The 68,996-nt window shown below is 43.4% G+C and overlaps 1 protein-coding gene across 4 annotated transcripts; it reads right to left on the bottom strand.

Moving 5' to 3' along the window:
- Window positions 1–37,776: 37,776 nt before the first annotated feature.
- On the bottom strand, window positions 37,777–60,331 carry TFAP2A (transcription factor AP-2 alpha). Of its 4 annotated transcripts, none has more exons than XM_029590637.1 (7): window positions 60,228–60,331; window positions 51,787–52,218; window positions 48,572–48,623; window positions 45,637–45,868; window positions 43,088–43,206; window positions 41,146–41,287; window positions 37,777–39,788 (listed from the first exon to the last, which is right to left on the bottom strand). In XM_029590637.1, the coding sequence occupies exons 1-7, from the start codon at window positions 60,258–60,260 to the stop codon at window positions 39,503–39,505; spliced, it is 1,296 nt and encodes a 431-aa protein (XP_029446497.1). In that variant the 5' UTR covers window positions 60,261–60,331; the 3' UTR covers window positions 37,777–39,502. The 4 variants fall into 4 exon arrangements, with proteins under 4 accessions (XP_029446497.1, XP_029446499.1, XP_029446496.1 ...); XM_029590639.1 differs by lacking the exon at window positions 60,228–60,331 and adding an exon at window positions 56,681–56,870; XM_029590636.1 differs by lacking the exon at window positions 60,228–60,331 and adding an exon at window positions 54,245–54,417.
- Window positions 60,332–68,996: the final 8,665 nt, after the last annotated feature.

A 68,996-nucleotide genomic window follows, 5' to 3' on the forward strand; every position in this document is an offset into this window, starting at 1 on the left:
ATCGACGATTCTCTGGTGTTTGATTTCAGATTGGCTTTCGACGATTCTCCGGTGTACGAATTTGGACTGGTGACTAGTGACCCTCTGGCTTCGGACCTCAGACCAGCGATAGGTGACCTCTGGCTTCTGATCCCGGACTTCGAAGAGTCTTCCACCTTCCAGGGCCCACCTAAGTCCCAGCGGTCTGGGTCCCTACGGGCTCCTCCTGGGGGGACCACGGGCTTCCAGGGGTGATAATCCAACTAGTTCCTGCTTTATTCCAGCCTTGCCATTCGACAGGGGAACCCGAGGAGCCGTCTCCTCTGGTAGTATCAACTCCTCCTCAAACTAGGGTTCACATCTTCTCAATCTTTGTAACAGATTGCCAAGTCCATTGAGGAGGGCAAATTTAATTTCTCAATTTTCCGAAAACCCACAGATAGGAATATGCTGCTTCATTACACTTCATATCATCCTGATCATTTAAAGAATAACCTTCCGGTAGGTCAATTCCTACGCCTGAGGAGGTTGTGTTCCACAGTACAAGAATACCAGCAACAAGCAGTGCACATGAAGGAGAGATTCCTTCAAAGGGGATACCCAGCATCTATCATCAGTAAAGCATACAAACGGGCCAGATGGGCTAACAGAGATTTACTGTTACAAACAAGACAGGCCCAACCGAATACCAGATTGGTATGTGTTTTACCACACACGCCCCAAACTAATCATCTTAAGAAAAGTATTTTGAAACATTGGCATCTTCTACGGATGTACCCTGTCTTTAAAGAAAAGCCCATGTTTGCCTTGACACGAGCAAAAAATCTCAAAGATCTAGTGGTCCACTCAAACCTACGGGTACAGGATGAAGGGAACATATCTGACCAAGTGGGACACGGCACATGCAAAAAATGCAACGTATGTAGTCACATGCACCAAGGTAGCCAATTAAATATTCCTGGAAGGAGGGTGTTCCGTTTCAAGGAATACTTCACATGTGACTCCATGAATGTCGTCTATGCATTATGGTGCCCGTGCAACCTGGTGTATATTGGGAAGACCACAAGAAAAATCAAGACAAGGGTCCAGGAACATTTGAGCCGGTTGCGGCACCAGACTGAAGGGGCACCGCTAGTAGACCACTGGCAAGAAATTGGTCATTCCATACAGGATTTTAAAGTGGCAGTCATTTTTCAAATTAAAAGTCATCCGAGGGGAGGTGACCTCAACTTGAAGTTGATGCAGATGGAACAGCGGTTCATCTACACATGGGGAACAGTTGCCCCCCAGGGATTAAACAAAGAAATAAATTGGTCTATCTTAGGGTGATGTTAAAGATGGGTATCCACGGACATTGACAACAGCATACAGCTTACAATATGGATAGTGATCCTAGTGCACCACGTAATATAGAAAAATGGGGTCACAGTCTCTTTTGGAGACTAACAGGACTCACCTATAAAAGGCTGGGGACTATTTTTAGACAGTCTAAAAACAAGGCAATAAATAAAAAGAAGTACACATAGATAGACTGTGAATATTTTGCTTAGGTTAGTACTTATATCCCCGGCCACAGTCAGAAAACTTTTTCCACAATCATTACTGAATCCTAGTATGTAGAGAGTTAGTAACTATCACGGTATATAGAAAGGGAGCATAAACAAGAAATCGGTCAGTAGCCGATTAAGTAGTAAAATCGAGGGATAGTATTAAAACAATGGAGTTGCAGTAAGGTAGGAATTCCTTGAAAGTTGAATTAAACAGCAGCGGCACATCCATTACTATACATACTTAGATAGCCTTTATGAAGTGAAACACTTGAAATTCGCTTATAGGTGACGTCACATCCCCATGGTAACAGAGCACCCTAGGGTGCTAACACTAAGGATCGCAGGAAGACATAGTGATTGGCCCGCGGTATGACGTCAATAGGTTTATTAACAGCTGTGTAGAGAGAGACGCCGGATTCGCAAGTAAAGGCGCCGCTCACGGTAATGAGTTAACCACGAAAAATAGTAAGTATTTGCATAGCTTAGAAAATGGGGTATCAACCTTTTTAAACAGTAATTGATAAGTTTTCAATAAGATTTAATAATAGTGGTATTTTTAGGTCCATAGGCAGACTCGGTTCCATCCCAGTTCCCGCAGCCCCTGAAGCAGGCAAACACCGAAACATGGACCATGTCGGGCCGGCGGCACAGACCCGCACCTAGCTGTACCTAGCTGTACCCGGTAAAAAACAATTGAACATAAGTTTGCAAAAAATAGAAGGTAAAGGGTCGGTCCGCTAGACGGGTGAACTGACGGGAGAATTGAGCAATGGACAATATAGTAAAAAAAGAAAAAAAGAAAAATTGCTTTAAAAATTTGGTTTGAACAAACAAATAAAGAATAAAACACGGGGACCGTCCTAGGGGAGCAGTCAGAACACAAGGCTGCTTCAGGATTGGCACCCGCATAAATATCCTCATAACGAGCAGTTACCTTGTTATGTATTCGGTTGCAGAAGTCCATGGACCCGGCAGAGGCCTCTGCCCATCAGGTCATTCCAGGGATGGCCCAATGGATTCTGGATCAACAAAAAACTCTGGATGCCCTCGTCTCTACAGTGGAAAACTTGAACCAACGGTTTCATGCCATCGGTCCCATGAACCCCACCTTACCATCAATATCAGCAGCTGTACCAGTGACCTCTGATGCTCATCCAGTAAATCGTCTCCCAGCTACTCCGCGCTTCACCGGCAAGCCCCGCTCTTGTAGAGGCTTTATTAAACAGTGCAATATGCACTTTCGCTTACAGCCAACTCTTTTTCCGGATGATGCCACTAAGACAACGTACATCCTATCTCTTCTTGAAGGGAAAGCCCTAGAATGGCATCTCCCTTGTGGGAGCGGGAAGACCCAGTGTTACGTAACTTGAGGGAATTCTGGGAGCTCTTCACATCAGTTTTGGTGACCCCACTCGCGAGGTAACCTCCGGATCTAATCTCCTTCATGTACACCAGGGCTCCCGTACTCTCGCTGAATATGCAATTGAGTTCTGGACATTGTCCTCGGAACTTGGTTGGGAATCCGACTATTTGAGGACCATCTTCCTGGAGGGACTCAGCTCAAGAATCAAAGATGAACTCGCAGGTGGAGAATTACCAAGTTCCTTGAACTCCCTCATTGACTTGGCCGGACGTATTGACAGACGTCTCCAAGAATGCTCTCGAGAGTTTCAGCTCTCTAGGAAAACTTCTAGTACCTTCAGATGCTCCCGACGTTTACTGTCTCCCAAGGGCAAACCAGGGCCTTCATGGGCACCAACCGAGGAACCCATGCAACTGGGTCGAGGTAAATTCTCCACCTAGGAACATCGTAGACGTATGCAAGGTGGGCTCTGCCTCTACTGTGGTGCCTCCGGTCACTGCCTAGCATCCTCCCTGGTGTGTCTGAGAAACTCCTGGGCCTAGGATCTGAAGGAGGACTCTTCCTGGGCCTGACATCACCTACATCTCCACTAACTCTGCCAGTCGCAATGACGTCAGGGGACCACGAATTCCACACCTTAGCTCTGGTGGACTTGGGAGCCGGGGGAAATTTCATCATGAAGAGCTTAGTGGACCACCTCAAAATTCCACTTCTTCACACCCAGGTTCCATTGGTCCTCTCGTCCATTCAGGGCGAACCTCTCCCAGGTCGGGTCACCCACATTACCATGCCCGTTCAAGTCTGCACCAGACTACTTCATGTTGAACAAATTTCCTTCCATATTCTTGAATGGCTGATACACTCTGTCGTTCTGGGGCTTCCCTGGCTTCAAACGCATTGCCCCCAGTTCAACTGGAAAACTCTACAACTGGTTTGATGGGGATCAGCCTGTCAAAACTCCTGCCTCAATGTTGTAGCTCCGGTGCAATGCTCTACAACCACCGCCTGTCCTCAGGGCCTACCTGCCTCCTACGCCACCTACACTGACATCTTTTCGAAGCAAAAGTCGGAAAGGCTACCACCACATCGGCCTTTCGACTGCGCCATTAAGCTCCTTCTGGGCGCAGAGCCCCCTCGAAGACGCATCTATGCCCTCTCCTCCACTGAGACCCAAGCCATGTCACGTTACATCCAGGAGAACCTGGATCGAGGATTCATCCGCAAATCTACCTCTCCAGTGGGGGCTGGCTTCTTCTTCGTAGGGAAGAAAGAGGGGACGCTCTGACCCTACATTGACTATAGAAGGTTAACCACCATCACCGTTAAGGATCGCTATCCGCTTCCCTTAATCTCAGAGCTGTTTGACCATCTTCAGGGCGCTAGAATATTCACTAAGTTGGACTTCAGGGGAGCCTACAACCTAATTCGTATCAAGGAGGGGGATGAATGGAAGACGGCCTTCAATACCAGAGACAGCCATTATGAATATCTAGTTATGCCGTTTGGGCTTTGCAATGCCCCCGCCATGTTCCAAAACACTATGAACGAAATCTTCCAGGATTTGTTATATCAATGTGTAATCATCTATCTCGACGACATCCTAATATTCTCAAAATCCCTCTCTGCTCATCGTCAACATGTCTCCCAGGTGCTACAGCGGCTTAGAGAAAACAAGCTCTATGCCAAACTCGAGAAATGCCTTTTTGAACGGGAAGCCCTCCCGTTTTTAGGGTATATCGTCTCCAGCCAGGGGTTCAGCATGGACCCGCAGAAACTGAGAGCCATCCAAGAATGGCCCCAACCATCCGTACTGAAGCCGCTCCAGTGATTTTTGGGCTTTGCCAACTATTATCGCTCCTTCATCTCCAATTATGCCTCTATTGTGGCACCTCTAATGGCTCTAACCCGGAAGGGCACTGGTTCCAAGCACTGACTCCCAGAAACTATATCTGCCTTTCTTCGTCTCAAGGAAACATTTCAGAGCCGGCCTGTCTTCATCACCCCGATCCTCAATGCCCATTTATCATTGAGGTGGATGCTTCCTCTGAGGGCGTAGGAGCTGTTCACAGTCAGATATCAGTCAATCACACACTCCACCCTTGCTCTTTTCTCTCTCGTCAATTCACCACGGCAGAACGTAATTATGCCATTGGAGATAAAGAGCTTCTCGCCATCAAGATCACCTTTGAAGAGTGGCGACCCTGGTTAGAGGGAGCCGAACATCAGAATACGGTCTATACTGACCATAAGAATTTAGAGTGTTTGCACCAGGCTCAATGTCTCAACCCTCGACAGGCCTGGTGGGCCTTATTATTCACTAGGTTCAACTTCATCCTGCGATATCGTCTGGCTGACAAAAACATAAAGGCAGATGCTCTCTCTCGAGCCTTTGACACCACAGATACCACCGAACCTCCCAAGTTCATCATTGAACCATCACGAGAACTTCTGGCTGCCACTATGCCCAATCCTCCAGGAAAGACCTTCGTGCCATCTCACTTCTGAAGGCAGGTATGATTTGTATAATTATACAAGAATGTCGGTATATAAAAATTAAAAATAAATAATAATAAATATTGACTTGGGCCCACGATTCCCGCAGCTAGGGTCACCCGAGACAACACTGGACGCTGCTTGCCCTCCGTCAATACTATTGGTGGCCCGGAATGACTAAGGATGCTCGATCCTATGTGGAATCTTGCCACATGTGCGCCCGTCATGTGCTCCAACCCTTGCCTGTGCCCACCGAACTGTGGACACACATCTCAATGGATTTCGTCGTGGATCTGCCCCCGTCTAGTGGCAACACCGTCATCTGAGTGATCATTGATCGATTCAGAAAAATGGCTCATTTTGTACCCCTTCCAGGGTTACCTTCCGCATCTCAACTGGTGCAATTATTCGTCCATCATATCTTCAAACTGCACGGCCTACCCAAGAGTATCCTATCTGACCGAGGACCTCAATTCACTGCTAGGTTTTGGAGATCGCTCTGCCAGAAATTTGATGTCACACTGGAGTACAAGACCGGATATCACCCGCAAACTAATGGCCTGGTTGACAGAACTAATAGAACCCTCAAACAATTCCTATGTATCTTTGTCAACAGTATACAGGACAATTGGACAAATTTGCTTCCGTGGGCTGAGTTTGCCCTCAACAAACACCCTTCCGCTGCCACCGGCTCATCTCCATTTCAACTAGTCTATGGCAAGCAACCTCGACCACAACTGCCTATTCCTGTGACCGTTCCGTCCCTATGGCTCAACTCTCTGCTGATGAACTGCATCAACTTTGGACCTCCACCAGACATGCCTTGCTTAAAGCCAATCAAATGGCCAAAAAATATTCTGACCGTCGGTGGAGACCTTGTCCTCCCCTTCAACCTGGTCAGAAAGTATAGTTACCTTCGATGCGACTTGCTCCGCAATTCATTGGGCCATTTCCCATACTCCGCCGCATTGGCGCGGTAGCCTATCAACTTCAGCTACCTCCTTCACTCAAAATCCACACCTTCCACATCTCCATTTTGAAGCCACTGGTGTTAACTTGGCTGTCCAGTCTGCCACCTGTACCTCAACCACTCTCCTCGGAGGACGATGTCACCTATCAGGTCCGAGAGGTGCTGGACGTCCGGAAACATAAGAAAAGATGGGAATATCTTCTGGCCTGGGAAGGGTTCGGTCCTGAAGAAAATACCTGGGAACCTCTTGCCAATATATTAGAAGCCTTCTTGTTCAATTCCACACAGATCATGCTTCCAAGCCAAAACCGCCGGGGAGACGCCTTAGAGAAGGGGGTACTGTTAGAATTTCCAGCCGCGGCTGTCCGCAGCTGGTCCCCGCTCACCTGCGGGGCGTCACGGCAGCAGCAGGAAGATGTTCCTGGGGAAGGTCCGGTTCCCCTCCGGGCTAAACACGCTCTCTCGGGCAGGTCAGCGCTGGATGCACGTTCCCTGGTTCTCCCTCAACGGCGTCGGGCCACGCAGCTCTCTTCCTGGTCTCGAAGCTCTCTTCCCGGCCCTCTCCTAGGCAAGCGGCCCCGCCTCCTGCCTGCTCTTAAAGGGCCATGATGACTAATTGCCTGCAGCTGCCTAAATTGAGGTGGAGAACCTGGAAGTATATAGGGAGACTTCCTTTTCCTGTCCTTTGACTTGGCAACGAGTCTGCTCTCTTTCGGGAGTCTGCTAGTATCTCCAGTTCTCTTATTCCTGCCTCTGGATGATTCTCTGGTGTACGACTTCAGATTGGCTTTCGACGATTCTCCAGTGTACAACTTTGGACTGGTGACTAGTGACCCTCTGGCTTCGGACCTCAGACCGGCGGTAGGTGAACTCTGGCTTCTGATCCCAGACTGGACTTCGACGAGTCTTCCACCTTCCAGGGCCCACCTAAGTCCCAGCAGTCCGGGTCCTTATGGGCTCCTCCCAGGGGCATCGTGGACTTCCAGTGCCAAAGATCCAACTGGCCCTGGCTTCTGTCTAATGAGACCTCTACCTCTCAAAGGTTCACCTAAGTCCCAGCAGTCTGGGTCCCTACAGGCTCCTCCTGGGGAGACCACGGGCTTCCAGAGGTGAAGATCCAACTAGTTCCTGCTTTATTCCAACCTTGCCATTCGACGGGGGAACCTGAGGAGCTGTCTCCTCTGGTAGTATCAACTCCTCCTCGAACTAGGGTTCACATCTTCTCAATCTTCGTAACACATTGGAATACCATGATATTAAAACCATTGTCAAAGCAATACAATTACACCTGCTAAATGTAAAATATTGTCAAAAATCATTCACATATTGGGCTGTGATCCCCCCAAAGTCTGTGCAAGCAGATAAGGTACCATCACCAGTATCACAGATGATCACAAGTGATAAAGGGGCATAAGCACTAAAGCAAAGCATACAGACTAAACCTAGTCACAAAGTATTAGTGTGTGAATAATAAAAATAGAATTAAATATCAAGGAGAGCCCTGAATCCCAGAGAAATTAATCCAAAATATATAGAGAAACAAAACAATTATTTACAAAGTAAAATCATCTTGCATCTATGATGAAATTATTTACAAATTAATGCCAGATCAGCAAGCCTGACATTGTGTCATGCATTGCACAGGCCACCCGGATAGCTCAATCATGTGTGGCACACTGTCAGGCTTGCTGATGTGGCATTATTTTGTAAATAATATTATCATAGATGCAAGACGATTTAACTTTGTAACAAATTATTTTGTTTCCCTACAAATTTTGGAATAATAAATATAACACACACATACACATGAAAATAACCTAAATGAGATTCAAATTAGGGTGATAGTGATATTAAAAAAAAAAAAATTTAAAAGGGGCATGCATGCTCTGATAAACTCATGCAAGAAAAGATATGCTCAATTTTATATCATGCGTGCAAATACACATGTATCATTTAAAATATCCCTGCATGCATGCCAACTCAGGGCGGGTTTTGGGGAGGCAGAGATCCTTGCACCTTAGGCAGACCCATATAACACCGCCCCCCTCAAAACCCAGCCTAAGGTGAAAGTCCCTCTCTTACAGTGAGAGATATATATAGTGTTAGATTCTCTCTCTCTCTTTCTTATATCTGTTTGGGATCCCTCTGGCTCCAAATCTCCAGATTTCGGCCTCATCAGAACCAGTAGTAAAGTTATGCAGGTAACATGGCATGCGTGTCCTGCCATGTTCAGCCTTGCCTCCTTATTCTTCATACCTACATACTTCCTGACTTCTTAAATTTGCATTGCTTACGCATGTATGGAGCCAATTTTGCATGAGCAACATTTTTAAAAACTACCTGTAAGGCAAGCTCTTCAAAGCAACTTTTGCCCACTCCCACTCCATTCCCACACTATCCAGAACTCCCCGCACCATTCAGCCTCACCTATGCCATCTAAATTCCCACTTACTCAATATCAAGGTCTCCCCCACAGAATTTAATCTGACCACTTTCCTACCCTTCCAGACTGCCATCATTGCTTGCCATTCTGGAGGATCCCAAACTTCATCAGCAGGTACAACTGAAATTCCTTTTGGATCTGTATACCACCAGGATCAAACTCTGTACCAGTAAATAGTATGACAAAGGAGGAGACTGACCTAAGGAGTTTGTCTGTAGTTTTAGATTGTCCCTTCCAGTCTTCTGTCTCAATGCATAGAGATATGGCAGTCTGTACGAAATATGGTGGTTTCCTGTTTCCTATACACAGAGAAATGGCAGATTCCAGAAATGATAGTGGTCTCCAATTTCTTTCACATAGTCCCTGATGGCACATCAAGGATTACACAGACTCACAACCTATTATGGGAATAAAATCCTCATAATTCACTCATCCATAGAACTAGAGACGTCAAATTTTTCTAACATCACATTTCCAAATAATTCTTATAAAATTATTATAACAATATTGTCACTGGATTTGGTACCAGGACATTTGATATTTTTTTGGAAATGCATCCTTATATGAAGAAAGACTTGAGGAATAGGGAAATAAAATAATCTACAGGCAACATTTACTAAGGATGTGCAATCATTTAGACCACCCTGCGTCTACTCTATAGACCACCTTGCGTCTACTCTTTTCTCCTCATATTGAGGAACCATATTTTGTTAGCCTCTCTCATCTCACTTTGAAGAACCAGGTTATTGTTATTATTTCTACTCTTTTATACTTCTTGTTACCCACCTCCCAGTTTTGATTTCCCTGTTAAAATGTAATTTCCTAGCTTAACCCGTTTGCTGTAAACCGGCATGATGTCCACAACTAATGCCGGTATATAAAAATGTTTAAATAAATAAATTAAATAAATCATTTAGGACGAATTAGTCAATTTCAATGAAATTGCCTAATTCATCCTGGTTCGGGGAACTCAGGAAAATTTGGTTTTCGGGTTACTGTGCACTAATAGGAGTTAGTGTTTGCTAACGTTTAAATGTTTGCGTGCAGTAATGGGGAGGTAGCGCGCACTAACTCCTGTGTGCACTAACCTGAAATTCGGGTCCCCCGAATTACAAAGGCCCAGACCACAGGAAATACAAAATTTCCCGCAGCAGGCCAAAAACGAAGCCCAAACCAAAATGTTCGGGCTTTGCACATCTCTATCATTTACCCCATTATCAGAGAAGGGAATTCCCCTTTCCCACTTCACTTGCAGCATCCAGGAGAGAGAGAGAAAGAAAGAGAGACAACTCAACAACATGACTCGATATATATATCTACCACTGTAAGAGGGGCACTTTCAATTCAGGGTGGGTTGGGAGTGTGTTAGTGTTACATTGGTCTGCTTAGGGCACTAAGACCCTTGCTAAGTGAGAAAAATATGAAGGCTCTTTGTTTTCTGTGCTATTATTTAAATGAAAATACTGAATTAAACTGAAATGCAGAATGATAATTTGCAAAAAATATTGAACTTTGACAAATAAATGTGCAAAGTTTTGCAGAATTTAGAAAATGTGTGCTCAGAATTTTTAATTTTTTGGTGCATAATTTTCAACTTTTTTAAACAGAATTCCCCCAGGAATATTAAAGGTAATATATACTTAGGGCTTATGATTTTCAATTACAACTGAAAAACCCCAATAAAACATCTTGATGGGGAAACTGGTTTAAAAAGTTTACATGAAAAAGCTTGAAAAATAAGCCTACCTTGAAGGTTATCTGATTCTGTCATGAGTCAAGAAGAAGCAGCGTTCAGTGGCCAGATGACATCATCAGAGCAGGTTGACAGGTTGCCCAAACTCTGCCAGCCCAAGAAGAAACACCATTGGTGAAGTGGGCTAACAGGGATACCAAGCCACAGGAGGCGCAAGCTGGCAGGGTCCCCAAGCCCTGATGGCTGACTAAGAGGAGCTGACAGCAGAGAAGGGATTGGGAGGGGAGGGCTATCAAGGAGGGAGGGGAGAAAGGGAAGTGCAATAGGAGAGGGAGAGGGGAGTGCTATGGAGAAGGGAGAGGAAAGGAAAAGGGGAATGAATGAGGAAGGAAGAGGGAGGGAAGTGCTATGGGGAAAGAGAAATGCAATGGGATGGAGAGGGACGTGCTATAGGGAATGGAAAGTGCAATGGGATGGGGGAGGCAGTTTCTTCAGGTTCCCACAAACAGGCAGCCATGGGAGAAACAGCATAATTTGCCTGTTGTCACATAATTTAAACCTGCCACTCAATCAACATTTCTGAAGCTTCTTCACCTCTTAATTCAATGATTTTAAGAAAGCTACAGGGTACCTGCTCCTGCTCCAGCCCCTCCCTGCACAAACAGCTCACATGGAATGGGAGGGGGGAAGAGGGAGAGGGAGGTGAGGCTAAGGTTGGAGCAGACAAAGCAGGTGAAAGAGGCACCCAGCTCCTTAATTCAGCCCTTCTTCTCCTGTTGATTTACTTCCCCTAGCCTCTTTCCTGAAGGGAAGGGAAGGGAAGGAGTGGAAGAGAAAGCAGTCAGATCTCTCAAAGATCTTGTAAATCAAACCAAAGATGATCTAATATTGTAGACATTGAGCTCCACCCCCTCCCTGTACTCACCAGCTCCACCCCACTCTTGAGCTCTGCCACACCCCCCCCCCCCCCCTTCTCTCTCTCTCTCTCTCTCTGTATTGTCCAATCCACTGTCTACTATCACATATGGGAATTGAGCTCTGCCCCTTTCTCTAGCTGTACTTGCCAGCTCTGCCCCTCTCTCTCTCTCTCTCTCTCTCTCTAAATTGTCCATTCCCTTCTCTACTACCACACAGTATACCTGAGCTCAGCCTGCACTCAGTACTACCACATATCTCAATTATGCACCTCTTACACTTCACTGTATTTACCCTTGCTTGGACAGGCTTTTACTGTTAGTTTTGATATAATTCCTGAATGGAGTGATGCCCTTTAGAAGAATTTCATATTTATGTAAAGGTTCTTGCACCTGCATATGTGGCAAACTATATGCCAGCTACAAAGAGCTGGATGTGTTTTTCAGAGTCTGCAACTGCTGGTGTCCCACAGCTGGCAGAAAGTTCATTAATTTCAAATCAATGAAACCTTAATGACTGGCACTACTGCTGAGAAGTTTCAAACTTGTGTTAATTCAATCCCTTTTCCTGTACATTGTTAGGTTTCCAATATATGCACACATATCTTTTTCTGTTAACAGCATGACAAACTTCTGATCCTAAAGGAATTTTCAGCACACATTGAAAGATGACTGGGGCTTTCTCAAGAAAATATAAAAGGGATGGTTGCATTATTTCAATTCAAAACAAAACTGACATTTCACTGTTAAAAATGTGTAACATATATGTCTTTACTCAATAAATTGTTGATGTTTGTACTTGGTAAATTGTGTATTTGTATATTGTTTAAATTTTGATTAAAAACAAGCATGCATGGTTTTCAATAAAAAAAATTGACATTTTTTGCATAGTCAGAGGTGAACATCTATATGTAAAATGTTGCTAATTTGCTACATAATAGGTACAGGATTTTGAAAAATCTGCTATAGAAATTGCTAACTCTTGCCACAAAGTCTTAACAAATCTAGTGCGAGAAACTAGGGCCTGGGGAGGGGGAGGGATGAGTGCAATAAGGAGAGACCAAGTCAGCCACAAGTTAGTGGCTACCCTAGCCATACTCTGTACATCTCTACCTCTTCCAGCCACAACCACTGACATGCTCATAGCCACACCCCCACCACCTCCAATCACACACACCCTGTCAGCCCCTCCCTGAGCCACACACTCCCTTCATCCCATCCCCCTCAGCCACACATACCACCTGCCACCCCCATCCTAGCCACATACACATACCTCACAAAATGGTATTGTTAACCTAAATAATAAAGGCATGTAAAAATTGAAGAGAAATTGTTTTACACTTTATTACATTGAATCCACCTAAAAATGCACCAAAAATGTTAATTTATTGCATGAAAACACTGATAAGAATCTATTTTAGCACCTGCCAAATACACTTAGTTGCCTGAAAAATAAACTAAATTTTCAATGTAGAAACCCCTAGGATCATAAGCCCCATTTTGAACATACTTGTTAATGCCAAATTTGCATGTCATGTTCCCTCATTTAAATAGAGGTATGAGGCAATTTTAGGGCCTGGTTAACATGCACACTAAGCCATTACAGAATTGCAGACTATCACTATGTTTTATGTACAATAAATGATCTTAGCATACATGCTAGATTTGAGTGCACAGGCACCTGGGTACATTTTCAGGATGCATGATAAAATCTGTAGCAAGTGCATAAAAACATCTTATAGTATGAGTTCTAGTGCACAGAGGAAACTGGACCAAAGTCCTTTATTTAATGCATCCCTTAGGATGTGCTTCTGCACTTCTATAATGCTGTGAGAGCAAAAACAAACGGATTTACTTTTTTAAATTAAAAGCAAAAACATGTCATTCTTTCGTTTTGTCCATTCGGTTTACTCAAGAGAAAACGTCAATGCAGATACAGGGTGCTGTGATGCCTTCAAACATGATTTAAATTGGCTCGCCATTGTTCTTCAAGGGCTTCGAAATATGGCAGTCTGGATTAAAGGGATTATAGTGCAGGATCGCATGGTGCCGCTTGGCAGAGGAGAAGGCCTGACTTTCCTCAACCACTGTATAATTTGTGTCAATATGCTTGACTGCCAGTGCACTTGCACCTTATGCCTGTGCACAAACGAACAAGAACACCTATGGCACAGTCAGGAGCTGCTACCGTTTGCTTTCCATTAAGGCGGTCATTTTCAGATTAGGCCTTTCTTCTCCTTTGATGCACATGAAACGCTTCATCGGTTCGTTTGGGGAATGCATTTTACCCCCTTTTGTTTCTCCCGTCTCCAACCAATAAGGCAAAGAGGACAAAAGCCCCCGGCTCTGTCTTTTAACATAAAGGAATGCATCCAATGTTTAAAGCTGAGTTGCGTCTTCTGTCCTTGGCTTCCTGGCCCCAAAACAGATTTGTGTTTGTTTTCAAAAGGGGGAGTCAATAAAGGCGCATTCTTCCATTTGGAATTCTATTGGCGTGCACCTTGCAAGGAATAGCAGAAGTTGAAACAGTTCTTAGATATTTGAAAGTGAATTCAATACAGCGCGTGCATCTTCTCTTGCTCCTCTCCCTGCCTGAGGAAGGGTCTTCAGTAGTCCCGAAAGTTTGCATCCCAAAACATTCATTAGCCTAACAGAGGAATCAATTCCATTCCACCTCTTTGCTGGGTTTCCTTTCAAGTGTATGTATTTAAAAAATTAAGTTTAAATTTGTCTACAAGATATCGAAAATGCGTCTTCCTCCGATAAGGTCCTTGGCTCTAGCTAGACTATGGATGGCGTATGGAGCAAACTGCACCACCCTCTTCTCGTGCAGAGGAGGCCGGTGGAAAGAAAAGTGTTTGCACGGACATGCGCTGGAATAATGCGAGCCAAAATGAAGTCCCAGCCCCAGGGCATGTGAAAAGGCCCAAGTTCTGCAGGTGACAGGTGCTGGGGAGGCATTAGCATGCAAGGGAGAGCCTGCCTGTCTGCTACAAAGGCAGCGGGAGCTGCAGTGGAACGAAAGCAGTCTGCACGGCTCTGGCCCCACAAAACATCCCTTTGTGTTACTCCTTCAGATTCAGCCCAGCACTTGCCACGGGGGTTTCCTTCTAAACTCTGCGCAAGTGCTCGTACTTATAGGGAAAGGCTGAAGCCACGATAGTGAAATGAACTCAAATGCTTCGGGCTTGGAAATGATTTCTGCCGTGAGCCTTCAAAAACCCCGTCCAGTCCAAAGGAGCAAAACTTTGCACGCCACTCTCTCCTGTTTGGCGAGCCCAACCCTTCGGCTCGCGCAATACGAGTGGGTTGGACTAAACCATTAAAGCAGCTTGTAGAGGTCCCTAGAAAACAGAAGACCCTGGGCTACAGGTCCCTAGAAAGATCCGAAATGTTTTACTGGGCTTCTAATTTCTGTCTTTACAAATGTCTGGCACGTGGGTAAATATCAAGCAGGTTTCCCTGTTTTTTAATGCAGTTTTAACGTTGCTTTTAGTTTGCTCTGCTTAAGTGAAATTGAATTCCCTTGGCTGATAACGGGATTTCATTAAAATACTAAAGGTTTATTTTTTTTTAACCTTTGCTTACTTGCAACAAATAAAAAAAAAAAAAAAAAGGCCCATTGAACTGTGCCTGTGTGCGGGTGCGTCTCTCTGTCTCGGTACACGAGAATAGCGCGTTGTACTGGAATTGTTAGCCTGTCGAGGATACGCGAAGCAGAAGGCGGGGTCCTCTGATTCCCTTCGCCGTCCCGTCCATGGATGCCTCGCAGGTGTAGACCGTGTAATTGAACTCTCTTTATGCGAACGTGGAGCTCCCCAGCTATTATGTGACCGGGGGAGGAGTGGAGGGCTCGCAACTATTTACAAACAGAAGGCAGCGAGCAGCGGATCCCTGCCAGGTGCCGGAGTTAACTTTCTTTTGTTGGCGCCGTGAAATCGCGGGTGGAGCGTGCCATGCCCCATCTGAACTTTGCCCCATCGGGATTTTTATAATTATGCGTGCAGTTAACAGATTAGCCAAGCAGGCAGGTTTTGGTTTATCCACTCAAATTGGCATTTTTTTTAAATCTTTTTTTTAAAGCCCAACTTCTTTTAAGAATCAAATCAAATAATTCGACTTATTTCATAGATAGTCAATCCTAATAAAGGGCACTTAAAGTGTTAGAATCGAATTAACTCTATTTTCAAACTAAATGGCGTATCTTTCATTAGAAAGAGACAGGTAGATAGATGTTTTACTCGTTCATACTCTGCTATAAGACATTCATAATTACAAAAAAAAAATTCTGCTACCATATAGTTAGTTAAAAAAAAACAAAAAAAAAAGCAAGCACTTTAATTCTGAATGAATATATTGATTGTTAACCATTGAAATATTTGCAGTAGAGGTTTATATACTATATAGTGATTCTAGCATGTATTTTGCATCTAGGTGTGGATAATGTAACCGAGAGCTGCAACTATTAAAACAGTCAGTGGGGTAAATCAGCGTTACTCTCTCTCCTGCAGAAAACAATGTTGTAGTGTAGTCAAGATATGTGGGTGAGACGAGTAATTGTGCTCAAATGCTTAAATAAATCATTGATGGGTGAAATTACACATGCTCACTTAAAGTGTAATGTGATTAAGAGATGATGGGATTGCAGTTAATATATTGTCTCAAAGCTCCCGGACTCGTTTCTTGACACCAGAAATTCATCAACTACAACTGTCCTTAACTTTAGGGATACAAGTTCTGATGGCATCAAATCGAAGATCACCAAGATGGGCTTTTTTTTTTTTTTTTTCCCCTCTCCCTCGTCCCTGCTGCTGTTGTTTTCTGCAGGGGACAAAGGAAGGTGAAAGACAGGCTGAGACGTTTTACTTAAAAGTTAGGCTGAGGAGACTCAGAAGAGGAGACTGGGAAGCTGCCGGCAAGCTGATTGCCTCTGCTCTGAAAGCTGCCGCCTTCTCCTTTATCACGGGGCGGCACGCGGGCTGCGCCGCCGGCTATTGCTTGCCTGGAGGTAGGAGCCGGGGCTGGCAAGCGGGACCCTATCATGCGACTTCCTAATAACCCCGGCTTTGCCACAGCTGCGCTGTGACCCTTTGTGATGGAGCGGATAGCACTCGGATGAAATAATGTCCTTCTTTTGCTGTGAAATTACCATGTTTATTAATTCGGTCAGACGGCAGGGTTTTTTCCACTTTTTTTTTTATTATTATTATTATTATTATTTCTTTTCCGAGCCACGGACATCTGCAAATCACAGCAAAGGGTTCCAGCGCCCATTTGCACCCCGCCTTCCTCGGGTCCCCTCCCAAAACAGAAATGCATGTGAGCTTTGCAAAACAGTATAGCAAGGAAGATAGATAGATAGATAGATAAATGTTTTTAAAGAGTCCAGTGTTACAAAACAGGACCAGCCGACCAATGACTGCCAGCGCCAGCACTTTTTTTTGGGGGGGGGGTGGAAGGGGAGACAGGGGGGAGAGGAAGGGGGGGGTCTGTCTATGTATAACAAAATCATTTTCAGGGCAGAGAGAGCTCATCAATCAGAGACAAAGGCAGCTTTACCGCATTGAATATTTATTAATGAGCAGCCCTTCATCTGGAAAGGCTGTGTTTGGGGCGCGTGGGTAACTGGGAGGTCCTTGAAGTGTGCGGGTGACTGCTGGGGACGGATCTGGGCTCGGATTCTGCTCTCCGTTATTCTCTCCAGGTGGCTTCCTCAGCCCCGTACGCCTCCCCGCGTCTCGGGTTATTCCTCGGAAGGCGCGCATTGCAGATCAGACGATTCTTCGGGCGCTCTCTGCTAATCAGCGAGGAAGCCCAACGCCGAGCCGCCTTTCCCTGGTAATTGTCTCCAATCAATCTTGTGCGCGGGTTAATCACAGCCTTTCCTGTGTCCGCTTTTTCCATCATTCGTGTCCTCCCTACTAATATGAGTGCGATACACTCAAATACAAATGCACACACACACACCCACACAGATTAAAAAGTAGCCTTCCATGTTGCATGCAGGTCCACGAAACCTGCTTTCCAAGTCGCACTGGAACTGGGGGCTGTGTCAGCGGTGCAAACTCGGTTCCTTTGTATAGGGTCCCAATGCAAAAGGCATTTCCTGTAAAGCAAACTTTGGCATACTTAAATTCTATGTTACTTTGGGAGCTACTTTCCAAAGATTTATTTATTTTTTTACCCACAAGTGTAATGAGCAGACATAAAAAAAAAAAAATCAAAACCATTTATTTGTAATTATTTCAGACACATTTATGGGACATTTTTGTAAGAATTGCTTTAAATTCCTTTGGTTCGTATTTGATCCACACTGACCCGCCCCTTAGGGTGGAGAATTCAACTGGGTATAAAGGGGGTTACCCCCACTGCTGATTGATATAACGCACAGCACTAAGATTAACTGCCACCTCCACCGCCAGAACCAGATGTGCAGCACTGGGCTTCCCCCAAGGAAACAAAACCCACCAGAACCGTGAACGTTTGAAGAAATGGCATTTAAATCTGCTGCTGCCACTACCACCACCACTATTCAACACTTCCATAGCGCTGCACGACACTGTAGAGCCCGTGGTCTCCATGTGCGGGAGGGGTGAGGAGGCGGCTGGGGCAGCCCTGCCGTCACCCACGGAAAGGGAGGGTCTAGGCTCGCTGGAGCTGAGCTCGGGGCTGCCTGAGGTCTGCCCGAGGGGCAGGCGGGCTTCCACCTTTGCACTTTGGCCTCCAGCTAGGTAGGGGGCTCCCTTCCTAGCGGTCTTTGGAAATGATTTAATTTGAACCAAAGGCGGTGTGACGAAAGAAAGTAGCAAAATGCACCTTTCCGTGCGGTTTGCGGCGAGCCCAGGGCATGACATGACATGAGACGCATCTTTGCAAGGGGAATTTTTGCTTTCCTTTGTGTATTTCCTTAGCAAACACTTAAGGCGAACGACGAAAATCCATTTGCAAGGAAAATGCACGTGTTTTCTCATGTTTTTGCCAACGGGATCATTCCCCACAAGTGAAGCCAGTTTAATAAATGAGTCTGCATAGTATAACCGTGACGTTGGAAAAGGAACCGCCCAGCCTGCGGCGAATTCGTTTTCTCTTATTTAACACATTTAGAAAATATCGATGATTATGGTTTTATTTTCCTGGAAAATTCAAGTGTGCTTTGCCATGTAATCCACTTCTGGGCTACTTTTCATCAATAGGCGGAAGGCGAGGGAAACCGAAACTCTGGGTTACCATCAGTGCCATTGGGTTTGTCATTACGTTCACTTCCGTCACATAACTGTCTGTGAACTCATCCAAGAGATGCTGTGTAAGAATCTGCCCGGATGTACCAATCAAATATCTGTGCTGTCACTTCCTATGTGAAATAGTGTAGGCCCTTCATTCCCTGGAATCCCGCTAGCCATGGTCCTCCTGCAGTGATGGTCGACTAAAAGGCCCTATTTTTGCAAGACTTTATCCATAGATCAATAATGATGGGGAGTGGGGGGTGAAGGAAGTATTTCGAAAACAGAGAGTCAAAAGGTTTTGTAAAAGTTCGTTTTTAGCATAGATTATATTCACATGAATATATTAAGTGGTGCTTGCCTCTTTATCTAGTCAAAGACTGTTGTCTTCTTTTATGCACTCAATAAAGCCGGGTTCTAAGATCAATCAATTTTGCATTCCATATGAAATCGCACCGAAGCCTACATAAATATTGATTTCCGCACATGTCCAATGAACCAGAATATACTAAAGAAAGGGGAGGCAGGGAATCTTCACAGAACCGGGCAGGTATATTTTAAATAAAAACAAAGCGAGCTGCAAGCTTAAAAATACAGTTGATAGCAGTTTAGATCGCTTTCATTACTGGAAAAAAAAAAAGAGCAAAGCGTTTTGTGAATGACATTACAAAGAATTTCGTGGAAGAAAGCTGACTAATTGCTGCCAGAAGACATTTTTTCATAGCTAGTCTGGTTTTCATAAAGCAGTTTCTGTGACTGTTGCGGTTACATTGAAATCAGGTTGAGGGTTCTTAAGTACATTTTCTTAGTATTTGAGGGCAAGACATTGAGGGGCCAGACATTACTAAAGGTAGTGAAAGGAAATTATTTCTTTCCAGAATTATAGCCTTACTTAAACTTCACCCTAAACAGTGAAAAAAAAAAAGAGAAAATCTTGAGCAATTTAATATCAAATGTGTTTCTGATCATTTGTTTGGTCTGCGGATCAATTTTTGCAATTTGTCTGTGTGCGAATAGTTTTAGCATAAATACTAGTGCTATTCCTCTAAAGTCTAAGCAGTGGGAGCCTAATGTCAGGCAAATTAATTTCTAGCCCACTAGTTTGAGCTATTTCTTAAAACAGGGAAAACTTTCCCCATTGCTGTTTGCTGGCCTAGACTCACAGCTTTCTTCCTACATTGAAATGCTAAGCACGAATCTATTTGTACTTCAGGAAAGCGAGGGGGAAGCATTGTCGCAAAGAGCCTTGTAGCACAATTCTGAAAGTGTGACGGGATCTTTCCCTTCGCAGATCCTCTCTCCGGTGCGGCCCATCCCTGCTGCAGCCCGGGTGCCATCACTGGGAAGATCCCCGGTCTGCGCCCTCTTTCCTAAAAGCCATTTTGTCACAGCCACTAAGAGGAACCCTTTGGAAGCTAGGGCCTCGTGTCTGGGAATGTTTTCTGATTTCTCATTACAGGGGATAGCCGTCCAGTGGCTGCTGTATTCAGTCATCCCATACAGTGTCTCCTCCCTTCGACACCACTAGCAAGGCAGGGCCCCGGTGCTCTCCTCGCCGGCATCCCAGGCTTGCCCTCAGTCAGCCCCTCGGCCTGGCCCTGTGCCGCGGACCTAAGTTTGCAGAACTGAGGGCCCCCCCCCCCCCCCACCCCCACTTAAGCTCCGGACGAGGAGCTGCCCGTCGCCTTCCCTGCACGGTTTGTTCTTCTCCTCGCTCCAGACCCCGCAGCTAAAACAAAAACAAAAAAAAAAAACCCTTAGATTTAGACGCTGGAGAAGTCTTCCTATTCCCTACGTGAACTCGGTATTGAAAGAAAGAAGAAGAAACCAGAAAAAGTTGTTGCCACTCTTTATTCCCTGCCTTCCCCAAAATCGGACACATTGCATTATTTGCTGCGTTTCCATTCTTGTGCCAAGGATGCTGGTGGAAGATGAAAAGTGATTTTTATTTTTTTTTTTTTTAATGTGGTGGGGAGGGACTTTGGTTTCTCGCGGGGATCTGACTTATCCTTACTCTGCTATTTAGTTTGGCCGCTGAGCAGTGGGCATCGTTTGCAGGGGGCGGGGGGGGGGGCTTTGCGGAAAGGAGGCCGCGTTGCGAGGAGCGTGGCGTGTGCCCGGGCTAATGAGAGCCGGCCGGGGACAAAGCGCCCGGCGGCCATGGCCGCGCCGGCAATTATTCCTGCCCGCTGGAAGGTGGATTAGCGCGCTGGAAAGAAGCATATGTTTGGCCCGGGGCGACGCTCCCACCGCGCCCCCCCCCCCCCCTGGCTGGGCTTAGACAGAGAATGAGAGCAAAGGGAAAGAGGCTGAACCGAGAAGAGCAGCTCCACCGAGCACGCCCCCTCCTCCCCCCCGCCAAAATCTGTAAAATAAATGATGGCCGGAGGTGAAAAACGTGCCGAGCGCGCCTCGGAATAGTAACCTGCATCTTCGAGCGGATCCCTGTCCGTGCAAGATTGTTCCAGGGTTTGTTTTTTTTGGGGAGATACCGTGTTTGAACATTTGGAATTTAAAGGGTTTACCATAAAGGTTCCCTGCCCCCCCCGGAACTTTAAAAGCGCTTTTGCTGACCTGTATTCACCGAGAAGGGAGGTCACTGCCGAGTGTGGCAGTAAAGACGCGGCGTGTAATTACTTCCAAAGACGCGATTGAATAAAGATCAATATTGCTTTGCATCTCCGGCCAGGAAAAGCAGCGATAGGGCCCTGCTGGTTCTCTCGCCCATAAACAAATCAGTATCAGGTCGTAATTACTATGATACCTTTCCTGCCGTATCCCTGCAGTGCCCCTAGTTGTCTCTATTTACATTAATTTTTTTTTATAGGTTTAACTTTGGGAAATGTACAAAAACCGAAGAATCACCGGGGATTGCTTTTAACTGGAGACCTTTGTAAATTGTGATAGCTTGTGTAGTGGCAACCAAAGATGGTGCTCGAGATTTCAGGTCCATCACCTCCATTCTGCATATTTTTTTTTTCCCCTACTTGAGCACAAAATAAAGGAAATGTCCCTTCAATGACATTTTTTAAAAGTCCTAGTAAGTCCATGTTTTCAGTTGTTAGACACCTGGGCAAAATCGTTATTAAAGGCCAGCCCCTAACTGGGCCTTTAGGGGCTGGCAACACTTTGTCATTAGGCTCTCCTCAGTCAGTTGCCACCACGTTTTCCTGCAAGCACTGGCAATAGCACTAGCATGCTCCCAACGGGAATACACAATGGGCCCATCCGAGACTTGGGGGCTTCTGAGCCTGGAAGTGGGACCCAGTCCTGCCCTAGCACTGAGTTTAGTGCTGGGCCAGACAAAGTATTTTTAGTGCTTGGACCAATGGAACATCCGATGCTAAAGTAATGAAGAAATTCTCCAATCCAGTGCTTTTCCACCCTGAGCCAGCCCAAGCCACTGAGCTAGCTATCAGAAGAGAGAGAGTCTGCTTGATTTAGCATTTTCTCCCAATCTGCGTCCAGACAAAAAACATAGGAAATCTATCAAAAAGTACTTAGCTTGACAGTTTTCATGAGGTCAGCTTCTAACTTTGAAAATTTTTTTATTATTATTTTATTTTTACGAAAGGAAAACCTTCAAAAGGCTGGACAAACACATTTTCCTAGATTCCCAACAGTGCTAAATTTTCAGCAGTATGTGGGACCCTCTTCATGCATACCATGCGACACCTACGGGAGCCTTACATGCTCATTTTATCCACTCTACATACAATAACAGCTTGCCCGGCCCTCTCATGCAGGGTATAACGCAGACATAGGGCAAGCACTAGCAATACCAGCAGTATTTTGCATAAGCACTAGATTTTGGTGTTTGGTCCAGTATGGGCAGATTCTTAACTCTGACCTAGGATACAGCCAGCCAAATGGGTTTTCAGGATATAATGCTTAATAATTTATTTACATATAGTCTGCCCTTCCAACCCTATAGGCAGTGTACATGCATAAAATACAGTTTTGGTGTCTTAAAAATCTTGGAATAAGATATCCTATTGGGGATCCTGTTGCGTTTCATTAAAATTGAATTTTGAATTCACATGTTCACAATTGCAGCCCTTGAAACAGCGAATGTGAAACATGATATGGTGTTGGGCTTGATCTACCTTGGGGGAAGTACACTGATTTCTTTATTATCACTTTTTAAAAAGGTCTTTAAAAATGTAAGGACCAGTGATTATATGAAACCCAGATGGTTTCTTAAGAACACATTTTGTCATGAAATTTTGGGCAGTATGAGGGTCCTTTAATCAAATGTATATTCTATCAATTTTCTGTCTTGCAATATGTGTATATGTAAGAAGTAACTCTTTTTCGTTTGCAGCATATACTGGACTGTTATTTGTGGATTTCTCGGTAAAATCCAGTAATGACATTCCATTGTATGCAAATCTGTTTCATGCATATTCCTTGTGAATATCCTAAAAACCTGACTAGCAAGGTGTTCCCGAGGACTGGGCTGAGAACTACTGCCCTATATTAAAGCACAAGCTCGGTGGGGTGCAGATCCTTTCGCATTGACACGATATAAGCTTTGATGCATTGGCCCTTTCACTTCACATTGTAAGATTCCTAGAAATTTTGTTACACATTCTGTTTTACATTATTATTATTATTTTAAGGTATCATGCTACTAAAAGTCAACAGAAAACGGTGAGAGGGATATGAATATCTCCCAACAAATGAAAAAAATCTTTAATGGAAATTTATTTTTCAACTTTTTTAAGGTTATAATGGGGATTAAAAAGCTAGATCAGCAGTATGAAACTACTGATTAAACACTTTAAGCAAACATTTTGCTAAAAATGCTTTTATAAAGAGCCACAAATCAGTGATAGATATAACATTGTATGGAGATTGTAAAAGTCTTACTTTCACTCCATCTTATCTTCCAAAGTGTTTTTATTGTTGTGTAACTTTCATTAAATCCTACTTAATGTTCTTCCAAAGTCCTACTTCAGAATTTCTTGGAATAAAAAGAGAACATTACTTTTGGTTCTGATTTGTCTGGACAAGTACCTTAATGTTCCGTGATTTAACTTTTGTGCTACTATTGCTGCACCTGCCTTGGAAGCACAGATCAGAAATTTAGACATGAGCAAAAGAAAAATACCAGGAGGAAAGTTATTTTACATGCTGTATGTTAGTTGAATGTAGCTCTTTTACAATACATTGGGTTAAACCCTGGCTGTTGAATAGCTCACCACATCCAGGCATGCATTCTCAGTAGATAAACAAGGTAAAAAAAATGGATTTCAAAAATCAGAATATTTTTTCCTGACAAAAAACAAAATTGCATTATTCAATGAAAAACAAGGGTGGTTTCATATTGAACATAGTCAGTCTGATCTGTGTTGCCAAATACATATGGCAGACATATGCCTACATGTTCAGTACCTCGAAGGTTATGGAATATAAACCCTAAGAAAAAAATTAAAGTCTGCCAAATCTAAATTAAAAACAACTTCTGGTGTATGGTTAGAATTGCTAATGATCTTAGGAACTTAATGGTGCTAGATATAATAAAGCATGTTAAGATTAATGCGCATGTTAACGCGCATTGAAATATATTTCCTGCATGTGTCCTGTAATACTCATGCACTTACCCTGCCAGCATGTTCTTAGTACCCCAAACATGGCCAGAGGAGTAGTTTTCAAGCAGCCTTTGCATTTTGTTTTCACTTTCAAAGAGAAAGAGTTTGAATAATATTTTTAGATTTGAAAATCAGCATTGTTTCATTATCTAAACTGCCTTTCTTGAATGCGGCTTCATGCTTTGCACCTGCTCTGTTGCGTTGGCAGCCAAAAGAAGTGACTCTCAGGCCGATGCAATATTGGCACGCGAAAAGCGGGCTATCATAATTGAGCGCCCGGTTTTCTAACGCACACCCACCCTCCTCTCCTGGGTGCGTGATGCAGTAGGCAAATGGGCCGCTGCATTACAAAGGAAGCACTAGGAGGAAATTGTAAGTTCTAGTGCCTCCTCAGCATCAGGCACCTAGGAGAAGTGGCTGTGCGAGGATTCGGAAAACGGGAGCTCAGTTTTATGAGTGTCCATTTTCATAACCTGTGCACAGCCATGGGTTAGGAAAATGGATGCTCATTGATTGAGCATTCGTTTTTCTAACCCGACTGCCAGCAAGACTTTTTTTTTTATGTTACTCCTTTTGCCACAATATTCAGTTGGAGGAACTTCAGAAAAGCAGTACTTTCTGCTTTTCTGTTAACTTTTGTGGCTCCTCAAGACTTAACGCCAGCTCTGGGGCTGGCATTAATTTTTGAGAGTAAAAATGTGCATGTCAGGTGCGCATTTATTTTTTACATAAGGGGGGGAATAGCTAATTTGGCATTTACATGTGATGAGTGCTATTCGCTATGCGCTGGTTTGGACGAACATCCAAAACGTGCATCCAAGCACGTGGTAACCTGTGCTCCAGCTTGTGCGCGCGGTATTGCATTGCCCTAATAGCATGCGTACCTGCGGAAAGGTCATGCGGGAGCATGCTTTTCTTCTGACCTGAACACACCCCTGGGAAAGCCTCCTTGCTTTCTGGCTAGCAGTAGATGGCACTGTGGAAGCCCATGCATGCTTTCAGAGGGGACTGAGGAAGGCATATTTTAGGCACATCCTTTCCCCTGGTTAAACAACTGGGTACCAGGGCAAATGGCTTTGAAAATTGTCCAGTCCAAAAATAATGCCATTGTGTTCAAATTTTTTTTTTAATGTGGCTGCCATTTTAAATATGCAAAAATGATGGTAATGAGCTCATCTGTTTAGCCCATGATAAGCTGACTATACATATTTAAAGTAAATAAATAATTGCCATGGTAAATTTAACTGCACCTTTGAATGTGCCATTAATTGCTAGCATGCCGATCTGATTGGTTCACTAGCAGTTAATAAGCAGGGAGAACCAATCTCTTTTTCTTTCCCTGACAGACACCCCCTCCCCCCTCCTCCAGAATTCAAGCATCTGCCGCCTACGCCTTCTCCAAGAGTCAGGCAACTCTGGCCCCCTTGTCTCCTCCACCCAACCTCCACAGAGGCCACCCTGGCTCTCCATGCCCCCCAAAGAAATTGAGACCTCCCCCATACCTCCTCCCGTCCACCCCCTCTTCAGGATGGGGGAGCAGCAGGAGAAGGAGGAGGAGAGCAGCTTATCTTGGCAAGCTTCGTCACCTTGTATTAAGGCCAGCACAATTCAAATCAAGGAGCATCAAAATGTACAAAAAGAACTAACGCCCCTGGCTAGCCCTCTTTGCCCACCATGTGGAAAAATAGGGGCAAACTTGGTGACAAAAGTTACCTTACATAGGAACCAATATAGACATTCTGTAAATGTATGGCCCTCTTTTGCTATAGAAAACTCATTCTGACTCTGGTACAGGAGTCATTTAAGACAAGCTGACTGAAACCAGAAAGATCCACATCCCCTCAAGCTCAAGATCAATCCTCCAAGGCTCGCCCAACCTTTGCTTATGTACCTAGAATGATGTTGCATGCAGGGAGATATGATGAGCCAAAGAACATCCAGCCTGGGCACTAAAATCTATGCAGATTATACTGCATCAAGATAAGGGGCTGGATATACAGAAATGTATCCCAAAGGACTACCTTTTCCTTGGACTAATTTAATAGCATTTATCTTGTTGATAAAAGAAAACTTTCCCAACAAACACAAAAGAAGTCTGTTTTACGCAGCAGTGAGGAAAGTCCTATTCTTCCACCGGGCTTTAATCCCCAGCACTGAGGCTACGCTGGCACTAAAACTAGCACCTGCTTCAGACCCGACACCTTGCTATTTCTGCCCCCCATTGTGCTGCATATTCTTAATTTGTATCCTTCCAGTCAAAGGCGCAGGCACTGCACTTATCACCTGGAGGCACAGCCGCACTGCACTGAGGCACTTCAGTGCCAGACTTTCTGAATGAGCCCCAAAGGGCCTGACCTACTAAACAAAAAAAAAAAAATTCACAGCCAAACTTTAATGAACTTATGAAAAGAACCGGTATAATCTATGGAAAATGAGACCCCCTAAGTGGGCTGATTTATTAAAGCTTTATACCAGTCTTGCTCTGGTGCAAAACTAAGCCAACCACAACCGCAAAATCCTATATTTTCCCAATGCAAAAAAACACTGGTGCACATTTTGTGATGTAGCATCAGGCCCCAGTTTTCTATGTGCCTCATTTTTATAGGGTTTTAATTAACTCTAGTGTGCTCCTGTGACAGGGGGCAAGAAATAAACAGAAAGAGAGCCGTTGATTTGTTCTCCTCAGCTTCCCTGTTGCCAACAATACCTTGGAGTCAACTTCACCATCCTACTATCAAACGGGAGATATGCACGAACAAAACAACCCAACAGTTTAAACATGACAGTCCCTCCATAGAGGCCTGTCAGTACTGCTAAGCAAAATTCCATTGTCTTATATTTTGCACCCTTGCAGAATGTCAGTAGGGTTAAATTACACATTAATTGCGGGTTTCAATTCTCAGAGCCCGACATTTTCACACAAATTGTCTCAGAGGATAGATGGCATGAGAATGTGCAATGGTATAAAATCCTACATTGCTTTAATTAACCACTCGCAGGTGATGATTTCCCTGTATCCTGACAGATGGGGAAAGGGCAGTAAAAAATAAAAACAAATAAATACAACAGTACGATCAGCATGAAAAAGAAAGGAATGAAGAAAGAGCTGTAATCACTGATCCTTAACCCTAGTTTGCCCCTGTAATTCGAATAAGGAAGCCATGGTAGTTATAGAGTATATTGCATTATTGCATTTTGTTTCCTCTAGTACCCTAAATCTATAATGATTTGACCCTGTTATACAGCGCTCATGCCCACAACAAGTTTACCCGGGACGTGCGCGGCCTTCCAATAACTGAACAACATAGAATGAGATCTTTAACCGGGATGAAGCAGATGTTGGCATCATGCCGTCCTCTAACCGGATTATTCTTTGGACACTTTAGGCAAGCATTAGTGATTGATAATGACGCTAATTAACCCCTTTCCTTTCCAAACCGAGAACCACTGCCAGCAGGATGCTTCAGACAATGATGATTAAAAAGAATAAATAAACAAGAAAAACTGCATGCATCACTATCTACTTAAAAGTCATACAACTTTAGGACACTCTACCACATGTCTTCCAACAGAAAAGGAAGGGAGCCTTGAAAAGGGCATTTGATTGTTGACAGATATTGCCATTTTAAGCCTGAAATGATATCAGCACTTTGCAGAAAAGCTAAAATGTGATTACAATTCAGCCCTCTAGTGTATCCCATTCTATCACATATTTTCTGCACAATCATTCCATATCTAGCATTGATTTACAGACAGATGTACTAACCATTTTCTCATTATACACAACATGGAGGAAAAAACCTTAGGGGTAGATTTTAAAAGCTTGCGGGCAGACATGTGCGCGCGCTACCTGGCATGCACACATGTACGCCTGATTTTATAACATTTGTGTGCAGGCGCGCGCATGTTATAAAATCAGAGGTCAGCGCATGCAAGGGGAGTGCACAATTGTGCACCTTGCGCATGCCGAGCCCGCACCGAGCTGCGCTGCCTTCCCCCTTTCCCTCCCAGGCTGCTCTGAAATCGGAGCGGCCTCGGAGGGAACTTCCCTATCCCCCCCCACACCCCACCTTCCCTTCCCTTCCCCTACCTCCCCCGCCCTTTCCCCCTACCTTTGAAGATTTATTTTTTTTATCACAAAACTTACTTCAGCCCAGGGGCTGAAGTAAGTTGCGCACACCGGCCGACTACATGCACGCAATCCCTGGCACATATGGCCGCTGTGCCGGGAGCCAGACCCCGCCCCCACCCCTCCCCTGGACCACCCCGCCCATGCCCTGCCCCCTTCCTGCCCCTTTTTGTAAGCCCCGGCACTTAGATGCGTCCCGGGGCTTTACGCGCATCGCCGGGCCTTTTTAAAACAGGCCTGGCACACATAGATCCGGTTACACGCGTAAACCTTTTAAAATCCAGCCCTTAGTGTAAGGTTATCTGAGCAAAATGTTTTGATAAAGAGGGCAAGAAATCTAAATAGCCTAATTCCCATCCTCCAGAACCACAAACGGGCTGGGTTTTCAGGACATCCATAATGGAATGTGCCCGAAATAGATTGGCATGCACTGCTCTGATATATGCAAATTTATCTCATGCATATTCATTATGGATATCCTGAACACCAAGCCTGTTTGTGGCTGTTAAGGACCTGAGCTGACCACCCCCGATAGAGAATGCTACAATATTTACCCATAACTGTTATAAACAACAATTTATTTATATCTTCATATACAAAATTAAAACAAAAAAATCCAACACATACATGTACAGCACAAATCTCTCAAATAGTGGATACAAATCTAAAACAATTCAAAAAAAACTATATAATGGCAAAATAACCCATCATCATCTTTGGGACTCATTAAAGTGGGAAACATTTCAACTCTTACATGACGTGTTTATGGATAAAATATTGATGATGTACATCATTTTTATATGAGACGTGTATATATTTATAGGTGTGTGTAGGTGTGTATGGGTGTGGTGTGTGTGTGTATGGGTGTGGTGTGTGTGTATGGGTGTGGTATGCGTAGGTGTGTAGGTATGTGTGTAGGTGTGTATGGGTGTGGTGTGTGTGTGTGTGTGTATGGGTGTGGTGTGCGTAGGTGTGTTGTTGTGTGTGTGTGCGTGAGAATTGCCATTACATAGTTTGAAAAATAGTATCAAATTAGAAAAAAACTGTCTACATGATGTAGTTTGATCGAATTCCTACCATTTCAGACATTGGTGGGAAAATCCCTCTTTTCCCCATCAATCTCCAGCCTGCTGGGCCAAGGCCACTGCAGGCACTGTTTCTAGCGCCAGCATCGGATCCGGCTCTTTGTGTTTTGCGGAGCCATTGTGGCGCACGTAAATAATTTTTCCCCTCCTTGCAAAAATGTTGGACGGCTAAATAGAGCTCCCTGACGGCACAGGTTGCCCTCAGGCATTTTCGCCCACCTTTAATGCTTGGACTTTCTGGCCAGGATGGTGCCCGCTTGGCAGCCATAGCGCTGCCACGAATCAAATGACTTAGGCAAGTGAGGGCTTGCTTAGAAGAAGCCACTGATACCAAGTTGCAACTGTTAGTGCACATCTTACTTGTATGCCCTGATTTTAATATTAAAATCAGATTTTCAAACAAGAACTGTCCTCTGCCTGCTCTCTTCGTTCAGTTGTTTGAGATTTATTTGCCTTGCCTTTTTTTTTTTGTTTCCAAAATAAATGTATTCGCATTGTTTTATACTGATTTCCTCAAATTTGAAACCATTTATTTATAAAGGGGCCGATGCAATAATTCAGCGCGGAAAACATGCATTGAGTGTTGAGCGCCCGCTCTCCTATCGTGCGCCCAGCATCTCTCCCGGGCCGGTGAGTGAATATTTAAATGAGGGGTCACGATGCCAAGGAGGTGCTAGGGACAAATGTGCACTCCGAGTGCCTCCTTGGCAGCAGGCGCCCAGGAGAGGAGGCTGTCAGCAGATTAGGAAAACAGACACTCAATTTGACAAGCATCCCTTTTCCTAACCTGACCCCGGCACACTTTTATTTTACATTTTATTTTAAACCTTTTGGTTCCTCCAACTTAATTTCGCCACAATCCTAAGTTGGAGGATGTACAGAACAGCAATATTTTCTGCTTTTCTGTCCACTTTTTCGGACTGCTCAGAAATTAATGCCTGCACTGGGCTGGTATTCATTTCTGAGGGTAAAAATGTGCATTGGGCGCACATATTTATTTATTTATTTTTGGATCTGGGGGAGAATAGCTGATAGCCTCATTAACATGCATTTGCATGTGATGAGCGCCATTAGTTTCGCGGGGGGTTGGACACGCGTTTTGGATGTGCTAATCCCCTTATAGCATAAGGGGTTGTTGACATGCGTCCAAAACGTGCATCCAACCACAGATTAAACAGTGTGCTCGGATGAGCTCACTATGTATTGCCTCAGCCCCAAAGTTTGAGGTTTCCCATTCAAAACTGGGACAGTTTTATAGGCTTTTCTCTGCCAGATGCAGAAAAGTTATTTTCTCATCACTCTCCACCCAGCAGAGCTGAGGCCCATGTGGAAGCATTTTACAGCATCAGCATCAGATCCAGCTCTTTAGCACCTAATTTGCATATAATTCATTTGGGGGTCACCTCTTAGTAAATATGCTGAGCACAAGTTATTAATGCAGGGGTTCTCAATCCTGTCCTAGAGACATGCCCAGCCAGTCAGGTTTTCAGGATGAACGTACTTGAGAAAGCTTTGCATACAGTGGAAGCAAGCAGATGTAAATCTGTCTCAGGCATATTCATGGTAGATATCCTGAAAACCAAAGTGACTGGCTAATGTCCCAAGGACTGGGCTGAGAATCCCTGTACTAACAGGGATTAGCAGTAATACCCTGTGGACTCCCATCCCCACCCCATTCCTTAACAGCACCCTAACATAGCCATTTACTAACATCCATGCATGATGCATGGCTAGAGTCACTAATTGCGTTAGCAATATAGCACAGGTTCCCCCCATTCGGGCCGATACAGTACAGTTAACCCAAAATTAGACGCACGTTTTCGACACGCTAGCATTACCCCTTATTCAGTAAGGGGCCAAAAATGCGCGTCCAATCCCCCGAACCTAATAGCGCCCGCAACATGCAAATGCATGTTGATGGCCCTATTAAGTATTCCCGTGCGATTCAGAAAACAAAATGTGCAGCCAAGCTGCACATTTTGCTTTCAGAAATTAGTGCCTAACCAAAGGTAGGCGCTAATTTCTTTGGGCACTGGGAAAGTGCACAGAAAAACTGCTTTTCTGTGCACCCTCCGACTTAATATCATGACGATATTAAGTCGGAGGTCCCGAAGGGTAAAAAAAGTAAAAAAAAAAAAAAATTTGAAGTCGGCCCGCGGCTGTCGGGTCAAAAACCGGATGCTCAATTTTGCCGGCGTCCGGTTTCCAAGCCCGTGGCTGTCAGCAGGCTCGAGAACCGATGCCGGCAAAATTGAGCGTCAGCTGTCAAACCCGCTGACAGCCGCCGCTCCGATCCAAAAGGAGGCGCTAGGGACGCACTAGTGTCCCTAGCGCCTCCTTTTGCCTGTTTTTACCTCCGGGCCTCATTTAACTCCCACGGACTTTACTGTATTGGCCCAAATGTAAGTTAAAGCACATGCAAATGGGAACATACTTATTAGACGTTAATACTGGACATAATGCCTAGTGTTAATAACTATGATTAGCATGGACCACTTAAGGCAGGAAAGTTGACTGCACCTCTGCATGTGCAGTTCACTTTCCTGACCATGGCCAGGGACAGATTTAGGATTTTGCTGTCCCTGGCAACTGTTGGCACAGTTGGCACCATCACCCCCTTCCCCCACTCCAGAAGGTCAGACGACAAGGAGCAGGTCTAAGGCACAACTTAGGGATAGAGTCTGTGGCAGAAATTTCAAAAATTCTGAAGCACATTGACAAAGATTGTCATCTTTTATTTTACATTATAAAAGTAAACTAGTTTCCCAGCCTTGCTTTGTGTCTGTATTGTTTATTTTACTGGGTGAGGAAAAGGGGTCTCAAGTATCAGTACAGGGAGGAGGTCTCAGGGATGGGAAGAGGAGAAGAGGGTGAGAAGACCGGGAATGAGGAAAGGAAGTGAGGGGGATCAGAGATAGGGTGAGGAGAAGGGTATAGGACTGGGGATAGGAGGAGAAGGAAGAGAGAGGTTAACGGATGTGGAAGATACGGAGGGCAGATAAAAAAATGTGGGATGGAGGATGAGCAGGGATAGAGTTGGAGGTTCTGGATTGAGGAAAGGGAGAAGGGAGTAGAAGAGTTGGGAGCTAGGATCCAAGATCTGGTGAGAAAGGAGGTTCCAGATCTGGGGGAAAAAATCCATGATGATAGGAAAGAGGATATGAATTTAGTTGGTGGATTGGGTGGGGAAGGGATCAAGACCCTCTACAATGCGCCAGTCCTGTTCCCCCTTGTATCCCCTCTCTAACCTCCCACCCAATGTGGCATACATACACACACTACTGATACCAAGCCCTTCTCTCATACCCACAAATACTGTTCCTCTCTGCCCCGTTCACTTCTTTCTCATATACAGACATGCCCCCAGCTGTTTCCCTCTTCTCCCCAGCCTCTCATCTCATCCCACAAGGATCTCCCACTCAGCCCCTTCTAATATCCTCAAAATTGTCACCTTTTACTCAGTTTGCTCCAGACTTCCTCTCTGCTCCCCTCCTCTCATGTCCCTGAATGACAGAATGGGAGGGGCTGGATTAGGAAGCAGAGTGGCTGTTTGCTCTGCTATATCTGCCCCAGGCGCATCTCCTCATCTCCTGTTCCCTGTACTCTGCCTGAGAGGGGAAGGGCTGAATCAGAAAGCAGAGAGCTGTTCTCTGCTGAGTGAGATTCAGCACAGATGGAAGGCAGTAAATCTTCTGCCAGCCCGCTACCCTATGCACAGGCCTAATGTGCCCATTGACAAATCCAGGCCTGCCCATGGCCTATATTAAGGTAAGAGGACAGACTGAGAAACAGGTCTCCAGGCCTGCATCAAACAGAAATGTGGCATCTTGAACCTATCCCCCCCCCCCCCCCCCCCACACACACACACACACACAATAAGGACAAATCATGTGTTTAGGGGCCACACCCTCACACACATGCATGGGCCCACACACAGACACAACCAACAACAACAGAAATAGGGCTTTCCTACCAACTAACAACAAAACTATGTCCTCCTTAGGTAACCCAGGGATCCCCCAAACTCTACTACTGGCTTCCAGTTTCCAAAATTCCCTATTCCAGATCCCCCAAAGGTCCCCCTGAATCTTCTCCTGAAAGAGGGAGCCAGTTTTCTTCCTCTGATCAAGGCAAGGGCCAAATACAAATTGACAGGGAAGACACCCTGACCTGCATGCAGAAGGGGAACTCACTCTGTCCTGAGTGCAAAGCTTCCGAGGGATCTTTGTGGCTTAAGTGGGAGACCCAAGAATAAAGAGAATCGGGGGGGGGGGGGTTCTGGGCCCAGGAGCCAGTAAGGATGATTGCAGGGAGGAGTTAGGAAGCCATAATTCTGATTGTGTAGCCCTCTGTTTTCAGCATTAGCACTGCTATCAAGTGCTTTGTAAACATGAGCTGAGCGCTAAGGTAGCACTAAGTCTCAGCATGAGCACTAAAGCTTTGGGGTTTTTTTTTAATGAGTCCCCTGCTCTATAATCTTGAGCTCTTTCTCAGTAAAGACAGGGGGAAGACAGGGACACATCCCATTCATCTTCCAAGGGAGAAGCACTAGTGTTAAAAGTGGTTCAATGTTTGCACTGAAGCAATCCTGGGGACCCTTGGGGCTGAAAAGTAGAGAGAGAGAGGGGAGAGAGAATGGAGCAGGGAGTGGAGGCGGGGGGTGGGGAGGGAGCAAGGGCAAGGCATTGAAGGGGGAACTGGGAGCTGGGGAAGAAACACAGCTATATTTGTACCAGAGTGTGCCAATGTGCTAAAATAAAAAAACCAAAACCAAAAAACCCTCCACATTATAATTCCATATACTGCTGAGGCACAATTTTAAATGTAGATGAGAGACCATTGGGAAAACATTTTACCCCACAGCTTTCTAACCAGATTGAGCTCACTGAACAGGCTTTTTATCTCAGTTTTTTGGGGGAATCTGCAAACTTTGAAACCAAAGGTTTTCATACTCAAAGACCTTTTTTTTTTTTTTTAGAAGTTTTGCAAACAACTTTGATCCTGCATGGCTGCAGCAGTAAATCTGGACCTCCAGAATAGTGGAGGCAGGTTGCATTGGGGTTTCATTTTCTATAAATAACATTATAGGATATACCTGCATGATCCACCTTGATTTTACCATCAACATTTTCACAAGATATATCAAAGGGACACATCAAGGCAAAACTCTGAGGCCCGCATTGTGGTTGCTATCAATGATCTCCTCTAAATTAACACTGGGCTAGCCTTGCCTTGTAAGAACATAAGAAGTTGCATACTGAATCAGACCAAGGGGCCATCAAGCCCAGCACCCTGTTTCCAACAATGGCCAATCTAGGCTACAAGTACCTGGCAAGTACCCAAACATAAATAGATCCCATGCTACTAATGTCAGTAATAACAACAATGGCTTTTACCTAAGTCAGTTTGATTAATAGCAGTTTATGGACTTCTCCTCAATTCAATTTATCCAAACTTTTTTTAAATCCAGATACACTAACTTCCCTAACCACATCCTCTGGCAAAAAATTCCAGAGCTTAATTGTGCATTGAGTGAAAAAGAATTTTCTCTGATTAGTTTTAAATGTGCCACATGCTAACTTCATGGAGTGCCCCCTAGTCCTTCTATTATCTGAAAGAGTAACAAAGGGATTCACATCTACCCATTCTAGTCCTCTCAAGATTTTGTAGACTTCTATCATATCCCCCCTCAGCTGTCTCTTCTCCAAGCTGAAAAGTCCTAACCTCTTTAGTCTTTCCTCATAGGGAGCTGTTCCATTCCCCTTATCATTTTGGTCGCCCTTCTCTGTACCGTCTCTAGTGCAAGTTTATATTTTTTTGAGATGCAGCGACCAAAATTGCACACAGTACTCAAGGTGCCGTCTGGCCATGGAATGATACAGAGGCATTATTACATTTTCCGTTTTAGTCACCATTCCCTTCCTAATAATTCCTAACATATTGTTTGCTTTTGTGACACGGCAGCACACTGAGCGGACTATTTCAATGTAAATGCCATGTCTCTTTTTGGTCTGCTTTGCTTTTCTGTGTGTGTGCAGGCACAGCTACTGCTTTCCTTAGCACTGGTGCCAAACGAATTGTAGATGAGCCTCGAGAAATGGAAGTGAGGCAGAGGGAGGGGTGAGCAGCAGGTCCACGGTTTTTGAACCCCAATTGCACCAATCCCGAATGTAAACCAATCCCAAATCTACACACTGCAGCCCAGCCGGAGCGTTCCTTTTATTCAGCAAAGAAACTTTTTTTTTTTTTTTTTTAATTCTGGATTTTACAGAAAAATGAGATATTTACAGTAAGTGAATAAAATGTATTCAATTAGCTTAAAATAAAAACCGGTGCACTTCTGAACTGAAGTGGAATCGACTGTAATTGATTTATTTGAAACCAGGGGTTAAGGACTGAATTAGCTAAGTACAACTGGGTATTTCAAGCCACTGCCTTCTCAAATGTCAGATCCCTACTATTTTAAATATTTCTCAGCTGCGGGGCATTACTGCCCCCATGGCTGTTGCACCAGTTAAATCTCAAATTATAATATTCGATTTTTGGTTGGGGGTGGGGAAGCCAGGGGTGGGATACTCGATGATTCCTCAGAGACAGCTCACAGCATTCGGAATAATATTGCATTTTGCTTCATTTAGCTTTTTTTTTTTTAATGTTCTGTCTCGGCCTAGATGAGCGCTCGAGTTGTACATTTGTCCAGCACGGTCGAAAATATAAAACGTTAAGAATGGCAAAAAGAAACGTGTCGGTGCATGAAGGCATAATTTGTTATTGCATTACTATTTTCTTAAACATACGGGAAAACACACATTCGTTCAAAGAAACAATTATTAACAAAAGAAAGAGAGATCGCTTGCCCTCTAGTCAGCAAAGTCCTCCTAGTTAAGGAGCCGCAGTCAAAACGTACAAATGTAAACTGGTTTCAGTAATGCTATATCTGCAGTCTCTTGTTTCTAGCCCTTATAATACAATCTAATGCTGCTTTATACGGTGCCCAGTATAAAACGTTTATATTGCGTACAGACTTTTTTTTTTTTTTTAAGAAAAGTAACAGGCGCCAGTAAATCCAGATATGAATGAATTGTATTTAATAAGATTGTTTTCGTTTAAAAAATGAGTATTTATGTGTTGCTTTAGAAAGATCAGCCATGTATCGCTGTTTATGAATGCTATTGTGCCCGAGGTTAGGATCCCAAATGCAATCTGAGATGCAGCCAAGAAAAACAGTCCTGATAGACAATGCTTCACTTCACCTGCTACAATACTGTGGATTTCATTTGTGTGAAGAATATGTACAGTTAGGGTTCATGCACCTCATTATTTTGTTACATCTACTTCACAGTTAACCAGTCTCTCTTCCAAATAATAAATAACCACCTCAAAAAAAATGCAATACAATAAAATTGCTGCATTCTGGAGATTCCCTTTCATGTCGCATTAAAATATAATGGTTTGCTATATAACAATTATCTGGCTCTAGGAAATAAAAATGTGGACTTCACCAACTCTGTTCTGCTGGAGAAGACTGATTGTACCCTGTGCCTGCCACTTCACTACAGAAAAAGGAACATCATGAGCTTTATCTCATACTTGGCTTCATCAGCCCCACCAAACGTCAAACTGGGTGAGCAAACGTACCTTGCAGCAAATCTGCCTGCCATACTCCAAAACCTCACTGTGACTCACTGGTCTCTAGAAACAGGTTTTACAGAGTCTCTAGAAACAGGCAAAAACCTGTTTTCCGAATTCTTTCTGCCTTGCCTACAACATAGTAGGCTTAGCCTCACCTCAGGTCTAAACAACAGAGTGACAAATAATTTGACGATGTTCTTTAAAGAAACAAAAATGAATGTAGCTACTAGCTACTCTATATTTCTTAAGAGCCTTAGAACACCTCTTTAAAATATCCACCTTTGGGGGGAGAGAAAAAGCTAAATATTAAAACTAAAATACATTATTACAGTTTTCTGACTCTGCACAATTAATTTAAACAGGGGGTCATTTTTGGACAGTTAGCAAGAGAAGCCAGCAAAATCAGGGACCCTAATGTTTATCACTGCCTTTACTATCTGGAAAGCTTCCGATTACAACGCATTTTCTAGTCATACTCGTGTTAACAGTCACAGCCTGATCATTATTAGAATGCTGTTTGGCACTTAAGCAACATTGTACAGAAAACAGGTTAGTGAATTCTTGGAAAATCAATTCTTCCCAAGGAAAACAAAATAATTGTCATGTCCATCATCATCATCATCATCACTGTAATACAAAAGTTCCGCAGTGTGTTAGTTTGTGCTGTTGGATTTGCTGTCATCGTACAAAAGAGAACCTAGAGGGTCAACATAAATAAAATAAAAGCTTTATTTTTAATAAAATTATGTTTTGGTCAAAGATAAGATACTGTGTCATTCTTTTACCAGTACAGACATTTGTTATCCAAAAGAATACATTGTGTTTTATTCTGTCAATGTCTGAATACAGACTCAATAGAATATCTAAATGATGCCCTGCTCTGAACTCCAAGTTGAAAGTAAGTTTTTATTATACTTGAGGGAAACAACGGGTTCAGCTGCTTATTGCATGGAGCAATTGTCAAGGGAGAGTTAAACTCAATTACTGTAACCATACTGAATAAAAAATACTGCCAAGAACAAAAATACGCCTGGGTAAAGACAGCCACTGAATAAAAAAAAAAATCGACATGAAGTGTATCAAATATTTATTTATCTGGGCAACAAAGGACTATGATACATTGACAGGCATGGACACTACCGCCAGCACAACTCAATACAATACAACTGTAACTGCTTCCAACATGACCAGTGGAAATACAGGGCGCCAGGGGGTCCCAAATGTTTGAAGGTCTTTCAACAAAAAGAGCTAAACCTTGACTTAAAGACGATACCAATTTATTGCTTCGGTGATGCTTTTAAGGAAAAAACAGTGGAGGCAAATCAACTTTTTCCCACCCCACAACACATCAGGGTGTTGAAACTACTAACAGGTTTTTGTTTTGTTTTGTTTAAATCTTGTCGGGGTCCCCTATTCAGTGAGGAATTCAATGTAGTGCTAATTATGCGTGAATTAATTTCATTCTTTTTGTTGTTGTTTGTTCAGTTGCTTTATTGTCGCCATAACATGCAACCACAGGGCTAAAATGCTGAATATCCCAGAGAAATAACCCAAACCTTTGTTTGCTAAATAAGTACCATGAACCACATGAAGAACTAAGAGGGAGAATTAAGCCTCACTAAACAAGAGGTAAACGAGATCACCAGATAAATAAAAAAAAAAAAAAAGGCTTTAACAGACGCACCATATTTACAATTCCCATTAAATTACACATAAATAAATATATACATACATGAACACTGATTCCCTTATAATAGTAACCGCGAATCGTGTCGAAGAGAAAGTTCAAGGTGGTCGTTTTACCTTTGGGAGGGAAGGTAGTTCTACAACTGAAGACGTGACATGGAACTTTGCGTATTCAAGTTTATTCACAATACTGATAAAATGTCATCACCATTGCCTCTTTATACGGCTACAATCTTAGTGAAGTTACAGAAGGAAAGGTGAGTATTCAGTCGAGGAAGTTCTTGCTGGGGGGGGGGTAGAATTTGTAGGTTGAGGTGGGGTATTTGTTTCGTTTTGTTTGTTGTTGCTGTTGTTGGTGGTTTGTTTGTTGTTGTTTTTTTTAGAAAAAAAAAAAGTTCTCCTTTAAAAAATAAAAAGTTCACCAGCTCCGACAGAAGTTTGCTTTCATGGCTCCATTGCTTGTCCCGTTCTGGTGGCCTCCATGTTGGAGAAGGTTAGAAAGAGGGGGGGGGGGGTGAAGCCTGGGTGCAGAGAGAGAGAGAGAAAGAAAGAGAGAGAGAAAGTAAGAGAGAGAGAGAGAGAAAGTAAGAACAGTCTTGGTAAACTCTAAGAACAGGGTACCCCCAGAACCAAAGAACAGAGCTTTGTTGTAACCCGGAACAAAAAAGATGAAGGACATCGGAGGGCAAAGCAGTCTTTGAAGTAGAGCCCAGGTGGGGGGTGGCTGGAAAGATTCTGCCAGAAAGGGCGATCACTTTCGGTGTTTCTCTTCTTTGTCCCCGCTTTTGCTGCTGTTCTCCGTGTGGCTGTTGGGGTTGGTGAGGTACATTTTGTCCATGGCTTTCAGGGCCTCGGTAAGATAATTCTGCAGGGCGGTGATGGCCGCGCAGACCGCCGGGCTGCCGAAGCCGTGGGAGATGAGGTTGAAGTGGGTCAGACAGCTCTGGATCCCGGGTTCTAAGATGGGGTTTGGCCTGGAGTTCCCCAAAGGAGATCGGTCCTGAGCTAGCAAGTCTGTGAATTCTTTACAGATCTGTCTGCAGAAGTGAAGTTTGCAAAGAAAAAAAAAAGAAGAAGAATCAGCTCCTGCTATCAGCAGCATCCAGCTCCAACAATACCACTACCTTCTTCTTTTTAAATTAAACAGTTCTATTGCCCCCTTCACTCCCCCACCACACACCCCCAAGCCCACACGGAAGTTTCAGCCAAGTGTATAGAGGTGAGCATTTCTTTAATTACTCTTTTGTTTGAAGTAGTGTTTTGTTATAAAAGCCCATGTGCAGTTTTGAGCAATCTGTAATGTGATCTGCTGGATAATATTCTGGATACACTTCAGACGGCTGTTACAGAAGATTCATTTTATGCTAAAAGGGATTTATTCCCTTTTTGAGATCAATGGCTGGGAAATTAAAGGTTTCCTGAGAAAGCAGGCATTTGCTCACCCTTATCTAAAAGCTCTGCGTATGTATGATTTCATTTTCCTGGCCTGTGAACTGTAATTCCTTCCCAAATTTCAGCAGCATTCCCACCCCTTCAGGTCCTCATACAAAAAAAAAAAAAAAAAAAGGGGGTCCAGTATTGCATAGGAGAAGAATATAGCAGTAACTAGAAGGGAACTGCTCAGGTTGAAGTAAGGATATTCTAAAGCTGGCACTCCAGAAAACCCCCGCAGGACTTTAAAAAAGGGAAAGAGAAAATGTGCTGAAATCCAGAGAGTAAATACAGTTTGCACAGCAGAAAGCTTCCTGCCGGGGAAATCGTGTGCCCTGCCTCGGAGAGAGGCGGGCTGTAGTGGTTACTGCTAGAAAACCTCTGTTTAAATGTCTCCCAGCAATCGGCTGCTACACCTTCTCCTAACATTGCCCTCTAGCGCCCTGCCCTTTGGTGACATTTTCATTGGTAATTAAGGACCACTAAACCAGCCTTTTAATTTCCAGTCACCTTCCGACAACAAATAATTTTCTTTCCGTCCAACACCTAGAAGACCGATCAAAAGAACACAGGTCTGCTTGTGGCGTGTTAAAATGCTGATACGCCTACTCCACTTCCATACAAGGCAGAGGCAAAAAAAGAAAAAAGAATCGAATCTGACAAAGGCAATTTATATCCCATTATTCTTAAACTGTCGGGGTTTGTTTTTGTTTTGTTTTATTATTATTTTTTTGTTTGTTTGTTTTCACAAATTAGAAATTGATTGTCCTATTTGTAACATTTAAAAAGAGCTAAGTCGCCAATTTCTCCAATTAAATAACACATTTCCATGCACCTGAAGAAATTAAGTTTAAAAACAACTATATCATTTCGGAAAACACACGCCAGCAACCCTTAAAAAAATATCCCTCAGTCTTGTAGTTGTCTTTACAGGTTAATCAGACAGCAAAGATAACGCCTTACTTTGTAGCTAGAAGCATGTTTTTTCTTGTGACTTGCTCGTTTGGATCGGAATGCTGTCGGTTGACATATTCAGCTACTGCTTTGGCAGGAAATTCTGTCTCACAGACATACCCAAAATCCCTAGCTAGATGCACTGCTTCTCCTAAAAAGAAAAAATATATATCCTATTAAAATACATAGTGGTAACACAGACTAAGTAACTTTCTTACAAGAAATATACACACACGAACTCTGATATTTATATCTATAAGATTGAAAATCTGAAGGATTAGCACCTATTCACTAGTATCATATTATTTTGACCCAAATTAAAGACAAATTTGATCCTAACACTAGGATGGCTTGCATGGCTCGTCTAACTGTTCCAAACACACATAAAGCACAGAAATACCAGGAGTGCCCTACAACTGTTTGCTTAAAGAGATGTTTCTTTAAAGAATCAGAGAAGAATTGTAAAGTGTCCCGTGCTTTACAATCGCTGATAAAATTTTTCCAACAACAAAAAATATTGCAGAGCTAAGTACTGAAAATTTAACCCGATCGCATCTAATTATCTGGTCACTCTAAACCATTGACCATGAGAATTCTTAAGAGTCCTTCAGTGGAGCCTATCAGTTCTGTTGATTTTCAAATCTTTGGTTTTAATTTCCTGAACCCGTTGTTTTGCGCGCGCGCGCCTGTGTTTGTGTGTGTGTGTGTGTGTGTGTGTGTGTGTGTGTGTTTTCTTTTCTTCTTTTTTTTTTTTTTCCACTGCGGGGCTTCCTGCCATTAGCTGCAGCCCCGGAAGGACGCATGCGCCAATTAAAGCATCAAAGCTCCAGCCCTGTGAACTTGTTTCCCTAAAATGGAGCGAATCACAGAAAGAAGTAGCACTCTCCAAAGCTGCACCACAAATTTACAAACATTTCTGTGCAATTAGCTAGAAAGTGCGCTAGAATATGCATAAAAAAACATCGCTTTTTTTTTTTTTTTACAGTTTTTAATCTTTACTCCAGTAATAGCATTTTGTGTCGTATTCACAAGTTTGTTTGTTTGTTTGCACGGCAAATGTTTTATTAGATTCCCTTGCAAAGTCTTTGTACTTTCATGCAAGTTGGGGCATTTTAAAAGTTATTAGTTTTGCATTCGTAAATAAAATGTAGAGAATCTTATTAGTTTCATACAACCATTTAATCTTCCTGGTGTTGATTTGAAATGTTTCTAAGGGGTTTTTTTGTTTGTTTGTTTTTTGTTTTGTTTTGGTTTTTGTCTACTCAATGGGAGTAGAATAATAACCACATTACAGTAAAGTATTAGTTCTCAGACACCAAAATGTAAAGCCTGACCTGAAAGTTTATGACCCACTCGAAGTATGTTTGGGCGACAAAGAAGTGTGCGTTCTGCCAATAATATTTGATGCAGGCTTGTTTTTTGAGCAAAGGGAACACTACAACATTGCAATTATTTTCTGCAAACGAATATGCCCTAAAACGCATACTTTTATCGTTTAAAACAAAGAAGCCAATAAAAGAAATAGCGTGTATGATCCTAAATAAGAGCAGCATTCAGACCAAATTTAAGTGTGGCTGGATACTGTTAAACCTTGACTGAGGTCAAGGATTCCCAAATTAATTCAGGAAGTAATGGTCAGGCAGTTCTCAAATGCAGATGTCAGAATAAGGTAAATGATTTACTGTTAACTTTTTAACAAAAACAACATTAACTGGAATATTCGCAAGTCTTGACATTTTAAATGGTTGTGTTGTTAGTTTTCTCCTTGGTTTTGTGCCAACACATTATAGGTGTAAATGCTAGATAGATTATGAAGCTAAATTACAGAATGGAACTAAATTCAATTTAAAAAAAAAACAACTATCACCTCAAAGCAATCAGGGTGAACGACCAGATTTTTAACATTTTTGTTCCCCAAGAAAAATAGATTATTCTTAATGAAGCCACTTACCTTCCACCAGTGACGTTAATAACGTTACATTAGCAGCTTTGCGTCTGCCTGCTGGCAGATTTAAGCCTATTTTATCTAGTTTTTCTCTCAAAGACCTTCCTCCATTTTTAGATTTTGCTCTGTTCCAAACATGCAAATACAAAAAAAACAAAAAAATAGACATTCAGATTATGGTCAGTCTGCGTTCAGATCCAGTTATTTGCTTCTTAAGCGTTCCAGAAGGAACCTAAAACAGTTCACCTTTATGCTATGTATGTGCTACTTATGGAGATTGGGCGACTAATGAACAAAATGACAGATAGAAACAGTATAATAGCAGTATTTTAGCAAGAATTTATCCTAAAATAAATTACATTGTCACCTCTTGAGAGACTGAAAAGGAAAACAGTTGAAAAAGAAAGTGTTTGATTTTCATGTGCATTTGTAATGCCAAACGTTACAATATATATATAAAAACTACTTTTGAAAGGTTTATTGGCTCTGTTCTGCATGAAGCCAGGAAGACTAACAGGTCTTAAAATCCTTGCTACATTACATTACAGACATAGAGTTTCATTTAACCAGAGCTGTTTACATTTTATGCGCCAGATTTACAAATTTAATTGGAGATGTCAAACATACATCAACATCAAAGAGTTTTATTGTGCTCAACTTAAAATAGACAAGTTATAAATATATATTATTGTTGTAGACATAAACAAGTTGGAGATAAATCGCTTGACTGAAACACTATACAAATTAATTCGGGATTTTATTTCCAATCCAAGTGCTCTTTAATTGTAGGGATTAGATTCTAATCCTCCCATAGGTAAACAGTCATCAATATTATCTGGAGGGTGATAGGCAGGCTTGGCATTTTTTGTTTTCCTACATTATAAACTTTTAAAGTTGATGAGTAAAAACAGTGTGAAAACTTTTATTTTGGGTTTTGTGTTCTCTTTTTGGCACTATGTGCTTTCATACCCCACCTATTCATTGTAAACATCTATCTGCCCATAAGACAATGGTGAGGATGCTTAAAAGAAGCATTAAAAAATAATTTGAAAATTAAGGAATGCAGCCTGAAGTACTCATGTTAAAGCAGGAGAAATATGTCCTACTACATATCAGTTGCTGATGTTGGGTGGTTTTATTTTTTTTCTTTACTTGGTCTATTTTTCTTGGCTGGGGGGAGGGGGACGTTTCCATTACTGCAAATAATTATTTTGTATAGTTTACTTTATGTTCAATCATTTTTATTAGTATTTACATATAAAATCAACTGTTACAAATTGCACTGAGCAGGTGATAAATATAACAACTTTAATTTTATTTTCAAACTGGTAAGCTGTGCCCTTCAGGATAGGGTCATCCTGTGCCGAATGCTAATCTCTTCCCGCTGTTTTAGACGACCCCCGCCCACTTAGCCCCAGGCATTCAATGGCCTGCTTAGTAGGTATGACGTCACACACTAGGCTCAGCTGAGAACTCCAAATGATGGGAGCTGGCAAGTGTACTGGAGGGAAGGAATAATAATTAAAAAAAAAAAAAAAAAAAGACGAAACCAAGTCATGCAGCAGACTCAAAATAGTATGTCTCGGGAGAGACAAGGAAAAGGAGATCTGTGAGAAATTCTTCAAGGGCTGGTGAAAGGAGCCGGAAGTCAGAAGACCAGGGGGGGAGGGGCTGTCAGGAACCCCTTGTCAAATTATTTTCTAAAAAGAAAGAATGTCTCACCACCTGCAGCAGATAAGCAGAGCCCCATGATAAAAAAAAATAAAAAAAAAAAAATTGGTAGGGCATTCCTGTCCCTAGGCTTCACATTAGCCAATCGGATTTGTATGGGAGTACTATTACTATTATTATTATTATTATTATTATTATTATTATTTGTCCTCTGCTTTTGAAGTGGCCAAGCATTCGGAGATCACTTGAAGCAGCCATCTGCTCCACAGAACGTGATTTACTTTGGAAGTGCTATGGATGCAAAATAGTTTTGAATTCGATTTCTAGCCATAATCTAGCCCCTCACGACTGTCCCTTCTTCCGAGGTTTATGAACTGTCTTGGGAGAGAATATTATTTTCATGCTTGTTCTCTGTTAACTTAAAATGTAGCCAGCGCCACGCATGTCTCCGAGGCAGTTAAACCATCAGCCACATTTTATTTTTGATCAGCCTTCACCAGAATTCCCAAAATCGCCAGGTTAAACATTATTAAAAAGAAAAAAAAATTTCTAACAAGATTGCCCAGCCCACAGAAAAAAAAAACCAAAATCATGTATAAATGATGTTTCATTTGACATATATATCTAATGTATTTCGTTTATTCTGTGGTTACTATATATAAAATGCTGGACAGATGTTTCCTATAAGAATTATTTCATAAATGCAATGCCTGTGTCCGTTTAAATTGCTTATATGAATGAGAACAATCTTGAAAGATACAGGCAAGTAAAGTTCCTTTAGCCTCGCTCTGCTTCTGTTCTGGGTTTGGCAGGTAAGGCATAATTGAAGGTGTGTGTGGGTGTGAGTGAGAGAGAGTGTGTGTGTGTGTGTGGCAGAGGCTCACCTCCTGAGCACTCCTCCCAGCAGGGACGCATTGAGGCACTCGGGCGGGGAGAGGCGGCGCTGCACTTCCGCCACCGTCACCTTGTACTTTGAAGTGGAGCTCAGCAGCGACAGGCGGCCCGGCACCGAACAGAACACCTCGTTGGGGTTTACCACTCCGCCGAAGAGGCTGTCCTTATTGATGGAGATGGAGGACACGGCGTGACTGTGCGATTTGGACAGGGACACGGGGCCTGAAAGATGGGAAGGAGAGAGAAAAAAGGGTGGAAATGCTGAGGATTTTTTTGGTTAACAAAAACAAAAAAAAAAAAAAAAATCCAGTTTGCTCTGCCGATGCCCTGCAGTGCAGAAGAATGAGAGAGGCAGAGAACTAGTCATTCACACAAGCACCCACAGAAAGTCCACTAGAACAAGCACACGCTCCTGCCGACTTATGCATATTACAGACACACATGTGCAGACTCACGCGTACCCACACAGTTCTGCAAAAACGCACTTTCAGGCTCATAGAAACATTTACCCATAAACACGTGTATATAGACACATAAACAAAGACACAGATACTCAAGCATACAGAAACACCGCAGAAATGCAGACATGCATGCAAACCCTCATACTAATACACACATATGCAAACACCCACTGATACATATATATAATTTCGCACTCAAACACAAATATACAAACAGAGATACTGAGGAAGCATATATGCATATCAAAGACACAAAGGTACACACACACACACACACACACACACACAAACACGGACGCCGCGGCTGGGGATTGCTCTGTTCAAGCAGTGAAGCACCAAGTGAAACCCAGCGTAACCTGGGCAAAGAAAAATGATTTCCTTACAGATTATAGCCAAATTATTACCACCTTTATTCAATACCACCCAAGCTTTACGTTAAGAGCGCAGACCGGTTTCATACAATGAGCCTGAGCAGACAGATCTGAATCTTCAGCTCAAGGTGTTATTAAAAACAGAAATTCTTATTGCAAGTGCCCGTGATAATATTATCTAATATAAAATTAATAATAAGACGACAAAGGACGAGCCTCTGAGATTCCAACTTCGGATTAAACAGAATTGCATGAGCAAACGGATAAGATTCATCTCCATAGCTAAATCTAAAATGTAAAAGATAAAACAAAAGGGGCAAATGTCTTTAATAAAAAAAAATAAGGTTTAACTCATAAAATGCGTTACTTTCTTGCCAAGGTATGCAGGTTTGTATAATGTTAGCCTTGGGAAAAAATCAGATCCTGTCTTGCTAGGTGCTGCGCAGAAATTTCGTTAAAAATTTTTATTTCAGACGAAATAAGGTTTAATAGAATGCAAACCGCAGAGAACATGAATTCAACACATCGGATTATGAACACCGAGTAAAATTACATTTCAGCTGAATAAAAGAGTGGCGTTTCAAAACAACCCCTCCCCCTCCCCACAATATTTCCGATAAAATATGTTTCAAATTTAAATACACATATGTTTAGAAAATCTGACCCCCAAAACAGTAAAATTCGTTTTCTTACTAATATACTCGTCAAGATTAAAAGCCTTTTTGAATGTTTAGCTGCCTGTCAACCAAAAACTATAACAACACCTAGGCGAGTTTCATTGTCCTTCACTTTCCAGCAGTATCGGTTAAGTAGGCCATTTTAAGACAAAACAATTACAACTAGGAGGGGGGGGAAAAAAACCTGCTCTGTCAAACTCTCCCTGCCTAAGAAGCCCTGCATTCAGAATTTTACATGTACTGTAACATCTTATACAATATTTAAAAGTTTCGCCACCGTCTCGGTTTAAATACACATCTGCTTTTCTAGAATGTGTTGCTTTCCACCTTACCACTAACTTGGTGGGGGTATTCCAAACGTAAGGTGGTAGGGGGTGTTGAGGGGAGGCTCTCGGTTTGGGATAGATCACTTGTGACATTAATAGCTCTGGGGAGGCTAATAGAGACAATAGGAGTTAAACGAACTCTGGAGATTACTAATAAAAGAGGCAATTATCATGTCGCCTTGGAAAGAGCATCTCTTAAGATTTATCCCTTGCACATCTAATTTGACGTGACAAAGGCTTCGCAGACAGAAAAATGAAACTTTAAACAAGCTTACTGTATACTGATTAGATTTGGAAATGGGAGCAGCTCCATATAGCATCATCTTCTGGTAAAGAAGAATACTGTAATAGCAGCACAGAGCCCGTGCTATAACAGCATCAGTCCTCAGGACCAGCCGGACCCTTCCCATGAAAACCAAAATGACTGTCAGCCCCTACCTCTGCCAACAGAATACGGGTCCAAGCAATTATTTTCACCTTCCCTTTAATAAACCGATGAAGAGAATCTCCCCCTTCACAATATTTTCAGCATAATTAAGTTATTGACAAAGAGGTGTAAAACAAAGACAAGGATTTTTTTTTTTCTCACATACAATCAAGAATCACCCGACACCTTGCGGAGCAAACAGAGCTAAATAAATCTCCACAAAAGTTGATAATCCAGTAAACCACACCAGCCAGCATTTTGGTTTCCGCTGAGCTCATATTATCTTTATTGGTCCAATAATGCTAATTTAGTCTGTTTGTTTGTGAGATATAATTATTCTGCATCTATTTAAAACCATAATCAAATTATAATTTGGAAGCTTCGTGTCAAGAAATCCTGGCAAAAAAAACCCCAAAAAACCCAGATGCTTTCTGATTCGTACCTACACCTGGCTAATCTGTCTTCCAAGATAAAATTGGACACAATATTGATAAACAAGTCCCAGCATTAAATGTAACACATTTATTTTCAACACACTTTTTTGTTGGGTTGGTTTTTTTTTTGCTGACTATCAGATTTTCCAGAAGTAAAGTCTTTCCAAGCTCTCTTTCCTAGCACATAGCTTGTAAGGGCATGTCTGGAATGTTGACGAGCACTGCTTACCTTTCTTAATTACAGTTTGATCTGGGATGTTAATACTCGGATCTTCTACATGCTGCAACACAAATGGATAAGTGCGGCTGTAAATGACGTGTCACGAGGAAAGGAAACGAATTTTTCTCCTTTCCGTGCAATAGGCGCAATAGGTTTAATGAGCAAAGGTATTTGAAGGCCAAAAAAAAAAGGAAAAAAAAAAAAAACCCTTTCATTCTGGAGTGCAGGAATATTGTTATTTTACAAATAACCTGAATGTGATTATGAACCCCCAAATTCCCTCTTCCTCTCCACCGCCCGGGATGTTCACATTGTACTGTTTCACGCTAAGTCGCGTCGCTATTTCGGCTGGCATCTCAAGCCATATTTCTAAAAGATTGCTTTAGTTCCTGCTTCCTAATGCTGCTCTTGGGTCTGTAACCTTGATTCCTCCACGCCTACAGCGGCTGGGGCAGCGGAGCGGTGCAAATAAATGGCAGAACGATTTAGAAGGAAAAACCTGTGTAAGCCTGCTAGACGTTACTGAGTTGGCTCTACTTCAGATTTTCCACTTTCAGCGAAACAAAAAAACAACCTACCCCCCCACCCCCTTTAATGTGGGATCTTTAAACAAAAGACCCCAAATGACCCCCTCCCCCATTCCTCTGCTTTCCTACTGTCCAGTAGCAGATTTGCCCGTTCCCCCTCTTTCCAGATTGAATCTGTGCGCCGGAGTAAAAAAAAACGTGATTAGAAAGTGAAATGAAATCATGTTTTCTAATGCAAAAACCTGACAGGCAATAATAACGTCTGGCTGTGTTTACAAATTAGCACCAGCGATGCTGAGATAGAAGTTTTCCGCAATGGTTACAAAACGCAGACATTTGCCATTTAAAAACCTATTACTTCCTTCTCTAGTCTTTGTCCAACAATAATACTGATTCTAACATTTTCCATTCGGTCTTGGATTTATGCTCCTGTTAATTGCGCCTGATCTCAATGATTCCGGGTGGATGGTACTAAGTTGCTTTATTACAGGTTTTATTATACTCAATGCTCTCGTTTGTAACTTGCCTAAAGTGCTTCTGGATTTAAGCATAATTAAATTGAGAAATGTTCAGAAACGACTACCCCTGCAGTTCTCCTGTTTTAACTATAAGGGGAAATATGATCCCTTTACGCACGCACCCTAAACCCATAAAGTATATGTAGTGTGGCATAATACTTGTATTTGTGCCATTCCTAGACATGTCGCATGCAGCGGGGCTGTCAAAGGTAAAACAGCCCACCAAGATATGTAGCATTCAATCGTGTTCAGCCCTCCACTTGATTTTTTTTTCCCCCTGCAATAACATTTGCCTGTCGTTTTCTCGATGCCACTACCAGGAAAAAAAAAATGAAAATGGCATTCTTTTTTTTTCTGATTCAAATTCCTTTGAAACCATTAAACCATTTCCCACAAAAGGTATCACGTTTTTATAAAGGACTCCTGCCATCCCTCAGGGTTGTTGTTTTTTGTTTTAATTATTATTATTTCTCCCATTTCTTAAGGCATCTGCTCTTTCAAACTTGTATTATTTCAAACGAGACACATTTCTAACTAAGATTTCCTGGAAACTGTATTTTAAATACATCGGGAAGGAGGGGTGGGTGGGGTGGCCGAAGGACAGGCCACAATATCAGCACAGCTTAAAAAATAAAATAAAAATACCACAATTATTTATTTCTTCTCAGGCTTCTACAGTAATCTGCGCACAACGGTTTAAAAACTATTACAGCTTGGATGGGTTTTTTTTTTATTGGCTGTGAGTTTTATTTGTTGAAAAACTAAACAAACAATATCACTGTAAGGCCTGGTGAAATTCCTGCTTAGCCACTCCAGGAAACTCGTGCACACTATTATATGAAACTCCATACATCCGGCAATTTCCCTTAGTTAATGGAGACAGACAAGGGATTATATAAAATATATTATATTGGGTTCTTAACTTCCATTAAAGATTCCCTAAATTAGAAAAACTGAGTTAAGTTCTTACTATTTCCTTTGTCACATGAAACTCTCCTTAAACTGTCATTAAACTGTCAGCGCATATATTTTGTCATGAAATTCTGGGTTACATTATAAACAAAACAAAACCAAAAAAAATAAAAATAAAAATAACACCCAGGAACCAGGGTAAGCTATCGGGTAATAATGTCCTAGGGCTACAAAAGGATTGTAGCGCCCCTCAATAAAACCACATCTGCTATAACAGTTTCCAAATGGGAAATATCATAATAATCATGAAATGTAATATCAAACATGTATTTAAATTCATTTGAATAAGATGTTACCTTGTTTTGTACAGTAAATTACTAATGCAATACTTAATTGGAAATCATTTTAATTGCATTTATCGATAACCGAATTAGACCAACAATAATTTACTACTAGATTGAAAACATTTAATTATTGAATAGAAGGTAAAGCTTGTAGAATTTGATGATAAGTCTACCTAATGGTTTGTGAGGCCACCACACAGTCTACATTGTAAAATAATGAGAGAAGATTTCAGTGTTTGATTTGGCGTTGGCTGCCTTAAGGCCCTGTTTCCTGCAGGCTTTCTCCCTTTCTGTGTCTATGGGAGTATTAAGCAATCTTTATAATTTAACACTGTACATGGGGGTGTATCTTCCTGCAGCTCCTGAGTTCTTGTTTCAGTATGTCCAATTTTTTTTAACCAACCATAATCAGTCGTTTCTATGTCTGACATTTTCATCCACTTTCAATTTTGGTAAGAAAATGTTTACTGAACTCGTTAATGACAGACTCTCAGTACTAGATTTGCAAACATATTTGCTCTCATTTTGTTCAGATGTGAAATATCATTAAAAAAAAAATCAAAACAAAACAGGCCATTTTTTTTTTCGAGCAGTGAGAAAACCCAAATGTAGGCCTTGTGATAGAGAATAATTTTGTCCCTATCTTACAGTATTATTACTTACACCCTACTAATATCAATCGGGTTAAAATATGCTACTAAAGATGCCTGATTTTTTTTTAAATTTAGATTTTGTTGAAGAGCCATTTAATAAATCCTGTGCTGCCAATTGTAATAGTGTTACCCCTTTGATATTTTCATTATGGAAGGCTGGTAGTTAAATCTTTCTAAAAAAAAAAAAAAAAAAAAAAAACCCTGTCCAGTGCTCTCAATCTAACTAAGGAGCTGCAGAAAAAAAAAAATAGGAATCTGTAACTTCCTTACCGGTACATCTTCGATAGCATGAGGAATGGAGTGGATGGAGATGTCTAGTCCCGAGCCGAGGCCATGGGGCCCATGCAGCAGATCGTCATGCCGTCGGTAATCCCTTCGAGGATCCAGCCCAGAAAGCTGGTGGGGTAAGCCACGGTGGGTGTGCAAGAGGCTGGCTTCCTGACTCTGCCTCTGCCCCGGCCAGCCCGGGTGCTGAGGCTGAGGCTGGGCGTGGAGCGAATTGAGGCTGTAGGGGTCGTTTACGTGCGAATAAGGGTCTTGAGACTGGGGGTAAATGGGCTGGTAGGGTGGAGGGAAGTAAGGAGGCTGGAAGTCGGCGTTAGGAGTATGCGAGAGTGGCGGGGCGCTGGTATATGGAGATTGGCCCACAGTCCCCAACTGGGGTAACCGGGCGGTCCCATTGCTGGTTCCATCATGACGGTCCTGACAAGAAGAAGAAGAAGACAGGGAGAAAATTATGCATGTAAAACAAAAGAAATCGTTTTCTTTTTACAGGTAATTCGCTGGGTAAAAAAACCGGGTCTGCCTAATTCTGCTGCTGCACTATTTTTCAACCTATTTTCTTGCCATAGGAGAAAAAAAAAATGTTTTGCTGTGTAAGATGTTCTGACCTGTATTATGGCGGTAAGATACAAATGGAATATTTTGGTGCTATGTGAAATGTGTCCTGTTAAATCAAAGACACACATAATCATGTTCTGCAACAAATTAAACGTGTTAGAAAAAAAAAAGAGAGACAAACTGGAAACTGGATGTTATATAGTACATTGGTTTTAGATTAAAGTATGACATAAAATACATAAATTGCTTTATTTAGCCGAAGAAATCATAAAATGCATTAAAATGAATGCACTTTATTCCACATTTTTGTTAGAGAAAGCATGTGGGAATTATTTTAAAGCTCTAGCATTAAATTATGTATTTAGTTAAGGGTATATTTTTAAGAGACTATGTCGCTGTCTCCTATAAGCATGCCACTCTGTATTAATTTCAAAAGACTGCTTTGTGTAACAGAAACAATCAAAATCTACCAGCACGATATATTGCTACTAGAAATGAGAAACCGAATATTAACGTAAAGGTGTGCAATACTTTTAAGAGCTATACTAAAAGCTCAGTGCAAAATAATGTAGGTGAGATGATAATGTACCGCATAATAAAAGCCCAATGAGTGACAAAAGAAGACGCCTACAACGGAAAAAGACATGGCTTACAAAAGTGCCAATATAAAAATATGTTTAGAGAGCAGGCAAATATTTGTGCATTTAGTATTACAATATAAAAAAAAAAAACCCGGAGGAAAAAGATGTGGAACGTGCAAAGCATATTATTCTGTACGTGAAAATGTGCAGCAATACAAGTGAACATGGCAGCAACAGCCTTTTGTAGTTGACTAGAAACGGGAGCCAGTGGAAAAGTCGAAGGACCAAACAGAAAATGAAGCCAAGAAAAAAAAAATATATCTCCTTGCAGGAAACCTGGACGGGAAAACCAGTCAAAGCAGTAACTCACACACAGACAGACAGACAGACGCAGAAATCCTCCGTATAATTCTAAAGCAACTCACCATGGCTGAAAAACTGTGAACTAACATCTGGGCAGAGCCTGGAGTACCGAGGCAGGGGAGGAAAAAAAAAATCTGAGAAAAGTGGGAAAAAAAATGGAAAAAGAAAAGAAAAAGAAAAGCAGAAGAAGCCCAGGACTAGACTATCACTAAAAGACCACAAAGCCAAAGATTCTCCTGCATCGGCCAAAGACTATAATCCATCCGAACTTGGATACATTCCGGCTGCCTTCATTTGGCGTTGCAAAGGCGATCTCGCTCTCCTGTTCGTCTTATGATTAATTCAAAGTTTGTTTCTGGTTTTATTTCTCTCTCTCTCTCTCTCTTTAATCCTTTTTTCTCTTTCCTCCTGTTTTTTTTGTTGTTTTTTTTTGCCTTAGCTGCTGCCCCCCTCGAGCTGCTAATACAAGAGCTCGGCAGCTTTCCTTGGACTCCTAATAGCAGATATTCATGACTATTAATATTACACGAATACTTAATAAGGGAAGAATGGTTGGAAATCAAGCGTGAAGCGAGGAAGCAACTCAAGGCAGAGCCTGTTCTAAATGACGTCCATTGAATGAAGAATCAGTGTATCTAATCACAGAGAGAGAGAGAGAGAGAGGGAGGGAGGGGAGAGGGAGAGAGGAGGTTGAGGGAGCGAGGGGGACATTCGGTTGCGTCTGACGAATCACAGGAAAGGGGGAACATTTCAAAAGGTTTGCAGGGCACGCAAAAGTGAAAGAGAAAGAGAGATCTAGACAGCGGGGGAGGGAGCCAGAGAGAGAGAGAGGGAGAGAGAGAGTGACACACACACACACACACACAAAGGGAGGGCTGGCACTGAGGGGCTACAGGCAGGAAAGAGGGCACAGAGGGAGGACAGACGGAAGGAGCGCAGGACACCTGGGAATATCCTGGGAATGCTGCCGCCCGGCTGCTGCTGCCGCCGCTGTCAGTGGCGGGCGAGAGGCTGCTGGAGCTCGCCGGCTCCGAGTCCGACGGGCCCGGCTCCCCGGCCGCCAGGGGCTGATGCGCCATGGGGTGCGATGAGTCCTCCTCCTCCTCCTCCTGGATCCCCCTCCACCACCGCCGCCGCCAGAAGGGGAGCGCCTCCCCCTCTTCCCCCACAGGCAAAGGAGGGACCTCCGATCCCGGCCCCAGCCCTCGCCGCTCCCTGGCTTCTTTGTTCCCCCCCCCCCCCCCCCTTTCACACCCGTGTCCGAGGCAAGCGACCTGCTCAGATTCGTCAGGATCGGGAACCCCCACAAATACAATCAAAGTGCACGACTCCTCGGGCGATTGTTCTAAGCTTCTGCCAGCCCCTCGGGGACTTGTACGCCGATCCCGGAAGGGAACCTTTGGCAACTTTTTTTTTGTCTTCTTGTTTTGATTTCCTGGTCTTGTTTTCAGATTTGCCTGCAAGACGATTCCTCGCGTGCTTTCTTCCCCCCCTCCCTCCGGGGCAGGATGCGAGGTCCCCGGAAAGAGCGGGAGGGCCGCTTCCCCGGCCCGGCCCGGCTCCCGGCTCCACGTCCTTTCGCTCCTTTTCTCCTTCTCTCCCCCTCCGCTTCTCTCCCGCCCCGTCCGGCCGCTCCTGGCTCTGGCTCCAAACCCGTTCTACAGGCTGTGCAAGTCAGGGAAACAACTCCCCAAAATATTACACGCTCCGACTCTACACACATCGCCTTTCTGGCGAGGGCTAGAACAACAACAGTCACTTACCGCCGGCAAGTCCCTACAACACTTATGCACGCCTAAAAAAAAAGAAAAAAAAAAGAAAGAAAGAGTCGGAAAATAAATGCAACTCTAATCCCTTTGCTGAAACCTAGATTACACAGTGTAAACTCCTGAGAAGAAGTCCAAGGGTTTCTGTGTTGGGTTTTTGTTTTTTTTTTTACCCCCCACTCTTCAGTCAAGGCTGATGCTATCGGGTTTTTGTTTTTTTTTTTTTCACTCTTCTAATCTTCGTTTTCACTCTTCTAATCTTTGCACGCGCCACCGGGGTTAAAACCCAAATGTTAACCCGAGTTTCTGGAATAAGTGGTTGTGGTGCATTGCAAAGACCCCCAGGTGGGTTGCCAGAGACACACACACACTACACACACTACACACAGAAACATGCAAGCCAGGCGTGCTCTTCCAGCTCCACAGATGTGACGGGGAGCGGACAATGGGCGAGACCGAAACCCCCACAGCCAAGACAAAAGGCGAAGAGAGCCCGCAGTGTCCAAATGAACAAGGTGGAAACAAAAAAACAAAACAAACAAACGAAATCCATACTGTAAAAGCGGTACTTGCAAAATCATTCACGTAAATAAAAAAATTGAAAGAAAAAAAACCAAAACCAGGCTTCGAACAAGATAGCGTGTGCAAATCTGATGTATGCTATCTTCGTACCTATTAATAAATATACTCTGTGTGTATTGTGAAAGAAACCTACGACTCTATTGTTTAAACTGTGTGGGGTTTGTTTTTTCTCTTTGACAGTCAGTCGGAGGTTTTGTTGAGTGCCTTCAAACTGTTGGGGAGGGAATACAACATTTAATTTGGATAGTAACAATAATAATAGCCTTTCCTTAACAGCATAGCAGTGAAACGCTGAAAGCAAAAATTACAAATTTAAGGCGGGTTTTGCTATTATTATTTTCTTTCCTTTAAAAAAAAAAAAAAGTATCCTGAAGCTAGCATTTTGTTTTGCACGCATATTCGTAAAACTTTTAATTCACCTCTAAAATGTATCTTTTTATTAGTCCCAGCGTTTGCCATACTCCTCCACACACACTCGTGAATTACCTTTGCACCCAAGGTACCGCGCAACATGAGGTTGGATTAAAGTTTAAGCGAATAAAGGCGTTTGTGTTTGAGGTCAGTTTCTAATTGGATCATTGCTTAACTTTTAGTTTTGCTAAGCGGCATCTCTGCGAGCAAGCATCACTTTGAATGGTCTTCAGTCACTATTTCCAATCGTTTGCTTTGTCCTGAAGTCCTTTGTCCTTTTTTAAGGTTTTTTTTTCTTTAAATCGTTTTATTTAGTTCATTTAATGCAGTCACTGATCCTTGTTTCAGATTTTCTTTCTTTCTTTCTTTTTATTTATTTTTTTTTTTGTGGACAAAGACTTTCAAACGTCCTCAACTCAAAACTTTTCTATTCCTGAATTAATACTAATAGTAATAAACCTCCTCACTCCAAACAGAACCGTATATATATATATTTTTTTTTCCCTAGCCCTATGAAGGGTGAACACTGCCCCACCCGTCTTTAGAGCATCCCGCGAAGATTTCCGCATCCAGTAAGGCTCGCTGTGCCAGGTCTCTGCCCCGGCACGGGAAGGAGCTTACCTCGCATTCCTCATACTTGATATTATCCGTCAATTTCCAAAGCATTTTCATGGGCTGTGGTGAGAGGATGTGCGCTCTCCCCGCTTCATAAAAGTCGCCAGCCACTCTGGCATGCAGAAGAGCGAGGCGCAGGCGGCAGGGAGTTAGCAGCGAGCTCCTGTGCACGCTCTGAGGTCTCCCTCTAATGGTGGAAACTTGTTCTCGTTTTCAGCTCTTTACCCGCCTGCCTAATCGCCTCATTAGCATAACCCACGGTGGGGCCAATTGCTCTCCGGCGCTGCCCCTCGCGCGCGGTGGCAACGCGGGCCCCGTCCTGAGCGAAGTGGCCGAAGCCTTCCCGCGGATACCGCGCTTTTCTGTTGCCCGTCTCTGGCCAGGCAGGATCTTGTTCAGCTGGAAAGGATGAAAAAGGTCAACGAATTTTTGCAATTGCTTGCTTTAAGTTTGCGTAAGAGATTTTTTTTTTTTTTGGGGGGGAGGGGAGGGGAGGGAGGTTAGACTTTCTGAACCACTCGCACGCCTTAAAAACAAAAAATCCTCCAGAAACAGTTACACGACCAAGTCCCGGAGAGGAAACCCATAACTTTTATTTTGTTCCTGCTTTCGTGGAGCTTTTTTTTTTTTTTTTTTTGGTTTTGCGCCGGATTTATTCTGCTAGACACTCCTAGCAAAACAAAATCGGTTGAAGAGGTTATGATAAACAATAGTATGCAAATAATCAGCAGAGAGAGTCCCTCACCACTCATTTGCATTGGGCAGACGCGACACTGGAGCTTAATATGAACATTGTTATTTATTTCTAGGCAGTGACCCGTCGCATAGGGAATCGCTCTTATTATTATTATATCGTCATCATGATTTTAATACTGACTGCAAGGCAACCCTGCACCACGTGTGTACGTTAGTAGAACATGCACCAAACTGGTACCAGGCAGGTAGGGTCCATTGTAAGGGGAAAGTCCATTTCTGGGTCCCTGTCTGGAGCGAGTCAGCTCGGCTCCGCGCGCTGCCCTAAGCGCCCAGCGGCCGGGGTTTGCCTTTATTCACCACGGGGTTAACTTTGAGGGTTCGCCACGGTCCTTTCCTCCGTGCTGAAGAGAGGGGGGGGGGGGGCGATTTCGCACCAGCTTGGGGCTGCTGCTCCTGTCCTGAAGACCTCAGCCCCCGAGGACCGAGCTGACCGGACCCTGGCAGGTCCCCCCGCCTGCTCGCGTCGCCGTTCCCAATGGCCCTTGCATTGTTTTACGTGGCAGAAAGCAAGAGTCTCGTGCAAATAGGCGAAGTTGCAAAAAAAAAAAAACCACCTATAGGACTCATTTTGTGCACATTTTTATTTTGTTTTATTTTTACAGGGTGCTTTGAAAGCGAAGAGCAGGGCTGCCTGCCTGCTCCCCTGGCCGTCTGCAGGTCTCGGGGCTGAGACTCCAGGATATGCAGAACTGATCTGGAGGATTTCTCTGCTCCGCTCTCTCTCTCTCTCTCTCTCTCTCTTCCATGATCCGCCGTTTTACAGTTGCTCTTTTTTTTTTTTTTATCTCTTTCGTCTTCACATGCCAATAGAGTAAACTGTTGTTTTACTCCCATTGAGGTTCAAATTGAATTGCAGATTCTTCCTCTGTAGTTTAATGTAAAAGAGCTCGCTTTGAAAAGGGAACCATCTCGTGCTAGCGCCATCCACTGGGGGTCAGACGGGCCCCGGGTTTATAAACGCCATTACCATGACAGTCCAGTTAATTGAATGTGAATAAGAAGAAAAGGATCAAACCATTATTAGTGGAAGGTGATAATGAGATGAGGGAGAGAGGGAATCATTCTTCCCTCAGCAACCTCTGATCAATAGGTGCAGTATTTAAACCTTCATTACCATTTTTGGTGGAGTTGCTATCTCATCAGGGCCTATTATGTCCTTAATTATGTGACCGTGAGAGACTTGGCCAGATTAGGTAGCGACTTCTGCTCTTGGTCAAACTGGTGAAATTATTAGCTGATTTGGTGAAACGTTTGCTTTTTGTTATTATCATTATTTTACTCTTCCGACTGCCAGTTCCTAGGTTTAGAATACAAAAGCAAGCTTTGGCTCTGTTAAAAACAAAAAAATCTTGCAAATCTCCTCACTCATTTCTAAAGCCCAGACAAAAAGTTAGTGGTTTGCTTTTTTTTTTTGTATTTTTTGTATTCCAAAACAACTATCTCGGCAGATCTGCGCTGGATATTATATTTGAAAACTTTGAACCAACTGCCTTAACATTTTTTTTCCTAATCCAAAAATGACTCCTATGTTTACCGAATCCGGCCTTTAAATGTTTCTTGAAATTTACAGCTGGACTGCGTGCTTTGGTTTTTCTTGAGAAGTATTTTAGATCTATTTTTAAAAAAAGCTTTCCTATTTCTTCGACTCAGATTTCCTATAAAACTAGACCACGATGAATAAAGAGTGTACATGAATTGTCAGTTTAATGTCAAGTTACAAATAAGTGCGGATGCTTTCTTCATTCTGCTGTAGACGGAGAAAGAACCCCTTACAGAAGGGGGGTTCCAGGAATTCTAGAGCACCAATCAACTTAGTATATTTTTTTCCATTTTGAACATTATGTTATGTAATTATTATTTTGCTTTTTTTTTAACAGGTTCTCAACAAGTTACAAGCACAGCTACAAGTGGTGACATTTTTGGCCAAGTGGTTATCAGGCTTTAATGAGATCCTTTACCAAGAAAGAAAGTAAAATATCGAAAAGAGGGATAAAAAAAAATATTGGTAAACCTGAATGAGTAGTAGTGGGATGGCTTAGCAAACTACAAATGCCCTATTGCTTTGAGCTACGAAAGTTAGTTCACCCTCTTGAGTGGCGCGTTTAAGGCCCGAGGTGAAAGGAAAACGTCGCATTTCCTGAAATAGCACTGGCGTTAGTGTCTTCACACACAGGACCCACAGGGTATTTAACTTATATAATCACACCCTCCACCCACTTCCCCTACACGTCCAGCGAAATTGTTGCTCGCCAGAAATTGCCACTGTACAAAAGTAATCGTTTACGAAAAGTTGATCTTTTATAGTATTCAAAGCAACTCCAAGCCGTGCGTGTCACAAACAAAAAGGCTACTTCAGTGGACACGCGGACCACGAAGAGCTTCTAAAAACACGCGTGTGGCTTATTCCACGATGTCATGTTTTACACGCGCACACCAAACGCAAACAGAAGTCTCCAAACTATGAACGCCAACAGGTAGAAACTGTAAACCCCAGAAAAATGTGTGCTTTTTATGAAGCCTCGGAGCGCCTAGTGTCAAAAAAAGTGATCCCAGACGATTTTCCAATCACTCACCTGCTAAATTGGCTCTAAGGCTAAGTTTAATCAGTGAATTGAAACTGCCAATCACTGATATCATTTTAACAAGGCGACCTGGAGAGGTTTTTCCCCATTTCTATCATCGACCTTAATCTTCGCAACCTCAAGGTAATCACTGCCTCGCCTTCTGCAGGCGGAATCCACTTCAGTTTCTGCAATCACTAGAAATGCCACCACCACACCACCAAGAAAAAGGTTACCTGCCAGTCCCCTATCTTTGCCAGGAGTGACATGTTCTATGTCCCCGCTGCTCATGCACGGAGGGCTCCGCTTGATCCCGCGGATCGCTTTTTTTACCTGCCCAGAAACATCTCACCTGCTCATAAAAAGCTGGGAGCCACCTGGCCGCGCATGCGCACCGCCCTCGGAATGCACGCAGCCATTTCAAGGGGGGGGGGGGGGGGGGGAAAGAGACTACAAAGCGGCTGCGAGGAAAGGTCGGATTTACAGCCGCTGGAGGATTAACCTCCATCTTTTTCTCATCTGCCTGATAATTAATAGAGAAGTGTGTGTCGTGGTGGTGGTGGCTTTGGGGGCTGATCTCGATCGTTTATCCCTTCAGTTTGCAATGCACTTTGGAGGGGAAGTGCTCTGGGCAGAATTCCCAATCCCCACAGAAGGGGGGGGGGGAGGAGGAGGGCAGATTTCCCCTGTCCTACTGACCCGACAAAGGAAGCTCCAACATTTTCAGACGATTTGTTAAGTGTCACTTTTTGTTACAAAAAACTGCTTCTCAAGTTCCACCTCCAGATCTAAGGGTAATTTTTGTTTTGTTGTTTCAGCTCTATCCCGGAGTAGGATCTAGCCTTAGAAAATACTTAACGCGGCGTTAAAAAAAAAAAAAAAAGACGGCAATCCTACCTTACCGCGCCACTAAAGTCAAAATCAACTACCCTCCTCCCAAGCGCATCCCTGCCACCCCCCTATGACTCCAGCAATTCGCTGCAACGTCCAGGGGCTGCCACTTTTCTTATCTGTTGGCCCTGACTCATCCCTGCCCTTTAATGGTTTCTGGAGCATTCCCCCCCCCCCCCCCCCCTTCGCAGTATGTACCATGAAGGTTGCAGACGCGATCACGTGCTGCCGAGTGACTTGTTGCGCAACGCTTGCCGCCGACGGACCGTGCGAAAGTTTCCCCCTTTCCTCCATGGGAGGAGAGGGCCTCCAGGAGCGGCCGGCCAGGCCAGGAGAGCCTTTCCCGAAGCCTGCCTTCAACCTCCCACCGCTTCCTCCTCCCTAGCGCCTCGCCGGCCAGAGCCACATTTCACCTTGCTCGCTTTATGTCAACCCCCCCGGTGGTGCTATTTGCTTAAGACGCTCCTTCTGCAGCTTGTTGTCCGGGTAATTTGTGGTTAGTGCGGGCGTATTATTTAAAAGCCGGAGTCGCTCCACATAATTCTTGCTTCACAACATTCAAATTGCCTGAAGCCGAGCAGTTCTAGCGATAAATGTGCTGGAAAGAAAGAGAGCAGACAGACAAAACACATTCCTCACTTTTTTGTCACCCCCCACCCTCTTTTTCGACCCAGTATAGCAAAAATAAATCATTATCTGACAATTCAGGCCTATTAGATTTCACTGATATTTAGGAGATAGTTGTTGGAGCCTGGGCTGTTCCCCGTGTGTATCTGTACTCCGCTCCCTGTCTCTGGTAGCGCTATAGAAATGATAAGCTGGAGGAGGATTTTTTTTAGGGGGGGGGACGGGGAATTACTGACTCCTTCCAATTTTTTTTTTTAATAGTTCAAATAATCCATTTCTTAATTCTAATCGGGAAAAGAAGGCCTTTTTGGTTTAGTTTTATTTAGGGGAGGGGGAGAAGGATTGTAACTTCATACCGCCCTTCTGGAAAGTTCTGCTTGGACACTGCCATTTGGATTCTACAGATTCTCTGCAATGAAAATGCCCTTAGAAAAGATGATTTAAGTGTTTCTTACTAGGAAACTTCATTGCAAAGAGAAGGGAAGAAAACAAATATGAACAGATATCTATCTAGCTATATGTTGATTTGGTGTATGTATGGATTTTTCTGTATTTATGGTTAAGTAGATAGAAAAAAATCTTTTATATATTCACGTCAAATCAACTAGCAGAGTGTGTGTGTGTGTGTATATATATATTTAGAAATAACATTTTCTTCTATTCACCTATCCATAAATAGAGAAAAATCAAATTTAGAAAGGGGGTTGCATCCCACATGCACTGATTTTATCTCCAGGATGCGGTTACGTAAAGACAAACAACATCTACATAGTTCCGGTATAGTTCGTTATGAATAAATGAACGCCGTCAAGTTCTGTATTATCACGGCACTCGAACTTAAATTGACAAACCCTGAAAATACAAGCGAATAAAAAAGAGCTGCAAGTTTCAGTCTCAGGAATAAGAGCTCATAATTTGGAGGCTGTGAAATGTAACTTTTTTTTTTTTTTTTTTGCTCAGAAATGAAGCAAAAAATATATCAGGGACTTTCAGACATCCGGGCAGAACAGGCGGGGTGGGGGGAGGTGACATTGGGCAGGAATGAGGTCTTCCTCTGTTTTTTTCTTCTCAGCGCTTTTCTACTGTAGCCAGTCTCTTGTATGCGGAAGCCTCCCTGGATTGCCACTTTCTGCTGACTTTCGAGTGCGTTAGGAAGGACGCGGGTGCGCTGGGTCGGGGTTTGGACTGCGGTGCTTTCGCGCCGGCCGAGGCGCTGCGCCGCGCTGTCGTTTCTCCGAGACCCAGCAGCAGCTCCAGCTCACCGCGTCCGGCCGAGCGCAGACAACCTGTTGCAGGAGGTGGGGGGAGGGGAAGAAGGGGGGGGGGGGGGTGCAGGGAGGGGCTTCCAGCAAGTAAATGAGCTAATGAGCCGTGGAATATGTGATTCACACTAGATCAACCAGCACTCGCGAAGGTTACACACTTAGGTTCGAATTACAGCAATTAGCAGAGCTACGGAAAATAATTACAAAAGCTTGCTTTCGCTAGAGTTGATGATGTTCCCGCAGTTCAGAGAACGGAACCTGAAAAGTTTGCAACAAAAGGAGTCACGCACACAGCTGGGCGGATCGGGGGGGGGGGGGGGGGGGTTGCACATCTGGCCGAGCAGCTGTATGGGATGTTTGCTGCGAATAAGTCAAAATCTATCACTTATTGAATCTATCACTTCTTTTCTCTCTGTACAATCCTTTAACAGAGTGCGTGCTCCCTAAGGACTGCTTCCCTGGGAATGCCCCCTTCCCACTTATCCTGAAGCCAATTTAAATGCTAAATCCTGAATTCTTTTGCCCTGGACACTTGTTCCTCCTTGTCTTTGATTTGCAATCGGATGCTTTCTTCTTTCCTCGCCGAGATCCTACGAACCAAACATAAATTGTTTTAGGAAAGTTATAGTTCCCCCCCTCTTTTCGGCAGTGCAGGCTTTACATTTCATGTAAACAGTGTTGAAATCATACTTGAGCTCATGTGACTGGTGCGGCAAAATGTGGACGGCGCGAAAGTTCTCTAATTCCGCGAAAGTGACTGCGCGAGCCCCGTCTCCGCGCTACAGAGACTGCGATCACCTGCTCCAGAGCTCGGCCAAGGAAACTTTCGGAAGACCACAAAAAAACATGCCCCATCTATGCGCAAAAAAAAAAAAAAAAAAAGTAAATAATGCATGCACTAGGACAGCTGCATGAAAAGGAGGCTACCAAATCCTGGTTTTTGTTTGTTTTTTTTTTTTTTTATGGGAGCTGGCTTCATGTGTGGGAACGTGCGGTTCAGGGCTGCTCTCTGCATTGCATTTACAATTCTGTTTACAAAGCAACCCTAAAGGAAAAAACAAAACAAAACCCAAACAACAAAAAAGTCACCCCGTCAAGAGGCTAATCTGCCCCAGGAGCCAACCTAGCCGCGCTTTGAAATGCAAGTTAACGTTTTCAGTCATCAGATTTCAAGTGCTTTCTGCTGGCGTTGAATTATGGCAAAAGACGTCATTCTCAGATATCGTACCAGCTAGGGTGTTTCAATCGTACCGATTTTTAAAAGCCGAGCGGTCAGCTTTTTATTTCTGTATTTATTTTTTTTTTTTTACAGTGATTATTTATTAGTATTGCCTTGTGTCGATTCCTTAGTGCAGCGACTATGAAACTGCCACCTTACAAAAGAAAACCTGTAGCTTCGAACAAAAAAAAAAAAAGCCCTGTAACTTTTTTTGTACTGGGTGTTTGGCACAACTTTCATTTGGTGAGGCTTTGAAAACGCTTTCTTGTCCGTGTGACTTTATTGTATTTTGGTTTGGAGTAATATGCGATCTGCTACACTTTTATTAATTTGCCCCACGGTTTAAAGAGTCATAACCTTGGGTCCTTGACACTTTGCTTGTTTCACAGCCATACCCTTGTCTGATAACATCTTGTACATTTCCCCCTCTTCCCAAGCATTTGTGGTTTTTTTCCGGATCTAATAGCTAAAATCGACATAAATTCTAAACTGAAACTCACTGGAGAAGAATTACCCCATAACTCCTCCGCACTGACTGCTTGGGAAGTGAACGGCTCTCTGCATTTAAGAGTCTTTTCGCTCAGTTGTATCTCCTGTGCCCCCCTCTATAGAAACAATACCCAGCTCCTGTATGTCCCAGGGCACTCGTTTCCTGCCAGATACCAGGAGACAAACTCTTTTGTTGCGCTGCTTAACTCCCCCCCAAAACTCATCACGAAACCCACAAGTGTAAGTGATTCACTCGGTGGCTTCCGGGAGGGACACCGCAGCTCTTCCACTCCTACCCTTCCGCTCTGCCCCTCACAGCAGCAAGCTCTGGGGCTAGGACATTCATATTCTAGTAGCCAGGGGCTAACGTTTCAGCACTTAACTTGTAGATGAAAGCAGTGGCGCAGCGTTTGGTAAACCTTAGTCCGGCGGTGTGCGCTGCGGGCTCTGGCTCTGGCTCCTTGGCTTCTTCACTCGTTTTAACCCTCCCGCAGCTCCTTCCTATTCCCTTCCCTGTGGACTAAGAAGAAAGAATGCAAAAATTGCAAGTAAACACTGGGTGTAATTATCTCCCTATTCCTTCATGCAAGCCCTTTAGTTAACTCCAGCACAATAGTGCAGCGGTGTAATTAGTATTTACATTTATTGGAAGCCTTGGGGAGGTTAACGCTGACTGCAGTCTGTACCTTTGCTTGCAGGTGCATACAGACGAGCCTCGATTAAATCGGCAAACTGTGAGCTTTTCGCAAACGGACATCTGGACAAGTTTCTAGGGCCTTTAATGGGACTTTTCCCCACTCACAAATCCCAGCCCTGCACAAATCAGATTGATGCTTAGTGCATTTTTGTGGGATATGCAATAAAGGAGCACTGAACATGTTTTGTAATGGAATGAGCATTACTGTTGGCTTTGCCCACTTTTAAAGGAACATTAAATACATTTGAAAAAAAAATCAATTTCCGAACACGTTTAAACTGTATTCTTTTGATCTTAAACTTTTGACGTTTGTTATATAAATTGGGTCTGCCTTAAGGTTTCGAGGGGGGCTGCTCAAATGTAAGGTCTGCAGAGTGCATTTTTTTTTGGGACAATGCATTTAAAATCTCCTACCCTTCACCGCTAAGATGATAATACATATTATTTTCGAGAGGAGACCAAACGTTTTAGAGAGCTTCGTGTATGCAACTTTCCTGGAGTGGTTAAACTCTCAGCTCGAATCCGATTTTTGGTTAGAAGCTTTCACTTGTATTACTCGGGAAGCTTTCACTTTGCTAACAGCCAGTTTGTTGACCTGCCTAAATAATTATGGAACTCATTTACCAAAGGTTAACAGGGTACTAAATTGTTTTAAAGCAATTTACTAAGGGGAGCTATCGGTTACATGCTGTGCACCTCTTGTTAGCTGCTGTTAGGATTGTCTGATGGGTTTTATTTCATTCTTTTTCTCAGCTGAGATACAGAATTCCCTCCACATCTTCCCCCAAATAGCATATTTACAGTAAAGATGAGTGATGCCGACGACTCGAGGCAAACCCTCTGGCTGAACACCCCAAAAACTGCTTTTAGTTCCCCTAACCAGGTGACACAGCGCGGTACCGGTGCGCAAGAAGGCGACTCGCCTCCGTCTCCTTTTTAGTTCGGCGAAAAATCAAGCAGCTGCTTAGCCCTCGTTTGCCTCTTTTATGTGGAGGGTAATAGAATGGTGCAAAATATGCGAGGGCATTTCACGTGCTTAATAACTTTTAGCTTGGATTTGGTTCCGTAGGTGGAGTTCCCCTTGACAGCTTTTAGCGGTAAACCGATAGCCTGCACACTCACTCACTCACTCTCACTCTCACTCTCTCTCTCATTCTCTCTCACTCGCTCACTCTCTCTTACTCTCTCTCATTATCTCTCTCACTCACTCGCTCTCTCATGAATAGTATCTTCTTGCTTTGTGACTTATTTCCCTACATTTACTGGAAAATATCGTTTTAGTAGCGAAGAATCTTGGCAACCTGCCTCTTCCTACTGTCAGATCACCAACACCTAGATAAGCACACGCTGTACTCCTCCTCCTTGGGATTAATAATAGTACTGGGAATACAGACGCCCTTCAGTTCTGCCTCATCTTATATATATCTATATCTTACATCTTATATCTAAAGATTGCCCATATACTGAGTGACCTGCTGTTTTCCACACCCTCCCTGTTCTGAAAAGCATTTACACTGCAGTAACGTTGAGGGAGGGTCGAGTTCAGAGCAGATGGCTGTGTTTACCGGAAAACTGTAGCTTCATAAGATATTTCTGGCAGGTAGATTCTAGAAGAAAGGAAAACACCGTCAAACCTTTGCCTTCACAATGCACTAATCACCCTGATCCACGTGCTCCTTTTGTAAGGGCACTCAGGAGCCTGAGAGCTGACTTGCTATTTCACAGGAAACACACAAGCTGAAGATTGCTGTTCACTGAGACTTAATTACACGTTTCTTTATTTCTGTAAAGGGGGGGGGGGGGGGGAGGAACGCTTAACTCTGACATCCGGTCCTAGGCACCTTTACAACCCCCATTGTCAGCAGCCAACCTCCCGATTAACCGGAAAGAGACAGAAAGAGAACACCTCGGGCATAGGGGGGGGGGGGGGGGGGGGGCTCAAGGCAGCCCTGCTCTCTTCCCAGCTCGTCCTCACTTCGGAGCCTTTTGGACCGCTGCTCCCTGTCTCTAGGAGTTCCTTCTCCATGAAAGACTGCCGGCTCCGTCCCATCCAAAGATGCGCGTCTTCAGAAAGGCGGCCATCAGCTTCTCTGTCGCGTGCCCCCCCCAGGGTCTCGCACGCTGCGGGGGCTGACGCGGTCCTACCTCGCGTTTCAGGGTCCTCCCTGCGCTGCCTATCTTATAAGGCACGGTGTGTGCGCGCTAGCCCTTCCAGAAAACACTAATACCAGTAACAATTAGAGTAAGGGAGTGGCCCAGTGCAGATCTCAACGTAAGGAATCCCCCCTTGGGAATATGGGCTCAAATGCAGATCCGGATAGACGGAGAAGAAGTTTTACACAAATTGATTATCGTTTGACTGAGCGCTGCGAGACCCCTGCATGCATATAATAGTTAATTCTTCCACGTTTTCCAATTATGTTAGACTTATGTATAATACTGTTTCTTTAATTCTTCGTTCTTATACCTTTTTTAATTAGGTGATTTAAAAAAAAAAAGTATGTATTTATTTTGCTGGAAAAGGGCAGGCGATTAATTGCTACTAGAAAATGAAGAAAGGAACCAAGTTTCTCTAAAGTTGCAGTTCATGTTGAATGAGAGCGAGCGAGCGAGCGAGCGAGAGAGAGCGCGCGATGCACGTACGGTAAAAGGAGCATCACCAGATCAGCAAAAACAAGACCTTTGTTGACTTTCTGGGGTGCGTGACAAGACATCCTTATCCGCATCACTAGCTGTTTACTGTGGTCGTTTGCTACAGAATTTCACATGCTTTGTGAAAAGGTAGTATCACGCTGTCCTGAAGTTAGAAAGAAAAAAAAAATGGGATTTTTTTTTTATTCCTGTAATTTGATTAATTTCTGGCGCCTTTTCCCCCTAGACTCAGACCGGGAACGGCAACGCCCAAGGCAGGTCTAAGACTTTACACTCGTTGGTTTCCAGGAAATTCTTTACAGCGGCGAAGGCAAGACCTGATCCGTGGGTTTATAAAGCTGCAGTTGTTAAATAACTGATTAATAATATATGTTGACAGTTACACCTTTTGCTAAGACAGAACAAAACAAAACAAAAAAAAAAAAGCTGCCGGGTTGGAATATTCTGTGGACAGATAGGTTAAACGAGACCCAGGATTTACAATCCCCGCATGAAATACGACAGAAGGGGGAGTCCTGCTACCCGTGCAGCACTTTCTGAATGGCCCGAATAAAGCATCCCAAGAAATCCGATTATTTAAGACAATAAGAGCTCCGAAACAGGGAACGCGATGGCTTTACTGGAAAACCCTTGGCACTTTGCGTGAGATTTATGACTCGCATTAATAAGCTCGCTGCTCCCTTACTGCTTAGTTTTGCGAACTTCGACTAAAAAAAAAAAACAACCAACCCCAAACAAACTGCTTTTCCCCGGGCCATGCCTAAGCAAGAGTCTCTGAGCTCCCTGGACAGCCCACCAAGGTGCGAAATAACCCGCGCATCATTTAGCCGCACAGACCCCGGGCTGGAGGCGGAAGCAGCCCTCCCCCGCCCTCCAGGAAAGATGGCGTAGCAGAGAGGCAGCCCCCAGCCTTGTACCGCTCTAACGTGGGGCATGAACTCTTCCAGTCCTACCTGCTGACGAATACCCCAGGGGGCCGGCTGAGGGAGAGAGACACATTCCTCATGCTTTGCCGGTGCATTTAACCTTTGCTGCAGGTTATCCCGGCTCAGCCCAGATGCCTAGCAAGACTCGTCCTTCTGCTTTTTTTTTTTTTTGGCAGTCCAAGTCGTTGGAAGTTTCCAAGCATCGCTCACAGGTTGCAAGCCTGAGGAAGTTATTGAAA

The sequence above is a fragment of the Rhinatrema bivittatum genome, chromosome 2, assembly GCF_901001135.1.
Source record: "Rhinatrema bivittatum chromosome 2, aRhiBiv1.1, whole genome shotgun sequence".
NCBI classification, from domain to species: domain Eukaryota; kingdom Metazoa; phylum Chordata; class Amphibia; order Gymnophiona; family Rhinatrematidae; genus Rhinatrema; species Rhinatrema bivittatum.

What these genes read in the sequence shown, in the direction of transcription:
- TFAP2A (XM_029590636.1), bottom strand. Translation starts at nt 54,379, where the DNA reads ATGGCGCATCAGCCCCTGGCGGCCGGGGAGCCGGGCCCGTCGGACTCG. An exon ending in ATGCTATCGAAGATGTACCG is followed by an intron (nt 48,624 to 51,786) that starts GTAAGGAAGTTA and finishes TTTGTGTTGCAG; the next exon opens with CATGTAGAAGATCCGAGTAT. An exon ending in TCAAACTGTAATTAAGAAAG is followed by an intron (nt 45,869 to 48,571) that starts GTAAGCAGTGCT and finishes CCCATCTTTCAG; the next exon opens with GCCCCGTGTCCCTGTCCAAA.